Raw genomic sequence first — 60849 nt, 5'->3', positions numbered from 1 at the left:
CTTGAATAAGGCAATAAAACACATACGTTCCGAAGGCCGTGTAGCAGCGTCCGGCTCGCGGATTAGCGCTGATAATGCGTCAAAACAAACGGGAATATGAGAGATAACAGATGATGGAGACAGATCAGAAGTTCCAATCATTAGACCAATACAGAATGGACATAAATGAAATGATATGAAGCTGGAGATTGTGGATTCTATTTTAGATTGTGATAGACCAGATATATTTAATAATTTAAAGCAGTTTGCTAGTTTGCAGTTTGACTTATCCTCTTTCAAAGACTGTTCAGAAAACACACACACACAAAAAGCACATTGTATTGAGGTGGTTCATCTTATGTGAAACAACATAAATAATACTATATGTCACAAACAGCAGCTTTTTATGTAACTTCTGAGTGTTTTCTGTAAAATAATATACAGATATTGCATGTTTCCCCTCTGCATGTATGTATAGGAACATTTCATATTTGTGTAGAGGGAAATTGTATACAAAAAGGGTATTATTTCTTCCTTCAGTTGGAATGGAATAACTTTTGCATAGATTATGATAGAAACAAATTTCAAAAAACAAACTTTTTCCTCTATTAGCTGACATGTGCTGGAAACACATAAAATAGGTCTGAATCTGCTAGACCCTTCATTGCCTGAGCTATACTATTTCAAACTTCAGTTTATAAAAATAAAATAAAAAAGCGCCTTGTTTTTTTCCCTATTCATTATAGCACAGACAGCATATATAATCATTTTTATCAATTTCAACAGTGTTTTATGTAATTTCAAAGGGTTTCCTTTAAAATGATACCAAACTTCTGTATTTACACCTCAGCAGGTAGGAATGGGAAGCTTTTTAATTTAGGTAGGAAAATGGCAGACGGAAATCCCCAAAATAGCATTTGAGCTTAACTGGATTTATAATGAGCTGCATTATGAGCCTTTCAGTCAACTGTGCCACTGTGAGGGAGGAGTTACAAGAAAGAATGTGAGGAAAAAATAAATCTATATAATTTTATGTTTGTAATTTATTTAAAATATATTTAATTATCACACAACATAATTTAATATCCACTTGGGAGTGCAGTTAAACAGTTTATTAGGAACAATCAAAGCTGACTTTCAAACAGATTTTTTTGCATTATTACTCCAGTCACACAATCCTTCAGAAATCCTTTTATCAATCTTATTTTCTAAAAAAAAAAAAAATTATTGTTATTATTATCTTCATTATTATTATTATTATTAATGTTGAAAAGAGCTGAGAATATTTTTTTCCATTTTTTAGGGGGGGGGGGGGGGGTAAAGAACATCATTGTTTGTTACATTTGTTACAGTTACATTTATTTGTTACATTTATATTATTTACATCAAGCTTTTGAATTGTATAGTATTGTATATTGTTATTGAAAGTTCATAATATATCACTTGATTATACATTTAGTCAGGAATTATAGTTTGTAAAACGTCTTTTGAAAAATTCTAACTAGTAAAATGTTTACACGTTATGTGAAAACTAGTACAAGTATATAAATAAATAAAAAGAGACTTACTCATGTTTATGATCTGTGCTGAATAAAGCACTTCATCCTTTTTTTCTGAGGAAATCCAAATCTGTTGTCATCTGTTGTGTGGGCATATTCAAGCCACGCACTTCAGTGAAACATCAGAATCTGAATAGCGCATTCAGCGCGTGGGCATGGTCGCATTAGAAGATAATGAAGGGAGACGTGAAAAATGGACATCGCATTGTTTTCATATGGATTACTTTATCACAGAATATCTGTTTTCGGCAGCACTTGTTTAGTTTATAAGTAGACATGTCAGGCTTTCTATAGATATCTCTCGCATGTCTCTTCGTTGAGTATACAGTTACAGTTCATTTTAATGATGTGTTTGTAAATGAAGATCAGCGCAGACAAAGGCTGAAGACAGCACACCTTGTTTGTTATCTTTATTTTATAAGTGCACAAAGTTCTTTTGTCATTATGTATGTATACAAAAAAAGTAGATCCTTTACAGATTCAATTGGAGTATTGCTCTTATCTGTATGATCAAAACTGAAAGTTTAATTTAAGTTCTTTTCAGGGTTATAAGGAGAAAATGACTCATAACGCATATACACATTAATCGACTCCAGAGGGTTAAGTCTTTGGTTCTTTTAATTGTGATGATTTTGGCTCACATTTAACAAAAACCCATCAATTCACTTTCTCACCAAATTAGAATATGATGACATGCCAGTCAGCTAATCAACTCAAAACCCCTTCAAAGTTTTCCTGAGCCTTCAAAATGGTCTCTCAGTTTAGTTCACTAGGCTACACAATAATGGTGAACACTGCAGATCTGACAGTTGTCCAGAAGACAATCATTGACACCCTTCACAAGAAGGGTAAGCCACAAACATTCATTGCCAAAGAAGCTGGCTGTTCACAGAGTGATGTATCCAAGCATGTTAACAGAAAGTTAAGTGGATGGAAAAAGTGTGCAAGAAAAAGATGCACAACCAACCGATTGTCAAGCAAAATTGATTCAAGAATTTAAGTGAACTTCACAAGAAATGGACTGAGGCTGGGGCCAAGGCATCAAGAGCCAGCACACAACTGGCTACAGTTGTCGTATTCCTCTTGTTAAGCCACTCATGAACCACAGACAACGTCAGAGGCGTCTTACCTGGGCTAAGGAGAAGAAGAACTGGACTGTTGCCCTGTGGTCCAAAGTCCTCTTTTCAGATGAGAGCAAGTTTTGTATTTCATTTGGACAGCAAGGTCCTGCGAAAAGCCTGCGATGTGGATGCGATATTACTCAGTCTGTTCCAGAGCATGGGTGGCAGCCTTACTAACCAACAGATTGAGCGCACCTCTGTTCTCCCCAATCAGCACTGCTCTAGCCAACTGCGTAAACGCCCACCATAAAAAAATTTAAAAAAAAAAAAAAAACAAAGTGGGAGAGAAACAGTGTGTGATTATGTAAGATCAATAGTTAGGCAAATTGAATAAAAATGAATAGTAAAGATATATGTAATGTGAGAGATTACTTCGGCTTTGAAATGACAGACACCAAACAAAAAAAAGGTAACGTTAATTTGCAAGAGCTGTGTCACATCACATATAAAGAGCTCCCTTATCAGTTCTGCTTTCAGTACTGGAGAATGAAAGATACATTCTTAGCAGGGGCGGATCTACCTGGGTAGCACGGGGTGGCAACTGCCACCCTAAGAAAAAGCTGTGCAACCCCACCTGCAAACCCAGATTTATTGCAGAATAAAATGTAAGTGTAAGCAGTGTTTCATGCACTACTTTTCAGCCATGGCGATGACTTTTAATAAACTGTGCACAGTGGTTGCATGTGCATACAGCGTGCAAGTGTAGTCGGCTTCATTAACAAATGAGTGTTTTTTGAGTCAAAATGTATGTCAGACCATAAAACCCAAAAAACTATGCTTGGGGACTTGCTTTGGTGTTGCCATCCCTCATAAACCCCATGCCCCCAATTTGAAGAATGTCGTTATAGTATACAGCCATATACGTATGTAAATGTCAGATGTCAGATGTCAGTCTTATGTCATGATTTGTCATACTACAGTGCATGCCCTTTTTGCTTGTTTTGCTTAACTTTAGCTAAAGCCTCTTGTTGCAATCCTGTTCATAGTTTTTAACGATAGAAACGTAATATATTTTCAACACAAGAACACATGAGTTTTAACAAATTTTTATTCCACTTAAATTTATTTTGCTCGACAGAATGGCCTGCTTCAACACTGCAGAGATAACAAACCCACAGCCCACTCACAGAACCATTTCACAGGGGCTAAGTGTTTGTCTGATCAGATTACAGAGAATAAAACTCAACTTTTGCAAAGTTGTGCAGGTTACCCTTGCGGTGTACCAGACCCAGTTTTTGGAGTTGTCCCCGGAAATGTCCCTATTTTACAGCATGTTCAAAACAACCTGCAAATACAATGGAAAAGCCCGACCAATTTAGCCAGCTGACTATCATATGATTGCAACTGTTTTCACAAACAGAGGGCGCTGAGAGATTATTACTTGGTCGAAACGTGCAAGCTGCTACTTTAGCCATGAAAAGCTTGGAGGAGAGCAGTGCATTGTTATTATCAAAAGATACTACGTTTTATGCATATTTAAAAAAGAAATAATGTTTGTGTGCAGTGTATAACTGTTACGGATCACTCGGGAAGCTGAGGAGTAACAGAATGAAGAGGTTTATTTGACACAGACACAAGCAGAGGAGCAGGTAGTGATGAATGATGAGGGATCCGTGCAGGTAGGGTGAAGACTTCTTGGAGGGACGGTGAGCCACACACACGCACACAGGGGAACTGGGTCTTTGGAGAATTGCTGGAGAGAGTAGAAGAGGAGTTAGTCCTTATAGTAAGCATACAGGAATGATTTTGTTGCGAACGTGACCGGACAAAGCTTGAGTGCATGTGTGTGGCTTTTATGGTGCTGAGGTGATTGGAAGGTGATGTAGATCAGGTGGGTATAATTAGAATTCCTGTGAGGGTGTGCGTCGTGATTGTGTGGAGGTGGAACCTGGCGTGTTTGTAACATTACCCCCCTCCCCACGGCCCGCTCCTGAGGGCCGGGGACCCCGACGACGTGGTGGGTGTCCTCTTCCCCTGGGAGCTGGTTGGTTGGGATGATTGGAGTGGAAGGTATCGAGTAAGGTAGGATCCAGGATGTTGTTGCGTCGGGTTCGGGCAAAGATCTTCAGCTCTAGCCTGGTTTCTCCCAAGGTTTTTTTCTCCATTCTGTCACCGATGGAGTTTTCGGCTCCTTGCAGCTGTTGCCTCTGGCTTGCTTAGTTGGGGACACTTAATTTCCAGTGATTTCATTGATTTGATTCCACAGTTTCTATTTAAACTGAACTGAGCTGGATGATGACATCATTGAATTCAATGATGAACTGCCTTTTTGCTTTATTGACACACTATTTTCCTATTTAATGCTGTTCAGTTGCTTTGTTGCAATCTATATTACTTAAGACGCTATATAAATAAAGGTGACTTGACTTGTGATGATACATTGATGTGCAAAGACACGAAACTATCGGTCTGTGCAAGAAACTGAACAATAGCATTACCACCACCTATCTCTCAAGTGGACCATTGACACTCCTAATTGAGATTGTAGATAGAGTGTCAACGGTCCATTTGAGAGATAATGCTACCTATCTCTCAAATGGACCACTGACACTCCTAATTGAGATTGTAGATAGAGTGTCAACGGTCCGTTTGAGAGATAGGTGGCAGTAATGCACTTATAAGTCTGTGATCTGCATTGCACTGGCTCCCTATCAAACATCATGTAGATTTTAAAATATTGCTTATTACTTATAAAGCCCTGAATGGTTTAGCACCTCAGTATTTGAATGAGCTCCTTTTACATTATAATCCTCTATGTCCGCTACGTTCTCAAAACTCAGGCAATTTGATAATACCTAGAATATCAAAATCAACTGCGGGCAGCAGATCCTTTTCCTATTTGGCTCCTAAAATCTGGAATAACCTACCTAACATTGTTCGGGAGGCAGACACACTCTTTCAGTTTAAATCTAGATTAAAGACCCATCTCTTTAACCTGGCTTACACATAACATACTAATATGCTTTTAATATCCAAATCCATTAAAGGATTTCTAGGCTGCATTAATTAGCTAAACCGGAACCGGGAACACTTCTCATAACACCCGATGTACTTGCTACATCATTAGAAGAATGGCATCTATGCTAATATTAGTCTGTTTCTCTCTTATTCTGAGGTCACCGTAGCCACCAGATCTAGTCTGTATCCAGATCAGAGGGTCACTGCATTCACCCAGGTCCAGTACGTATCCAGACCAGACCATACATCCCTTTAACTGTCATTTTGCATTATTGACACACTATTTTCCCAATGAATGTTGTTCAGTAGCTTTGACGCAATGTATTTTGTTTAAATCGCTATATAAATAAAGGTGACATGACTTGACTTGATCTGCCGTAAAGCACGAAGAAGACGAAGATGCATCATGCACCGGCTAAAGAAGAAGACGCAAATGTGCTCAGGACAGTTCAGACATTGTGGTGAATCATAGGTAAAAAAACAATGTAAATACTGTTCAGTTTCTTGCACAGACCGATCGATTCGTGTCTCTTTACACATCAATGTATCGTCTCAAGCTGCAAGGTTTAATTTGGTTTTGTCTGTGTATGTTTTTTTGACTCTCAAATCCGTGATTCACATTCACTTCATTTCAGACAAGACCACTTTGGCAAGTTACTTGAGTTTATTGAACACAATTTATTTTTGGCGGAATGGTTCCTTATGGGGGTTCTTGTTCCTAAATTAATTGAACATACAAAAGCTTAAACATTAACCCCCCGGAACCATCAGCTTGGAAATACATGACAATTAAAACACTTAATGAAATTCTTTAAAGCAAACAGTGGTTATCGTGTAGATGTGGCAGTGGGACGTATATCCTGTAGCTTGGTTATGAGGTTGAGTGTCTCTCAGTGGACCTCAGTGAGGTGCTTGCCAACCGGGACTTGAAAGCCTTTGTGATCTGAAACAAAGAGACGACAACCAGAAGGTGCACGGTAATATGCTCATGCTTATAATGGGGAGGGAGGGTTGCGAGCCCTTTGAGCATACTTACCGAGCAGTAGTGCCACGTATATATATGTCCTGTGTCTAATTGGAGAATGGTAGTGATTGAAGCCATTAGACAGCTGACTGCATCAGCTGGTCACAGCCTATGCCTCCATGGCCTGACTGAACTAACGCTGCACTCAATTTATAAGACTGACAGACTGCAACTGTTTGAGTTAAAAATCTTTGTTTCTGTTTTACTGAAGAAACAAAGTCACCTACATCTTGGATGACCTGGGGTTAAGCAGAAAATGTTTATTTTGGGGTAAACTATCCCTTTTAGATTATAATGCCAGTAGGAGCTCCTCACGTGATCTAACGCAGAATGACAATCGTCAATGACAATTCAGCTGCTATTGTTTACTTTTTAGCTAACATGCTTTGAGGCGATTTCACCCTAGTGCTTGTTTTGTGGTTACACATTAGCTATTGTGAAAGCACTGATGTAATTATAGCCATGATCATCCAGATTTAAAATCCTAAAAATCTAACTTGTTTGATATAATCGGGGCAGCCCTGATTTGTGTGTCAGCAGGATCGGGAGGTGTAAGATTCAGAATCAGTAGGAGCTTTATTACCAAGTATATTTACACACACAAAGAATTTGACTTGGCAACAGGAGCTTCCAGTGCAGAAGAAAAGTACATACATAGTGCAAAAATACATGATAGTGAAGAGATTCATAGAATAAAGATGAACTAAAGATTAAATAACCCTAATAAAACAATAAAAACTAAAAACAGAAAAATAAATACTGTACTATATACAGAAACAGAAATATAGAAGAAAAAAATTTAATGTACAAGTGTACCATTTATGTAGTTTACAATATACCATTTCCAGATGCAATGTATGTAGTGTGTAGTTATGAACTTTTTAATTGTTCAGGCTGAATATAGCTTGCAGGGAAAACTGTTCTTGTGTCTGGCTGTTTTGATGCACAGTGCTCTGTAGCACCGACTAGACGGCAACAGTTCAAAGAGAGAGTGAGCTGGTTGTGTGGTGATCTGAAACTGAATTTCTTAGCCCATTTCCTCAATCTGGTGGTGTAAAGACCTTTGAGGTTGGGCAGAGGGGAACCAATAATACTCTCAGCAGTCCTGATTGCCCATTGTAGTCTTTTGATATCTAGAGTAGTGCTCTATATATATTGATTAATAGTCCTAAATGTGGATGAATAAAAAAACTCCTGTCACAAACTGAATGGACAGTCATGTAAGTGCTCATTTTGCTACTGTGTTTTACTTCACTTTATTTTCTATCTTCATTTACATAGAAAACAATGCGTAGAAACAACATATCCCAAAGGAATATTAGTAAGCTAATGTAACGCTTGCTTGAGGGCTTGTGTGGGTGTTTTCGGGGGTTTAACTGAATGTTTAGAAAAAAAAAAGCCTCGAATACTGACAAGCTTTTTCCCCACTTTATTCTCTATTCACATTCTCCTCTCTTCTCCTTTTCCGCCTTCCGCCCCATCAGAATAAAAGTCCTCATAACAACAGGCACTTTAACATGGGGCATTTCTAACACAAAAATAAAATTGTTTAATTTTTAACTCTTACACTACTTCCCCCTTATGAAAAGAAACATCCTCGTTTCCTGAAAAACCACAACAAAATCATACATTTGTAACAACGTAAGCTTTCCAGACCTTTGTAATACCAAAACAAAAAAATACATTCAGGTACAAAAATAAATAAAATTCCAAAGGTTCAACAAAAGTAAACTTTTACAACATACAAATAACAACTTGAATGTGTTATGTTTCTGACCTCATTTGACATTCTTCCACTGTGTTTTCTACCATACCCTTCAAATTGCCCCATACTCAGAAATGTATTAACAAACGGGAAGGAATAAAAACTATAGAGATAAATAAAGACATTATAATTTCCTATAACGTATTGGAGGATGCACAGAATGTCCTGACCTTGTTGTCGTGCCCTCTGCTGGTTTTTCAAAAGAGATTTCTAATGGCAATTTAGCTCTAGACCCCTCAGACAGTTCATTCTGAACAGGAGGTAATCTACCATCCCTCTCTTGCACTTGTTGAATGGGTCTTACAGACTTGGGCAAAGATGAATCTTGAAGAACATAAGGTCTGGACTCTGATAGTGCTGTAAGTGGAGGGCGTCCACTTTGAGGGGACCACACAGAGCGGTAAGGTTTTACCCGATTATAGTGAATCACTTTAGGCTTTGACCTAGGATCAAGCAGATCTAACACTTTATATGTCACTCCAAAGTAACCTGTGGATGAAACTAATCTGCTCAAGACCCTGTATGGTCCAGTCAATTTTTGAGAGAGTTTGTGTCTTGACATAGCTGGAAGATCAACCCATTTGAGATCATCAGGCTGATAAGCTGTATGGCGGATATGGCGGTCATAGTAATCATAGCTCCAGTTGTCTGGATATTGTCTGCAACAGTGGTGAAAACAGAACGCAATTGCATAGAATGTGCATATTCATTTGGGATTCCTGGGGTAGCTCTAGAAGGTGCTATGGGAACAACCAGAAGAAAATCACCAGGAAGGCGAGCTTCTCAGCTATGTGTCAAGAAAAAAGGTGTGTGTTTGGTCAATGAATGAAGACTTGTATTGTAAGCATATTCAACCTGTTTTAAGTGGTCATCCCATTCTCCCCCTTTGGTATACAGGTACTCTGCAGGCTGATCCTTTATAGATCTATTGGCATGTTCTATGGAATTATATTTGCTTCAAAAAAAAGAACGTAACTATAAAACTGAACGTAATTTTTTTAGAAACTATCAAAAATATGCCATTACAAAATAAGAAAGAAAAAAAACAATGAAAACGAAAAAAAATTAACTCAGTCACACAAATTGAACAGGCTCTTCAAATATGTTTCATTCTTTGTTAATGTTTTTCAAAGATTTATTTTCGCTAATTGTGGATTAGCGAATGCGGAATTGTGGAATGCATTGCCACTGATTTCGCTTACGCTTCACAGTTTTTCGTTTGGTGTTTTGACACAAACTTCTCGTGGGGGCGGGCTTAAAAGTGATATACTCTGATTGGAAAGTGAGCATTTGATGGACAGGTGCTCTCTGACCTGGATGTACAGACGTCACTCAGTGGCGCGCATATTGGAAAGCTCTCGCGGTGATTTGTATGCAATACGTCATGCTTTGTATTACTAAATATGTTAATAATATTTGATCTTCGATCGTCTCAGTCTGTAAAGATGAGGTCTCAGGAGAGTCACGGAGCGGCATCATCTTTCTCCTCCACTTGTCCTTCAAGGCAGCTTGAAGTAAGCTTGTGTTACTGAAGTAACCACTAACATCGATACAAGTTTTATTCGTGTTACAGTGTGCAACAGTTTGTTGCAGGTTATTATTGTCATTCAGTAACACAAGCTTACTTCAAGCTGCCTTGAAGGACAAGAGCTCATCTTTACAAACGATCGAAGGTCAAATATTATTTACATATTTAGTAATACAAAGCACGACATATTGCATACAAATCCCCTTAAAGTTTTTTTTATCTGGAATAATGCCAATATTTTGTATAGAAATACGTCTTTATTTTTTCACAATTGGTTTAGTAATGGGTTTTTATTAGTGAGTCAGTTATTTAATAATGATGGAACTTTATTTACCTTTACAGGCTTTATCTCAAGATACAAAATACATATTACTTTAAAAGAATTCAAGATGCTTACTAGGGCCATTCCTGCAGGTGTACATATGTTGTTCAAAAGCAGTGTGTGTACATTCATACTTTCTATCTGTCCCCCTAGACCTGATCATACCTTTGTCGGCTCTTATCTGTTTCTCGGGGTTTAAAGCCTAACAACTCTAAAATTAGATCCTTGTTTTTAAAAGAGAATATTTCTACATCTTATGTTATTTTCTATTGGAACAATATCATTAATAATGTAAGTTTGGTCATTACCTCAAAAATTCCTCCTTACAAATAAAGTTAAGGAAATATCATATAAATTAATTCATAGAGTTTATTCAACAAAAGAATTCTTACAAAAATTTTAAATTGATATTGATTTAAAATGCTCTTTTTGTGAATATTCCACTGAAACAATTTCTCATTTGTTTTGTTCCTGTCAATATACCCAGCGTTTTTGGAATAATGTTTAGGTTTTTATTGCTGATAATATCTTAAAAACATTTTCATTATCTTATAAACGTGATTTTTGGTTATTATATCAAGGATCACTCTTTAAAGTATGTTGGTTTTGGTATAAATTTTATTTTATTTTTATGTAAATTTTCACATTCATAAATGCAAGTTTACAAAAGGCAAACCTCTTTTTAATGGTGCTTGAAAAAGAGATTAAAATGTGAGTAGATGTGATATCAAAATCCAAAAATATTTTTGCATAATAATAAAACAATAATAATAACAAATAATGGTGCTGACCTGCAAAGTATATTTCGGGTGTCAATCTATGTGCAACCACTTAATGTTCTCATAGGCTGTTGTAGAGAAATAAAGTCCTATAATTCTAAAAATAACCGAAATGTTTTTTTTTTAATTATTGTGCTGTAAATGTTGTTTCATTCAATGTCTGTTGTACAGATTGTTATAGTTTATATACTATATACTATACACATAGTTTAGTAAAATAATAGTAATAATAATATTAAATATGCCCGCCCTGAGAGCAGCACATAATATACTAAAAATAACAGTAATATGAATATTGAGTACTCCTGCCCTGAGAGCAGCACATAGTTTAGTAAAATAAAAGTAATATGAATAATGAGTACCCCTGCCCTGAGAGCAGCTCATAGATTATTAAAATAATAGTTATATAAATATTGAGTATTCCTGCCCTGGGAGCAGGGCATAGATTATTCAAATAACAGTAATATGAATATTGAGTACTCCTACCCTGAGAGCAGCGCATAGATTAGTAAAACAATAGTAATATGAATATTGAGTACTCCTGCCCTGAGAGCAGCACATAATACACTAGAAATAACAGTAATATGAATATTGAATACACCTGCCCTGAGAGCAGCTCATTGTTTAGTAAAATAATAGTAATATGAATATTGAAGTTCCCTTTCTGAGTAACCGGCAACTCCATTAGATCAGATGCAATTTTCTCAAAAGGCATGCTTGTAATTATGTTTTGCATTGGTGCCTGCTGATGAGGCATAGGCGGTCTCCTTGATTCACAGGCTTGACATTGAGCACACCATTGTGCAATGTCCCTAGACATGTGGGGCCAAAACACTATTGGCTGCAGCGCAAGTGTAACTACAACCTGCAAGATTTGATTCCTTTGAAACCCATGTTTCTAGCATTTGTAAATCCAAATTTTTCCATCTTAAAAATATATCTAAATTAAACTGTAATCATGCTTCCACTGTTCGAACTTGCTGATTGTTTTAAGAATAAACCGCCAATTTATCTCAGATATTTTTGCTGCATATGCTACAGAACAACAAATTCAAACATGCATAAATGGCTGTCAACAGGCTCAACATAAATAGCTGTCAACATGTTTCCTCCTGACTGCTTGCTCCACTGACTGTCTACCCGCTGCCGAGCTCTGCCTGGATCTGATTTTCCCATTTTTCTGAAGCCACAGAACTCTTCTCGTGAGAGTAAGTCTACCAAAACTCCACATTAAGATCAATAGCAAAAGATGTTCCCAGAGAACCTCCAGCACATAAATCTACGTCACTACCATGTGGCTCCAAGAGTGGAGGTCTCAGCATAATGACTCTCTAAAGCAAAAGAGTACCTACACTCAACGCCAGAGATAATTAGTGAGGCTTGTAAGAGAGTCTACATACTGTCTAAGCAGAGCTCTAAGAGTAAAGGTCCCAGCATAATGACTCTAAAGCGAGAGTAAACCTGGCTACACTCAATACCAGAGAGAGTAAGTGAGGCTCACAAGAGAGCCTACATACCAATGCCACTGTCTAAGTGTAGCTCTGGAGAGTGGATGCCTCAGCAGGATGACTCTCTTAAATGAGAAGAAGCCTAACAACACTCACCAAAGTTACAGAGCTGTAAGAGTGGAGGTCTTCACATAACGACTCTCTAAAGTGAGAGGAGACTTGGCTACACTCATCACCAGAGATAATAGTGAGGCTCAAGAATTTACTGTTTTAGCTATATGAAATTTGCACAAAACTAAATAATCATCTGAGATATCATCGCTTGGCTGCATAATTTCAACACCATCAACATCAATTTCATGTGACAGTATTAAATCTAGAGTATGATTTCAACAATGAGTATGTCCTGAGCCATGTTGTCTAACCACAACAGAGTTCAGAATGTCTATGAATGCTAATTCCGATTCATTATCAACATGGATTTTAAAATCACCAACAATTAAAACTTTATCTGCAGCCAAAAATTACTCTGATATAAAATCAGCACATTCTTTAATAAAATCGGTATGGTGCCCTGGTGCCCTGATATTCAATAAGGCAAGCTTTATCATTTGTTTATCCATTTGCATCTGTTTTTTATTTGTTGAAGCTGAATTAAATGGTTACTCTTAAATTGGTTTGGACAGGTTTTTTTTGTTTTGTATTTTCTACTTTAGGGAACAGACACAGTCTCTATAGTGTGATCGTGTAGGTGAAAGAGTCTCTTTGTGCTGAAAATTAACTGACTTCTGTGACATGAGGCGACTAGCAGACAGTCGGTTTAGCCAGTCTGTCTGCTTCCTGACCCAGTTAGTCAAGTACAAACTTTAAGACTATGTGCCATATTTCTAGACAGAAGTGCTGCACCACCCCAGGAGGGATGAAGACCATTTCTTTTCAACAGGTCAGGTCTGCCCCAAAAACTGATGAGGCATAGGCGGTCTCCTATCTGCAGCCAACAATTACTCGGATATAAAATCAGCACATTCTTTAATAAAATCTGTATGGTGCCCTGGTGCCCTGATATTCAATAAGGCAAGCTTTATCATTTGTTTATCCATTTGCATCAGTTTTTTATTTGTTGAAGCTGAATTAAATGGTTATTCTTAAATTGGTTTGGACAGGGTTTTTTTTTGTTTTGTATTTTCTAGTTTAGGGAACAGACACAGTCTCTATAGTGTGATCGTGTAGGTGAAAGAGTCTCTTTGTGCTGAGAATTAACAGACTTCTGTGACATGAGGCGACTAGCAGACAGAAGTGCTGTGCACCACCCCAGGAGGGATGAAGACCATTTCTTTTCAACAGGTCAGGTCTGCCCAAAAACTGATGAGGCATAGGTGGTCTCCTATCTGCAGCCAACAATTACTCGGATATAAAATCAGCACATTCTTTAATAAAATCTGTATGGTGCCCTGGTGCCCTGATATTCAATAAGGCAAGCTTTATCATTTGTTTATCCATTTGCATCTGTTTTTTATTTGTTGAAGCTGAATTAAAAGGTTTCTCTTAAATTGGTTTGGACAGGTTTTTTTTGTTTTGTATTTTCTAGTTTAGGGAACAGACACAGTCTCTATAGTGTGATCGTGTAGGTGAAAGAGTCTCTTTGTGCTGAGAATTAACAGACTTCTGTGACATGAGGCTACTAGCAGACAGAAGTGCTGCACCACCCCAGGAGGGATGAAGACCATTTCTTTTCAACAGGTCAGGTCTGCCCCAAAAACTCATCCAGTTGTCTATGAAACCTATGTTATTCTGTGGGCACCACTTAGACATCCTGCCATTGAGTGACGACAGTCTGCTATGTATCTCACCACCATGGTAAACAGGGAGGGGACCAGAACATATTACAGTGTCTGACATCGTGTTTGCAAGTTCACACAGCTCTTTAATGTTATTTTTAGTGATAGAATAGAGCCTACATACTCATATCCCTGTCTGAGCAGAGCTCTGGACAGCAGAAGCCTCAGCAAAATAACTCTCTTAAACGAGAGGAAGCCTGACACCACAAAAATAACAGAGCTCTAAGAGTGGAGGTATCAGCATAATGACTCTGTAAGCGAGAGGAGAGCTGGCTACTACACTGAATAGCAGAGATTATTAGTGAGGCTCGCAAGAGAGCCTACATACTAAAATACTCTAAGTGGAGCTCTAGAGAGTGGAGGCTTCAGCAGGATGATTCTCTTATGAGAGGAAGCCTAATGACACCCACCAAACTTACAGATCCCTAAGGGTTTACTCGCACTAGACAATCTGAACTGTGCCTGAGCACGTTTGAGTCCTAAAACCTGGTTCATTTGACTAGTGTGAACGCTCCATACTGCGCCCGGGCACGATTCTTTCAGCTGTCCCTTGCCCATTTGGAAGAGGTGGGCCAGAGCACAGGTATGCATGTAGTGGGATCACTTACCATGCCGGAGCATGGAACAGCTACTGTTTTGTGTGGGATAATCAAACTTGGGCTTGGTTCAGGGCACCTGTGCCTAATGTGAGTACACCCTAAGAGTAGAGTTCTCAGCATAACAACTCTCTAAAATGAGAGGAGACCTGGCTACACTCAATACTAGATACAGTGAGGCTCAAGGGAGAGCCTACATACTGAAATTATTGTTTACGCAGAGCTCTAGGAACAGCAGGCTTAATCCAATAAATGCTACTTCAGAGAGCTCTAAGAATGGTCTCAGCATAAAGACTCCATAAAACGAGAAGAGACCCAGCCAAACTCTATACAAGAGGGAATTAGTGAGCCTCACCAGAAAGCCTACATACTAATGTCACTACCTCATCCAGCTCAGCTCAGTTTAAATAATATATATGTGCTCAACAATATTGTTAGATTTTTAGTGTCCCAAAACAATTAAAGCCAAAAGTGACAGCAGTAATGAACCAAAACTCCATATGTGACAGAATGGAGAAAAAACCTTGGGAGAAACCAGGAACAGTCAGGTCAGTTCTCCTCTGGTAAGACAAAACCAGCAGTTCGATTCCAGGCTGCAGCAAAGTCACATTGTGCAAAGAGCTCTTCTAGTTCCTGTGGTCTTGTCCCAGTGGCCATCTAGGAGACAAGGTTTTCACTGGGGATCTTTCTCTGGGCCGCATCTAGTTGTCCTGGTCTCCACTGACATTCAGGACTGTCGAGGTTATCTCTGGGTGCTGATCCACCATCTGGAATGGCTAAATAGGAAAAGGATCTGCCACCTGCAGTTGATTTTGAAATTCTAGGCATTATCAAATTGCCAGAGTTTTCAGAACACGGTGGACATGGAGGACTATAATACAATAAGAGCTTGTTCAAATACTGAGGTGCTAAAACAATCAGGGCTATATAAGTAATAAGAAAGATTTTAAAATCTATACAATCCAGAGCAGTGTTGACAGAACCGGGCTAATATGGTCATACTTCCTGGTTCTAGTAAAAAATTCTAGCTGCTGGATTTTAGACCAACTGGAGTTTGTTTATTAGAGTTACAAATGACCTGCTCTTATCATCTAATTGTGGTTGTATATATCGATTAGTGCTATTGGATCTTAGCACTGCATTCGACACTATTGACCACAACATTCTTTTGCATAGACTAGAAAACTTTGCTGGCATTAATGGAAGTGCATTAGCATGGTTTAAATCGTGCTTATATGACCGCTATCAATTCGTAGCAGTGAATGAAGAGGATTCATATTAATCACAAGTGCAGTATGCAGTACCTCAAGGCTCAGGACTAGGGCCGTTACTCTTCACGCTTTACATGTTACCCTTGGGAGATATCATCAGGAAACACGGTGTTAGCTTTTGAAATTTGAAAAACTAACAAAATGCATAGTCTATATTAAAACTGGATGACGAGTAATTTCTTACTGCTAAATTCTGAAAAAGCAGAGGTTTTAATAATAGGACCTAAAAACTTGCATGTAATAACCTAGTATGCTGTCTTAGACTTGATGGCTCCTCTGTCACTTCCTCATCATCAGTTAGGAACCTAGGTGTGCTATTTTACAGCGATCTTTCTTTAGAAAGCCAGAGCTAGGCAAGCCAGAGTCGACAGCGGCTAGGAACCAAAACTCCATCTGTGACTCTTCATTTACAGCGATATCATTGACTTGATTGTAAATGTTTGCACAGATACTATTTAAACTGAACTGAACTGCATGATGACATCACTGATTTGAATGATGAACTGCCTTTAACTGTCATTTTGCATTATTGACACACTGGTTTCCTAATTAATGTTGTTCAGTTGCATTGACACAATCTGTTATGTTTAAAGCACTATATAAATAAAGGTGACTTGACTTGACCTGAACTTGTATACTTTTTACTGCATTTTCTGCATCAGGCTAGTAACAGACTAAAATCCAGTTGAGATAGGGCATGCAAACTGTATCATAAGAGATCCGACTAATACTGTCACGGCTTACGCTGCTGAAAGGAACACGGAGCCGAGGGATAAACGAAACAAGGATTTATAAAATCAAACATAGGCAAGGGAAGTAGCAAATAACAGGTGGCAAGTGGCAAGTGGCAAGTAACAGGTAACAAGTGGACAAGTAGACAAGTTGACACGTAACAAGTAGACGAGTAGACCCGACCAAACAGAACTGAAAGGACAAGGCTTTTATACCAGGGATAATAGGGAAAACACAGGTGGATGGAATGACTAAATTAACAGGGACATGGAACACATGCGGAAATGACTAGACACACCTGGGAACTAATCAAACCACATAGAGACAGAAACTGGGTCACAGGGGCAAAAACACACAAAATGAGTCCAGGTGTGTGACAGTACTCCCCCCTCCCGGTAGGTGCGTCCTCGCACCGTAGAAACAACAAAGGGAGGCGTGGGTGGGAACTTGGGAGGAGGTTCCGGTGGAGGACAGCCTCCCAGGAGGGGGCCAGCAGACAGGGACTACAGAGGAAGGAGCCAGGGAGGAGATGACGGAGGGAGGAGCCAGGGAGGAGACAGGAAGGATCTGAAGCAGGAGGTACCCAGCAGGACCCAGGCCACAGCCATAACGGCCCAAGGTGGGGCCGACGGTGGAAGGAGCCATGGAGGAGGAATGGTCACCGACTCCAGGGACTCGACCCACGGCAACGGAGCAAGTGGAGGAGGAGCCCGAGGCGGAGACGGAGAGCCGAAGAGCCAGGGTGACGGGGAGGAGCCGGAGGTCCTAGGCGGAACTGATGGCTCTGGTGACTGACGCGGCGATGTGGATCCGGAAGGCCGCGGTGAGGCCAGAGTGACCGAGGACTGGGGTGTAGCCGAGGGGATGAAGGAGCCTGACGGAGCCGGAGGGACGGAGGGATGAGGCGAAGCCGGAGGAGTGGAGTCCCGAGGCATAGGATGGACGATGCCAGACCAAGGCGGAGCCGGTGGGACGAGGGAGCCAGGCAGAGCATGTGGACTGCCGGGCCACGGCGGAGAGGAAGGAGCTAGGAGCCATGGTGGAGCCGACGGGTCAACGGGCCGAGGCGGAGTCCAGGCCTCAGAGGCTGGAGGCGGAGGTGAGGGAGACGCCGACCAAGGCGTCGCTGGAGGATGGCGGTCCCGCTGAGCTCGCACCACAATGATGGTAGGCTGAGGGCGAGCAGAGGGGCCGCCAGACGACAGTGGAGGAGGAGGCAGGAGTGGGTGGGAGGGTGGGAATTTTGGAGGAGCAGGCATTGGAGTAAGCTCTGGGGCTGGAGCCCTTCCTGGGCTTAACGGAAGATCAGGAGCCCGTCCTGGGCTTAACGGAAGATCAGGAGCCCGTCCTGGGCTTAACAGAGGATCAGGAGCCCGTCCTGGGCTTAACGGGGGAACAGGAGCCCGTCCTGGGCTTAACAGAGGATCAGGAGCCCGTCCTGGGCTTAACGGGGGAACAGGAGCCCGTCCTGGGCTTAACGGGGGAACAGGAGCCCGTCCTGGGCTTAACGGGGAATCAGGAGCCCTTCCTGGGCTTAACAGAGGAACAGGAGCCCGTCCTGGGCTTAACGGGGGAACAGGAGCCCGTCCTGGGCTTAACGGGGGAACAGGAGCCCGTCCTGGGCTTAACGGGGAATCAGGAGCCCTTCCTGGGCTTAACAGAGGATCAGGAGGCCGTCCTGGGCTTACAGGAGGATCAGGAGCCCGTCCTGGGCTTAACGGAAGATCAGGAGCCCGTCCTGGGCTTAACGGGGGAACAGGAGCCCGTCCTGGGCTTAACGGGGGAACAGGAGCCCGTCCTGGGCTTAACAGAGGATCAGGAGCCCGTCCTGGGCTTAACGGGGGAACAGGAGCCCGTCCTGGGCTTAACGGGGAATCAGGAGCCCTTCCTGGGCTTAACAGAGGATCTGGCATAGGTGAATTGGAAACCCCCTCATTTTGACCCATTTGGCGCTCCACATTTTGCTCCCTCGTGGTGGGCAGTGTCGCCGGCTCTCGCACCTGGTCTGACGGGTTGCTCTCTGGCTCTCCGTCATCGGTGGGCTCGGGCTTATGCCTCGTACCGTGGGGAGATTGTAGGCTGGGCTCTGGGTCCAGAGTGGACCTGGCGAGATCCTCCATTGGGCCAACCGTAAGAGGTGACCCATTTCTCACCAGATTCCACTCTATGAATGCGGCGAAATCCTCCCGAGGACCATCTTCGGACGACAACGCTCTGCACCTGGAGTTCAGGCTGGCGTGATAAAAGGTGCAGAGCGCGTGGTCCGGGTAGCTGGTGGCATTAGCTATCAAGAGAAACCGTCTGGTATGGTCCTCGAGAGACAGTCCCTCCTGCTCCAGCAGGAGGAGGAGGTATTCGGGGCGATAGAGGGGATCCATGACACACTACGGAAAGAAAAAGACTGTGAAAAAACGGAAAACAAAACGGAGGGAAAACACGCAGTTTTTTTAACTTTTTAGGTCGGGTCTTCTGTCACGGCTTACGCTGCTGGAAGGAACACGGAGCCGAGGGATAAACGAAACAAGGATTTATTAAATCAAACATAGGCAAGGGAAGTAGCAAATAACAGGTGGCAAGTGGCAAGTGGCAAGTAACAGGTAACAAGTGGACAAGTAGACAAGTTGACACGTAACAAGTAGACGAGTAGACCCGACCAAACAGAACTGAAAGGACAAGGCTTTTATACCAGGGATAATAGGGAAAACACAGGTGGATGGAATGACTAAATTAACAGGGACATGGAACACATGCGGAAATGACTAGACACACCTGGGAACTAATCAAACCACATAGAGACAGAAACTGGGTCACAGGGGGAAAAACACACAAAATGAGTCCAGGTGTGTGACAAATACTTGGTATTAGTTCAATTGTACTTAGACTTTAAGGGCTAAAAAGGAATTTCAGTTTAGGTCAACTGGATGTTGTTCAACCAGCCTAAATAGGGTGAGCCTAACCTCTGTTTACTGTTATGTTACTTTAGCTTTGTATACATGGGAAACCATGGCATGACCAAACCAAAGCTATCATCAGGGAAAGTAATTTTAGTCGGCTTATATCGTAGTATTTCTGACTAGAGATAAAGTTGCTTTATTCAGGATGACTCTTTTAAACGGGAGGAAGCCTAACAACACTCACCAATTCTAGATAAGTAAGAACACACACTCACTATCAAACCATTGCAGGCCTCAGACTTTCTACCTTGCGATACTTACATTAGTATTTCCTTGTGAATCTTGTGATATTGCTTCAGTGATCTCTCCTGCGATTTACTTCTATACTCCTATTCTATATACTGAAAACTCATGTTCCACTGTGCAGTGTGTGCACTGCATGATCCTATTTCTAATATTATTCATAGTTTCGGCATAAAAATAGCATAGCTGGAACTAATCTGGGACCATGGGGGAAAATGCCTGTTCACTTCCTGGAGTCAGTTTTCACACAATAATCCTTTGAGATCAACACTAACTTCCTGTAATAACCAAAACTAGTGTTAGAATTGAGTGGCCCCACAAGCCTCGGGCAGAGTCTTTTGTAATACTTTATCTGATTGCCATAAAATTATGGCTTTTAACTTTTATATTTATGCTTTTAGCAGATACTTTTACCCATCAAAACTTACAAAAGAGAAACAAACTCTCAATAAAAAAATTATCATGGAGAAAATCATTATAGTCAGGAATGAGAACATAGAAATATAAATAATATTCTTAGTTCAGTACATAGAAATATAAATAATATTCTTAGTTCAGTAAAAAAAAAAGAAGAAAGAAATGGAGAGTCCCCAAAAATATTAAATCCCAGTCCCCATGAGGACACACACACATACACACACACACACACACACACACACACACACATTTATAAATTATTTAAAATAAATAAATAATACATTATATATATATATATATATATATATATATATATATATATATATATATATATATATATATATATATAATGTATTATTTATTTATTTATTTTTGCAAAAAGGGGGTTAGGGTTAGAAGATAGAAAATAAAGTTTGCACAGTATAAGAATCATTGTGTCTGTGGAGAGTCCTTATAAAACACAAAAACCCATTAGCTGTGTGTATGAGACAGAGAGACAGAGAGAGAAAGAGGTGGGGGAGGAATAGGAGGGGTAGGAGGAGGACTCAGATTTCATCTGTCATTATAATTGTGGAGAAGTGAATAGAGGGAAGTCTGTCTAAACTTACATAAACGGTTGTTTGAGGTTGAGTGAAAAGTACAGATAGAGAGAGGATAACCATAGCATGACAGCACGGAATAAAATTTAACACGGAAGGGCTGCAAGAAATATTTAGAAGAGCAGAAGATTTACAGGATTCACAGAAACAACACTTTTTCAACATAATGGAAATCCCAGTGTCCTCAGTGAGTAAATACATTTCTTCAAAGTGTAGATATAGTTGAAGAAACACCTACACTGATTAATAAATCACAAGCTGTTTCATACACCATTGCATGTAAAAATTTTGGAATAAGGATCACAAGTTTTACATGAGAAAATATAGACCACATAATGATTTGGAAAAAGAGAAAAGAATGATTGCAGTGTTTAAACATGTTATATAAAAGTAGTAACAGTTATATACACTCTCAGAAAGAAAAGTACAAAAGTTGTCACTGGGAAAGTACCTTTTCAAAAGGCACACCTTTGTACATAAAGAGTCCATATTTGTACCTTAAAGGTATATATTAGTACCTAAAATGTACATATTATTACCTAAACGGTACAAAAGTGTTCCTTTTGAAAAGGTACCGCCCTAGAGACAGCTTGTGTACCTTTTTTTTCTGAGAGTGTACTGTATTTTACAGTACCACTGAATTTAAGTCTCTCCATGCCACAGATGAAACTACCTAATCGACCAGAGTTGTTTGATTTTGAGGGTGTTTCTATGGTCCATTACTTCACTGACAACTGGGAAAAGGTGAAAAACTTTCAAGCAAGACCTGATGACATTCTAATTGCTACCTACCCCAAAGCAGGTGAGAGCATTGCATAAACTTTTACAGTTATTTTTTTATTCATTATTATTATTATTATTATTATTATTATGAAAGTGAAAGTGACGTGACATTCAGCCAAGTATGGTGACCCATACTCAGAATTCGTGCTCTGCATTTAACCCATCCGAAGTGCACACACACAGAGCAGTGAACACACACCCGGAGCAGTAATTATAAATTAATAGTATTATTTATTATATATTAAAATACCCCACATAAATCATTTATTATATATCACCCTTGGAGGGGATGGTGGGGCGGTTTTGTGTTTTTGAATCGAACACTTGTTTTTGGGTCGACATCATATAACATAACGTAGTTCTGGTTTTTTTTTAGCTTGTTTACTGTACACCTTGTCACATAGCAACTTTTAGGCATTGCTCTGTTTTTTGTTATAAGTCAGAAATGACAAGAAGGCAGCTTCCTTCAATGGAAAGTCAATGGAGAGCATTGGATTGTTTTCCCCCACCGGTGGGCATGGTTTTCAGATTATGACGCGTGTTGCTCGGTCAGTGCCATTACAGCTCATACCTGCTGAAAAACATCTGTTTTGCTTCTGATTGTCATGTTTATCAAGCTAAAATCATGCGTTTTAAACCATATTAGTTTAAACATCTGATATACGGTTTTCTGAGTGCACACATCCAAAGCACACAGATAGAAAGCGGCTGTCACAGCATGTGAGTACTAAACTAAGTTCTCATTCACACACAAGTTTACGTTGAAAACACACATTAGTCGGTTATATCTGTGAAGCTAAACAGCTGAGAAATAAATTGCATGTTTATTTTAGATCTGTGTGGCAGCAGCAATATAAAGTAAATAAATAAATCCAGTGCTCTGTTGTCTTCTCTGAGGCTGGGACTCTAAATAGTGTAATGTGCTCGTCTGTGCAGCCAAAGAGAGAACAGTTGGCATGTTTTGCTCAAACTTTCGCCATAGCATTAAAACTGGTACACTGTTGTCGCTTACAAAATCGAAATGACAGCACTGTGTTCTGGAAATTTACATATTAAAGACTTGAAGACATATTACATATTAAAGAACCAACTGATATGACGTCAATTCGAATAAAAAATAAACACCTTTGAGTTTCTATTGGTCCGTGGCGGTTATGCAATCGGTGGGTGTGTTCTGAAACTCCACCTTCTTTGACGTGTGATTTTTATTTATTTTTTCCAGTTCGTTTCTCATTCAATGGAGGTCAGGCAAGAGAGAACAATATCGCCAATATCTAGCCACTAGCAACATGAATACACTGGAGCTGCTGTTGTTCTTTCAACAAGCAAATTTAAAAGGTTTTTGGTTCTTTTGTATTGCAAACATGATACTTGACTCTGAACTGTGGCTAATCATTATTCTTTTGTTTATAATATTCTGACCATTGGTGCCTGTCTCACACCTAGATTGCCTACACTTCATCATTTAATCATTGTTGTGTTTAGGGGATATGCACGAGAGTCGCGAGTCATGTTTACATTAATCTACACCCCGCCTCCAGCAGCTGTCAGAATGTTAGAAAACTTGTTTTTCAAACTTCTTTTTGCACCCAAACGAAGAACGAAAACGAACTTCATTTGAAGTATACCGGGACCTTAAGGGGCTGTAATATAATAATGAGATCCCTTTGCAACGTCACTAGAGGAGCGAAATTCAGACGCATTTGTTTGTTAGACACTTGCAGAATAAGGCTTACCAAAACGAAGTTACTGGGTTAATCCCACAATAATAGCATGATAAAAATAAATGATGATGCTTATATCTTTTAAATCGTCTCAAGGTTACGTATGTAACCCTAGTTCCTTGAAGGAACGAGACGCTGCGTCGAAACGCTTTTGGAGAACGTCCCTGACGAGACCGACTCTGAATATCGTGTGCAATCAGTCCATCCGAAAGGCGTGACGTCACGGGCGGGGTGACGTAGCGACCAGGAAGCTATAAAAGCACGTACCGTGCAGCTGGCTTCAGCTTCGAGTAGGGAAGCAAGCGCCGGCAGGGGTGCCGGGAGTATGGCTCTGCGACGCAGCGTCTCGTTCCTTCAAGGAACTAGGGTTACATACGTAACCTTGAGACGTTCCTTTTCAGGAACTCAAGCTGCGTCGAAACGCTTTTGGGGAACGATGTGCCCACGCTGCCAGACTTCCAAATCCCTGCCTAGTGTGTAGTCAAAAGAGCACAGCTAAGACGAGAGAACAGAAGAGCCCGGCGTGGCTCGCATGTCAAGATCGTAAAATCGGACAAATGTGGAGGGCATGGACCACCCCGCAGCGTTGCAGATGTCCAAGAGGGACACACCTGCTGAGAAGGCCTTGGAGGCCGCCATACCCCGAGTAGAGTGAGCCTTGGCCCCCAAGGAGGGGGAAGACCAGAGGACTCATAGGAGACGTTGATAGCCTCGACTATCCAACGACTAAGGGTCTGCTTGGTGGCAGGAGAACCCTTGTTAAAAGGACCGTAGCAAACAAGCAATTGGTCTGATTTTCTCCACAGGGCAGCTCTGTGGACGTATGCGTCCAGTGCTCGCACTGGACACATACAGTTTAGCTTCTCTTGGTCTGGCTCCCGAAAGGGAGGAGGACAGAAGGCCTGCAGTACGATAGGTTGTGGTGTAACAGAGGGAACCTTCGGAACGTAACCCGCTCGAGGGTATAAGAATGCTTTGGCCATACCAGGGGCAAAGTCTAAGTAAGTAGGGGCCACCGAAAGGGCCTGAAGATCTCCAACTCTCTTTAGTGAGGTGATTGCCAGTAACAGGGCAGTTTTAAGTGTCAGATGTCTATCTGAGATATCTTGTATTGGCTCGAATGGAGCTTTACAAAGAGCCTCTAGAACCACAACCAAATCCCAGGGGGGAACACGGGATCGTACTGGAGGTCTCAGCCTCAGCACACCGCGGAGGAAACGTGTAACTGGGGGGTGTCTACCCACTGACTAACCATTGAAAGGGACATGGAAAGCAACTATGGCCGCCACGTAAACCTTTAAGGTGGAGTGGGATAACCCCGCAGAGAGCCTGGCTTGTAAAAACTCCAGAACTGTACCAACTGGGCAGTCTGCTGGGTCAAGCTGGCGGTCTCTGCACCATGAAGTGAAGAGCTTCCACTTCAGGGCGTACAGTTTCCTCGTAGAGGGAGCTCTGGATTGGAGTAGGGTCTCAACAACCTCGGTTGAGAGACCAGCTGCTAACAGCTGTGCCCCCTCAGGGGCCACACCCACAGCTTCCACAACTCCGGGCAAGGGTGAATTATCGTGCCCTGCGCCTGTGAGAGTAGGTCTGTCCTGATCGGTATCTCCCACAGAGAGCCGTCGAGGAGCGAGACTAGATCTGAGAACCATACTCGGCCCGGCCAGAACGGGGCTACTAGTAGTAGACGGGCCCCGTCCCGGCGTACTCTCGCCAGAACTCCCGGGAGCAGAGCGATAGGGGGAAAAGCGTACAGACGAAGCCTCGGCCAGGTCTGTACCATAGCGTCCAGTCCCAGAGGAGCTGGATGAACTAGAGAGAACCAGAGGGGACATTGCGATGTCTCCTGAGTCGCAAAGAGGTCCACCTGGGCTGTGCCAAATACTCTCCATATCTGCTTCACCACCTCGGGGTGAAGCATCCATTCCCCGGGCCTCGGCCCCTGTCTCGACAGTATGTCTGCTCCCACATTCAATCTCCCAGGAATATACACTGCTCTGATCGAGAGGAGTTTGCCCTGGGACCACAGAAGGATCTGGTGTGCCAGCTTGTACAAGGGGCGCAAACGCAGACCCCCCTGGTGATTGATATAAGAGACCACTGATGTGTTGTCGGTGCGCACCAACACATGGTGACCTCTCAGGTCTGGGAGGAAATATTTCAATGCTCGATAGACCGCTAGTATCTCTAGGCAATTGATGTGCCATGTTAGATGGCGACCACTCCACAGACCGCGGGCAGGGTGGCCGCTCATGAACGCACCCCAACCGATGAGGGACGCATCTGTCGCTAGCTTTACACGGCGACAAGGAACTCCCAGCACCGGGCCCTGATTCAAGAACCAAGGTTTCCTCCACATGTCTAAGGCACGAAGGCACCGCCGTGTGACCTTGATAACTCGAAGTGGATTTCCCCTCGGGGAAAAGCCCTTGGACTTGAGCCACCACTGTAGGGGTCTCATGTACAGCAGGCCAAAAGGTATCACGTTGGACGCAGCTGCCATCAGCCCTAACAATCTCTGGAATTGTTTGACAGTGAGTGACTGGCCTTCTATGACTCTCGACTGATGTGAGGATCGACTCGATCCGAGCAGGAGACAAGCATTGCAAGACCCATTGAGATACATTTGGCAGTAGCTTCCACGCTGCTAAATAATCTACTAAGGGAATCAGTCTCTCGAGACTGACTTCTGGTGTAAGAGGCCCCCGAAGGGGCGGCGAGCATCCCAGCTCCGCTTCGCTCACGGGCGGAAGTAACTGGGGGTGGCGCTCGCTGGAGGCCGCTGCGCCCTGAAGCTCTGGCAGGGTTGGCAGACCGACCTCCTGAGGGTACTGAGGTGAGACAGAAACCGTATAATGAGGTGAACCGTGCTCTACACCAGCAGGGGCTACCCTCTGGATCCTGGCGTCAGGATCTTTTCGTCGAGGACTTCCGGGCTTCGATGACAGATCTTAAATCGGTTTTTGCCCTAGAAGCCCCCGACTCAGAGCGTCGTTGCCCTCGGTCCCGACGTGGGGGAGCACGAGTGGCGACGCTCTGCTTTTGCGCTTCCCGGTGTGAGGAGCCGGTATGTGGCGTGGTCATCTCCCGCCCAGATGCACCACGAGAGCGACGAGGGAGGAAACTCTGGAACGCCGCCGCCTGCTTGTGTGCCTCCTGGAACCTGTCGACGACAGTATTAACTGTGTCGCCGAACAGGCCCGAGGCTTGAAGCGGGGCGTCCAGGAGGCAGACCCTATCTCATTCTTTAATTTCTGACAGGGTCAGCCACAAATGCCTCTCCGCGGCCACTAAGGCTGCCATAGACCGCCCAATTGCGCGAGCGGTCTCCTTAGTGGCGCGGAGGGAGAGATCAGCGGTCTTTCTGAGTTCTTCAATATCTTCAGACTTAATCCCCTCCCCCTCATCGACATCTCTCAGCAGGTCAGCCTGATAAGCTTGCAGGACTGCCATAGTATGAAGGCACGCCCCAGCCTGACCTGCTGCCACATAACCTTTGCCCACTAGCGATGATGTAACTCGAAGCGGCTTAGTGGGCAATGTCCGAGCCTTTAGAGACGAGGCCGAACCGGGTGACAGATAGCCCGCGAGCGTCTGTTTGACCCGTGGCATCGCTCTATAACCACGCTCTCCCAGCTCCATCACGTTGCCATAATATAGTGAATCAGGGCCAAAGAGGCGGGTCGAATACGGGTGATTCCACGATCTCGATAACTCATCATGGAGATCAGGAAAATACGGAAGGCTCCGACGTGGAGGTGGTTGCTTCGGCCGCAGAAAGCGTTCGTCTAATTTGCTTCTCTGAGGCTCAGTCTGTTTCTCAGCAGGCCAGTCGATTTTTAATTTATCTACTGCACGCGTGACCACCTCCAAAAGCTCCTCATACTGGGGCGACAGGGGTGGCGAATCCCCAGCAACAGTCTCCACATCGACCTCCTCGGAGGACGAGAGGTGAAGAGCTGATCCCTCACCCTGGGGGGAAGAAACCGACGAGCGTGCTTCCGAACCCAGGGTTTGGGCGCCGGATCTGGCAGATGAGGAAGGAGATAAGGACTGGCCCATCTCCATTCCTTCTGACAGATCCACCTGCGAACTCCAGGAGTGCAGCAGCCGCTCTGCCTCGGCAGAAGCGGGGCCAGCACCTCGAGGAACGCTGGTGAAGGCTCCCTCCTCGAAGAGAGCCCTATGGGAATCGAAGCGTCCGCATTGGCAAACGTTCGCAATGCGGGCAGTCGGCCCCCTCGAGAGCCGACTCAGCGTGCTTCGATCCCAGGCAAGCCACGCACAGCCTGTGTGTATCCCCGCTCGTAATGTAGCGAGGGCAGGGAGGAACACACAATCTGTAACGTGGCTTGGAATCGCCCTTCAAATGTTTGGTCTTTTGCTTTTGCTTAGGCATATTGAGCTGTTTTAGCGATCTTTTTAAGCTAAGGGACAGACAACAATAAATAGGACCAACAGGACAGACTTTTGACATGCACACACAGAGCGCTTGCTGACAGATTCGAAGCTGAAGCCAGCTGCACGGCACGTGCTTTTATAGCTTCCTGGTCGCTACGTCACCCCGCCCGTGACGTCACGCCTTTCCGATGGACTGATTGCACACGATATTCAGAGTCGGTCTCGTCAGGGACGTTCCCCAAAAGCGGTTCGACGCAGCTTGAGTTCCTGAAAAGGAACAGCAAATTTACTAGAGAGTGGAGTAATGGCTGCCAAAATAATATAAAAAAAATCAGCTTTGCCACCACAGGAATATATTATAATTGCATCAGTTAGGGTTGAAAAAAAAACCTTGGCAAACTTATTCAAGCAAGCAAAAGAGAGAGAGACAAAAAGAAAGAAAGAATGTGACTAGACAGGTAAGTTCCTGAACACTAAATAAGAGTGGCAGAAAGCTGTGGTTTTGGACAAAGATCCATGACAAAGACCCTGCCTTCTGTGAAGAAGAGGGAGCATTGATTTAGAAGAGTCATAAGCTGCGTTTCCACTGGTGAGCTTAAACCGGGCATGCTAGTGCGTGCCAGGGCCAGTCGTGTTTCCACTGTCACTTCCGGGGCTTGATCGTGCCTTGCCGGGGCTTCCTCGGGGCCAACGGCCAGGGTTTTTTGGCCCGACGAAAACCTTGGGCCAAAGCGGGCCAGCTGGGGCTAGAGGAGGGGTTATAAACAAAGGCGGTTTTTCTGCGTCTGGAGAGTGTCAGCCGTGGATCATTTCAGAAAGATAACAGCTTTAACACCGGTATTAAAGACTTTTTTTAATAATTTGAGATCAAAACTCACTCTTAGTCAGCAGCTAGTGATTGAAATAACTTGATCCGATGTGGATTATAATCACTAAACAAAGCAGAAATATTTATAAGCGATGTAAAAGACTATGCACGATAAACATTAAAGTTACCATAGTAAACATGGTAAGTGCAACCACTTGTAATTTTATTTATCACTTTTATTTAGTAACATATTTATCTGTCGTCTTGTCTCGAGAGTTTAGCTCCACGTAGCATAGCCTATCATAAAAATATTATAATGATTTTTGTTCGGGAGCTTTTATAAAAATATAGAGTCTGCGCTGCGGATCATTTCTATAACACCAGCATTAAACACTTTTTTAAATATGTCGAGCTCAAAACTCACTTTCAGTCAGCAGGAGTGTTTGCAATAACTTGATCCGATGTGACTTACAATCACCATACAAGGCAGAAATATTTATAAATGATGCAAAAGACTATGCACGCTGGACATTAACATTACCATAGTAAACATGGTAAATATTAACCGTTTGAGGAAATCAGATGTCAGCTTCTTATTCTCTATCTCTTTAGTGTTTTATGTTCGAGAGCTTTTATAAAAAATAGAGATATTATCATTCATTCTAAATGAGACCTATAGGCCACTTTGGCTACAAATAAATAGAAACAGACTTGACTGAATAAGCAGGCTATTTTTATAAGCGTTACAAAATAAATAAATAAAATAGAAATAAATGTATTTCTGTGTGATTAATTCTGAGTCCTGATAAATTAATTCATTACGATCAATGTATCACTTATTCTACTATAGTAAAACATTGATGCCTTTGAATTTGAATATTTACCAAAGCATGCAAACAAACGGCAGCTTTTATCATGTTTGTGTGTGATCGCGCATGTTCCAGTGACTTATTTCTTAGTTTTCTGATAACTTCTCTTTGTTGGTGAAATAAAGGCGTTTCGTGAGTCACGTTGTTCCAGAGAGTCGTGTAAAGTGCGTGTTTTAGTGACGCGCAGCAGAGCTTCTGGCTCGACTGTGGAAACCCTGTGCTATACTAGCCTCGTGCTACTGGCCCGAGGCTATTAGCCCCGCCCGGCCCGTTTTAAGCCCTGGCTCGCACTAGCCCGACAGTGGAAATGCGGCTACAGTCATCAGGCATTGTGCAAAGTTTGGGGGAGGGGGACAGTGTGTAGTTGTTGGTTTTGAGCCATCACTATGCAACTGTAGGATTATCCTTGAACAGTCCATTTCATTAAATGAACCCAACACCGCATTCCACAGTTCGGAACGATTCCCCATCGAACCATTAGTGCGTCATAAAACACAGTCATGGTGCCAAGATGGCTTAAGGAGATGTCACCCCCCCCCTTTCCCTTTTTGTGCCTGTCTAATCTCATACCACCAATGCCAGGACAGCAGGAAAAGATTTCTCTTTGTTCCCCAAACTTAAGACCAAATGGCCAAGAAACCCCGTCGTGACCCCAATGCATAAATCCCGAGCCTTATCAGGAAACGAAGGATGCTAAGGCATTCCTATGGCCCAAGAACACCACAAACCTTAAACCAGGGAACACCTCCTTTCTGCAGCTGTAAATTCCAGAGACTTTGTCTCCAAAACCAATAGACTGAAATTAACCCACTTGAGGTTTAATACAAACAACGGTCTCAAAATTGCTTCCAATAAGCTGAATTGATTACCAGTATTTACCTCACATATATCTTAAGTATCACGTATGTTTTATATAACCTGTGGAATTCTTTCTGTGTATTTAACTTTCATTACAGCCTATTCGTAGGGTTTTGTACCTCAGTTATAGGAACTAATCACCAGAAGTTGCCTCATACATGTGTATTCTCTGTATTATGCATGCTTTATATTAGTCAAGTTAATTTTGTGTGTTAAACACTTATCCCGGCTAAATCCTTATTTACTTCCACCTCAACTATGGGAAGTATATGTATTTTTGTACCTACTTGATGGGTAAATGATTTCTAGAATTTTGATGTAAAGTAGATGTGTATAGGATGCACCATATTTAAACTATTAAGTTTGCTTATTAAATAGTTTAACTAAACTCTCAGGAGTTTGGACACACGCGATCACGTGGACATTACACTAATTACATGCAAGAACCGGACAACGGGGTGTAGGTCCCGCCCAAGACAATATCTGATTGCTGTCGCACTAAGAAGGATGGATCAGATGGACATGCTTATAACCCAATGACAAGCAGCTATGCATTGCTTTTTGCCTTGCTTTTTGCCCAGCTTTTGCAGTGACTTTGCTCTTGCTTATGTTTTGTGCTGACCTTTCCATCGTCCAGAGTGTATGCTTACGTACTCTTCAAACCACCAAGAGCTCACTCAAAACTCATTAACTCTTCGTCAAAGAAAACCCTCTCAGAGTCGCTCCAGACTCTAGAATCTCCATTGCATATCAACCCGCAATCCAGGAAGTCTCACGAACAAAGCACCACCTGGCAAAGACAACCAACCACTCACCATCAAGTGCTGTCCCTCAGAACTCATCATCGACCGACTGCCAGCCAATCAGCGCCAGAGATTCCCTCTCCAAAAACTTAGTTACAGAAGGGAACGCACGCGCCCACAGGAGCATCCAAACACAAGTACACAATATCTCCTAATTCTGGCTGAACTGGTGCAAATCTTATTAAGAAAACGAACTAAGATTACAGTGCTAGTAGATTGATTCTCTCAGGTTGCGGTCAAAAAATAGTGTCTAACGCTAGACACCCTCCGTTAATAACATCAATTTTCTCTGTCACTGTTTGAATGAATGTTTGTGTGTTTTCATTAGTTTAGTTTGTGTGCATTAGAGTAGTTCAATAAAGCCTTGGTTTGATTTTACCTACCAGTGTCTTGTGCTGTGTGTTTACAAGTTACTGCCTTAAACTGTAGATTCTGTTACCTTGCTCATAATCAGTTATCATAATTTCCAGATATTATTACCTTAGGCCACAGGATAATATTTTGTCCAAAATTGATAAAATACCCTAATCTCAACTTCGGTGGACGAATAGTTTATAAAGTGTTTAATATTAATTCTGAATAATTTGTATACTAATTCGGTTCTTATTCACTGTAATTCAATTCCCTTTGAGTTACAACCCGAATTCCGGAAAAGTTGGGACGTTTTTTAAATTTTAATAAAATGAAAACTAAAGGAATTTCAAATCACATGAGCCAATATTTTATTCACAATAGAACATTGATAACGTAGCAAATGTTTAAACTGAGAAATTTTACACTTTTATCCACTTAATTAGCTCATTTAAAATTTAATGCCTGCTACAGGTCTCAAAAAAGTTGGCACGGGGGCAACAAATGGCTAAAAAAGCAAGCAGTTTTGAAAAGATTCAGCCGGGAGAACATCTAGTGATTAATTAAGTTAATTGATATCAGGTCTGTAACATGATTAGCTATAAAAGCTTTGTCTTAGAGAAGCAGAGTCTCTCAGAAGTAAAGAAGGGCAGAGGCTCTCCAATCTGTGAAAGACTGCGTAAAAAAATTGTGGAAAACTTTAAAAACAATGTTCCTCAACGTCAAATTGCAAAGGCTTTGCAAATCTCATCATCTACAGTGCATAGCATCATCAAAAGATTCAGAGAAACTGGAGAAATCTCTGTGCGTAAGGGACAAGGCCGGAGACCTTTATTGGATGCCCGTGGTCTTCGGGCTCTCAGACGACACTGCATCACTCATCGGCATGATTGTGTCAATGACATTACTAAATGGGCCCAGGAATACTTTCAGAAACCACTGTCGGTAAACACAATCCGCCGTGCCATCAGCAGATGCCAACTAAAGCTCTATCATGCAAAAAGGAAGCCATATGTGAACATGGTCCAGAAGCGCCGTCGTGTCCTGTGGGCCAAGGCTCATTTAAAATGGACTATTTCAAAGTGGAATAGTGTTTTATGGTCAGACGAGTCCAAATTTGACATTCTTGTTGGAAATCACGGACGCTGTGTCCTCCGGGCTAAAGAGGAGGGAGACCTTCCAGCATGTTATCAGCGTTCAGTTCAAAAGCCAGCATCTCTGATGGTATGGGGGTGCATAAGTGCACACGGTATGGGCAGCTTGCATGTTTTGGAAGGCTCTGTGAATGCTGAAAGCTATATAAAGGTTTTAGAGCAACATATGCTTCCCTCCAAACAACGTCTATTTCAGGGAAGGCCTTGTTTATTTCAGCAGGACAATGCAAAACCACATACTGCAGCTATAACAACAGCATGGCTTCGTCGTAGAAGAGTCCGGGTGCTAACCTGGCCTTCCTGCAGTCCAGATCTTTCACCTATAGAGAACATTTGGCGCATCATTAAACGAAAAATACGTCAAAGACGACCACGAATTCTTCAGCAGCTGGAAATCAATATAAGGCAAGAATGGGACCAAATTCCAACAGCAAAACTCCAGCAACTCATAGCCTCAATGCCCAGACGTCTTCAAACTGTTTTGAAAAGAAAAGGAGATGCTACACCATGGTAAACATGCCCCGTCCCAACTATTTTGAGACCTGTAGCAGAAATCAAAATTGAAATGAGCTCATTTTGTGCATAAAATTGTAAACTTTCTCAGTTTAAACATTTGCTATGTTATCTATGTTCTATTGTGAATAAAATACTGGCTCATGTGATTTGAAAGTCTTTTAGTTTTCATTTTATTAAAATTTAAAAAACGTCCCAACTTCTCCGGAATTCGGGTTGTATATTGATCTTAATTCCCTTATTAATCTTACACAACCAAGAGGAAGAATGTTTTTTTTTTAACATTTATACAGCCATCGTTACTTATGGTGCACTGTGGCATGTGACCAAATGAAAATATAATTAACCTGGCCATATGATAAGTAATGGATGATGTACATCCAGCTGGTTATTGCAAAATAACCACCAACAAGGTATTGGACCCCGATGCGAAGCAGTTGGGTCTTGTATCACCCTGAAGGAACATTTATGGGATACGGTGCACTCTTGCGTATTACAAAACATTTCACCACATAAATAAAGGCAATAAAAGATATTGATTTAAGACAAAACTGTTTTAAAATCTTACCAGTATATTAGTTATCTTATAATACATTGAAGTGTGCAAAACGATCAAAATGGCATAAATAAATAACTGTACACATTGAATAGTTTGACTATTAGCTAACCAAACACAAAGATTCCGTCAAGAAAAACTGCTCTTACCAAGGGTAAAGCACTGACTTCAGTTACTGGTTGTTATCGAAGAATAACATACGTCAGAATGTTGTGACTAACCAATCAGAATAAAGTATTCCACAGAGCCGTGTAATAATTTTCAATTAATGCTCTTTCAAGACTGCCTATTGCTCTTTATAGATTCTAAAAGATTTCAAAGTACAATGACATTTTATCTCAAAAGATTTGATTTCTCATATTATGACCACTTAACCCTTTAACTGCCCCACCAAGAAAAAGGCATTTGAAAATGTTTTTGTTTGCATTTCTTGTCTGCTTATGTTGCTAGTTACCACACTCAGTGTATTTTTTTTCAACACATCCCATATTTTTTTTTTAAACATTGGCCTCTACCAAATGGTTGATATGTCACTTAAAGGTTTAAAAAAGATAAGAAAATATGAACTATAATACTAATTTAAAAAAAAAAAAAAAAAAAAAAAAAATAGTTTTATATATTTAATCTTTTTTTTTGAAGAATGCTATAAAATATTTCAGGTTTTCATTTTAACACAGAAAATTATTCATTTTCTTGTTTGTTAACAATAAACAAAAATAAATAACAGAAATAACTAAAAGCAACAAAACCAAAGCATTACATTCTTTCAGCATTCAAAAAATTGCATTTTAAGCTTTTATGATTCAAGAAACACGTTCTCAAGTGTGGTAGTGCAAAAGGATTTTATTTATTTATTTTTGTAGATAAATGAAAATTTCTTAGTAAACCAGCAATGCTGTGCAGTGTAAGTCTTGAGCCAGGGGTATCCTCTGACTCCTTCAAGGAAACTGTTTTTAGAGTGTGTTTGCCTTTTCTTTTATTCTAACATCGAAATTTAGTAGAGGATGTGCCAGTTGAGGGAGCATCAACTTCATCCAGGAACTCAAAAGAACTGTAACCAGCTACCTCTTTTCGGACGGAGTAATAATCCAGATCCTTCTGTAGTTCTCAAACCTCTGAAGTACCCCCAGCACTAAACGTTTTGTATGTCTCCCTATATCTGACACACATCCACGTCTTGCAATCTCCACTAATGAGCTGAATCAGGTGTGTTAGATGAGGGAGACATAAAAAATGTGCAGGGCTGGGGTACTCCAGGACAGATTTGAGAACTTTATTTATCAACATAACTGATATCAGCATCAGAGTCCTTGGGGGTTTTCTGGTACAGAGGCCTGAAGTCATTGTACCATAGAAACTGTTGAAATCCATCTAGTAGTTGTGAAAAAACAACAACAAACAAATAAATAACAATCTCTTACATTTTTATTAATATTAGTATGTCAACATTTGTCATTTAATAATTAATTGCCTCTGAAATCAAAAAATCATACTAAAGTTTTTTCATGGCACCAAGTTAAATAATTTTGTAAAGTTAGGGCTCTTATAGTGTAATATGTTAAAAAAAATATGCTAACCTTAAAAAATTTCACCAAGAAGGGCTGACATGGAATGGGTGATTGCTTTGTGTCTGACATCAATGTTAGAAGATTGTTACAAGTGCTGTTGATTGACACTCTGACATCTAGTGAATTATTTTGGCATAACATACATCAACCAGATGGTAGAGATGGCTCAATCAGCTTGAGTTAAGTTAGGTACTACTCTCAATAAAATATAGGGTCTCAAAATGTGCTCAACCATTTGGTCGAGTAGGCATTAAAGGGTTTAAACTTAAAGTGTACATTGCAGGTTAGAGATCTATGGAGTCATTATATAGAAAAAAAAAGTAGGAACTAGATTTTCTTTAATACTTATAAATACACTACTTGAGGCCTCTGGAGTCGTTTTTGTGAGAACATTTTACTTCCACATCTGAAAAGCTTCAAAACCAGAAGTGACATAACAGGGGAGTGCGGTCAATTTAAACAATAGGAAAACAATGGATTGCAATGAAAGTTCGGATGCTGAGGAAATTGTAAATGTTTATTCATACTCGTATAACGGACTGCTATGTGGCTAAGAGAGCAGGGGCAGGCCAGGATGTATTTTTATTTAAGTTTAATAACTTTGCTAAGAGGTCTTTGTGTATTTGCAAAGAGAGAATAGTTATTCATTCCTTTCACTTCACAATAATAATTTTTAAAGGGTGCAAAGTGCAGATTGAAAACACAGAATATACAAACTCCACATAGGTGTTTTTTTTTTATCCTCAATAAGATATTATATAAAAAAAGAAAAACTAAATCTATAGGAATAATAGCAAAATGCGCTTTGGTTCCTGTTTTAGAACATTTATATTTACATTTATTCATTTAGCAGACTCTTTTATCCAAAGCAACTTACAAATGAGGACAGTGGAAGCAATCAAAACAAAAAGAACAATGAAATATAAGTGCTATAACAAGTCTCAGTTAGGTAAACACAGTACACGTAGCATGGGCTTTTAAATAATATAATAAATAAAAACAAAACAGATAGAATAAAAAAGATAGAATAACACAAGCTAGTGTTAGAGGTCTTTACACACACACACAACACACACACACACAATTGCATAATAAATGAAAAGAAAATAGAATACAAAAAGATTAGAAAGGTTGTTAGATTTTTTTTAAGAATAGAATTAGAATAGTGAGTGTTGTGTTAAAGATAGAGGAACAAAATAAAGATGGAAGAGATGGGTTTTAAGCCAATTCTTGAAGATGGCTAAGTACTCAGCTGCTCGGATTGAGTTGGGGAGGTCATTCCGGAACATTTCATTTAAAAGTCTGTAAAAGTGACTTTGTGCTTCTTTGGGATGGCACAATCAAGGGATGTTCACTTGCAGAACACAAGCTTCTAGAGAGCAAGTCTGAATTAACAAATTTAGGTAAATGGGTGCAGAGCCAGTGGTAGTTTTGTAGGCAAACATCAATGCCTTGAATTTTATGTAAGCAGCTATTGGAAGCCAGTGCAAATTGATAAACAGAGGTGTGACGTGTATTCTTTTTGGCGCAATAGTCCAACCATTGAAGTGTGGTTCCTGAGATACCTTTTGCCAGTAGGGTTGATAGGAGGATCTGGTGGTTAACCGTGTCAAAAGCAGCGGACAGATCAAGCAGGATAAGTACTGAAGATTTGGATTCCGCTCTTGCCAGTCTTAGAGCTTCAACAACTGAGAGCAAGGCAATCTCATTTGAATATCCACTTCTGAAGCCAGATTGGTTGCTGTCAAGGAGGTTGTTGTGTGAGAGAAATGTATAGACTTGGTTGAACACAGCTCGTTCAAGTGTTTTTGCAATGAATGGAAGAAGGGAAACTGGTCTGTAGTTCTCTAAAAGAGATGGGTTGAGGGTGGGTTTCTTAAGTAGTGGAGCTTTACGAGCCTGTCTAAATGATGAGGGAAAAACACCAGTGTGGAGGGATGTGTTAATGATGTGAGTGAGTGCATGTACAACTGCAGGAGAAATGGCTTGAAGGAGATGACACAGAATAGGATCAAGCGGGCAAGTAGTAGGGTGATTAGAAAGGATGAGTTTTGAGACTTCTGCCTCAGAGAGTGACGAGAAGGATGTAAATGAGTGTATGTTTGCTGGTGATATGAGTTTGACTGATTGTGGTGTGGAAAATTGTGCACTGATGTGTTTAATTGTATTAATGAAAAACGTGGCAAAGTTGTCAGCTATTAGAGATGAAGCAGGAGGGGGAGGAGGAAGACAAAGAAGTGAGGAAAATGTTTTAAAAAGCATGCGAGAGTTAGACGAATTGTTAATTTTGTTATGGTAGTATGTCATTTTAGCAGTGGAGACATTTGCAGAGAAGGAAGATAGGAGTGACTGATACACATTAAGGTCAGTAGTATTTTTGGATTTGCGCCACACCCTTTCAGCAGCTCTAAGCTTAGAACGGTGTTCGTGTAGAACATCAGATAACCAAGGGGCAGAAATAGTGTTACGAATTCTGACTCGTGCGACTCTTTTTCGGGTCGGGCCGATTTTAAGCATTTTCGTGCGTTGTTTGTTGTGCAGTGTTCGTGCAGTGTACAAGGGGAAACAAGAGGCAATTAACCTCTCCCGACCGGCAATCAGTTGGTCAGGATTTCTGACATGTCCGAAATTTTGGTCGCCTCTCGTGAGGTATCGCACTATTGAAGCAGGGCTACAAACCGATATTCCGCATTTCCCTCACTGCGCATGCGCGAAACCATAAACGAAACCATGGTGACACGGCGTGTAGTGTGGACTGAAGTGATGGAGGGAAAACTTGTGAAGTTATGGCAAAGAAAAATAAAAATAAATGAGGGAACAAAATGCCTGCTTACCTCCAGTTCGCATTGCAAATATATATAATATAGTATAAACCATATTGGGTACGCAGAGGTGGAAAGTAACGAATTACATTTACTCGCGTTACTGTAATTGAGTAGCTTTTTTGTGTACTAATACTTTTTAAAGTATTTTTTTAAATCTGTAATTTTACTTTTACTTAAGTATATTTTGTTTAAAGTATTGTACTTCGCTACATTTTAAAACACATTAATTACTGAGTAAAAAAAAAAAAAACAAACAAAAAAAAAACGCTCCCTGGAAACTACGTCAGTAAATAATGGGCAGGAGGGCAAACTGGCGCTAAAATCACAAGAAAGATGCAGACGGTCAAAACAGACGTTAGTGGTGCAGACACCGCTGAAAACGAAACCCCGTCATATTCTGAAGTTGAACTCGAAGGAAATGAAGTGAACCCCTGGCCATATGTATGCTCTATTATGCTGTGTATGCTGTACTTGCTTAGGAAGACCAAACTAGCAGCTTATAAAATCTCGACAAGACATCAACCCTTCGCAAGAATGTAGAGGTAAGCTAAATAATTGCATCGTTGCATTGGTGGTTAAAATGAAGCTTTGACATTTTAGCAAGAGGTTTTGCACAAATTAGCCAAAAAGACAGTGGTGAGGAGTGTGCTATATATATCATCTGCGATAATATCATATTTTTTGTTTTAATGATGTGCGCGCTTATAGTGCGTTCTTTCACTGTGTGATTCAGTCTCCTAAAATGCATTTAGAATCATAGGCGCCGATACCGTGGAGCACCCACGGAAAATACCGAGCACCCACGGAAAATGAGCACCCACGTGTGCCAGTGCCAGACTGCCAGTAGGCTACATTTATTTAAAATTAAACATTGCAGTTGGCGCTATGAAGCGTTTGCCACACTGTGATTGGTTATGTTGTTGTCAGTGACAGTGACATAACCAGTCGCATGCATGTTCCATATCCTATCCACCAATCACAGCGTTTCTGAAAACGTCCCATCCCCCACTATACAGTGCCGTGCGAGTATGTAATCATGTAATGCTTTCCGTAATCACTAATCATTAATCAGACTAAAATGGACAGATTTGTTATAAAAAAAGCCAAACCTATTAATATTGATATATCGACATTATTTTACTGGATCTAGTGGCTTTGGCTTTTTGTGAATAAACGTCCAGTATTTTTTCTCTTTCAAAGTTTTGTCTGTCATGTTCTTCCACCTCATTTCATACCCAGCAGTACGTTAATATGTAAATGTTACGGTACATTCCCTAGACTCCTTAAAGTTCGTAACAGGGTTTAAATGGGAACATTTTTCTGCTCAAGTATAGGCCTATATACGGTTTAAAAGAGGAAAAACTAATGGACACAAAAGTAGCCTACTTTTGGACAGAATACAAGTTCTTTGTTAAATACATAAAATAAAAAAATATTTTTTTAGCCTATATGAATAATGGATTCGAAACCTCAAAGAAAAGCCATGCCACTATCAAAAGAAACCTCGAAACATAAATGAGGTAGACATTCCCAGAAACTCATTATTTTAGTCGCAACAATCGGTTAATGGAAACGCTGTCCTTTCGCAATAGTCTTTTAATCAATATTTACAAAACATTAATTTCCCAAGAAGCTGAACGCATTAGCGGTTACGTGTCAGTTAAACTTTTCATCTCCAATCCTGTTTGTATTTTTGAGAAGTGACGCTGTTGTGTGTGTTTGTATCGGCCGCTGTCCATTAGCCTAAGGTTCTGAAATGCAATATTTTTTTAATAGCCTAGTCTATTTTTTTATTTTTTAAATGGCTTGCGCCCTTGCGCACCCACGGAGAAAAACATAAATCGGCGCCTATGTTTAGAATGATCACAAAATTGAAGATATAGGGGCAGAAAATTCACATATTTATATAATTTCATACATTAAATCAAAATCACACAAAGAATGCCGTCTTTTCCTCCAAAAATCATCATGAATATATACATACATACATATATATATAACAGTTCAGTAAACAAGTTAATTAAGAGACTTGCGTTTTAGACACCATATTGCCTTTTTTAGCTCTATTTCTAAAACAGAAAATAATTCCAAACACAGCCACCAAAGCACAGTTTTGCGTCTCTGAGCAACGTGACAGTGTTTCGTTCCTGAATGAATCAACCGTTGAAATGATTCGGTTCAATCGCAATGACTCACTTATTAACAGTGACTTGCTGACACATACTGGCCATTTTAATATCACATTTAAAGTATCTTTTGATTTTTTTAAATAATTAATTTCTTATAATTTCAAATGAGTATTCAACATTTTATGTTTTGTATATCAAAACATTATTCATGCATTTGTAACTGCAGGTTAAATGCATTCTTGTCCTGCACTAGTGTAATAGATCTAAATGCCACTTCCAATGAATCTTCTGCATTTCCTCTGCATTAAAAGATGAGTTTGTTGATACTGATTTGCCTGGTAACAGCCCAAATGTTTTATTATTCTAAATAACTGATTCCTTTAATTAAAAACAACTAGTTTGAGATTAATAGACCTATACCAGGGGTGTCAAACTCAGTTCCTGGAGGGCCGTAGCCCTGCAGAGTTTAGTTCTAACCCTGCTCCAGCACACATATCATGTAGTTTTCAAATAAACCTAAATGATTAGATTAGCTGGATCAGGTGTGTTTAATTAGGGTTATATCTAAACTGTGCAGGACTGTGGCCCTCCAGGAACTGAGTTTGACACCCTTGGCCTGTCCCATTTTTGACTCCCTCCCACTGTTAAAATGTAACTAAGTAATTTTTACTCTGAGTAAATTTTAAATGAGCTACTTTTTACTTTTACTTGAGTTGATTTTTAGACTGGTACTTTTACTTGTACTTAAGTAAAATTTCATTAATGTAATGGTACTTTTACTTGAGTAGAATATTTTTGTACTCTTTCCACCTCTGTGGGTACGTCTTCCGAGCCACCTGCACGTCCAGATACGCTGACTGCTTTTTTTTTCTCGACGGTCGGACCGTACTCGACGGTCGGACCGTACAGTGAGCGCATAAAAATCGTGAGCTTTAGCTTTACATCGCATGTGATCGTACTCGGTTACTAAACGTAACCTCGGTTCTCTCTAGAAGAGCGAACGAGTACTGCGTCTTAGCTAAGACGCTACGGGAAAAGTCTCTTTTCACGAAATACTGAAGCAAAAAATTATCCTTAATTTTGTATTTTTGTAAAGCACATTTGCAGCAGTACACAGCCATAGGCGAGACGGCTCGTTCGCTCATTGGCCTGTTCTGCGGCAACTGCACAGCCTATCGAGCGCAGGCTGATGCAACATCAGACCAATAAGGGCGCTTCGCGCCCTTCTTGCCACTTCCCGCCAAAACGGGTGTGGCCCAACCTATAAAAGGAGCTCGAAAAGGCTGACTCACCTGATTTATTTCATCGCCGAAGTGAACCAGAGTGAATCGTACGCACGGCAGAGAACGCAGTACTCGTTCGCTCTTCTAGAGAGAACCGAGGTTACGTTTAGTAACCGAGTACGTTCTCTTACGAGAGCTCTCTCGTACTGCGTCTTAGCTAAGACGCTACGGGAACCCAATGTAAAACGACGTGCGCGCAGGGATCACACACCAATAAACCTGAAGCAACGCCCAGGATTTACAGTGCACAGTCACCTGAGGGACTCACAGAGAGTCCAGGACAGAAAAGGGAAAAAGTCCTCCGTCCTATATCTAGCAGCATCCGTAGATGCGACAATATGACATCACACAGCCGAGGCAAGGCCTGACCAATGTGGCAATGCGGGTCTTACGCAATACTGCCCATATAACAGTCGGCAGCGCATAGCGCTCGTGAACTCAGAATTCCCCTCAGGGCCCTGATTCGACTATACCGACAACAGCCTTGCTTGCAAGGCGGGGACCTCCAGGTTATAGAACCTGATAAATGTAGACGGCGAGGCCCAACCTGCCGCCATACATATATCCTGCAAGGAGATCCCAGTAGACCACGCCCACGACGAGGCGATGCCTCTTGTGGAGTGTGCTCTGACGCCCAACGGGCACTGAAGGCCCGAAGCGTAAGCTAACGCTATGGTGTCAACTATCCATCTGGATAGAGTCTGTCTCGAAACAGCCATTCCCTTGGAACGCCCACCGAACGAGACAAACAGCTGCTCCGTCTGCCGAAAGGCAGCAGAGCGAGACACATAAGCTCTTAAAACCCTGACAGGGCAAAGAAGACTCGAGTCTCCATCCTCCCCTGACACCGGCAGGGCAGACAGGCAATAACCTGAGCCCGAAACGGTGTGTTGAGGGATTTCGGCACATAACCGTGCCTAGGTTTGAGTATGACTCTTGAGTCATTGGGCCCAAACTCCAAGCACGACTGGCTCACCGAGAGCACGTGCAAATCACCCACACGCTTCACAGAAGCGAGAGCCAACAAGAATACTGTCTTGAACGACAGATGCTGAAGGCTAACCGATTTGATAGGCTCAAAAGGGGGACCCATCAAGGCCTCCAAAACCGCCGCAAGGTCCCACATAGGGACTGACGGAGGTCTGGGAGGATTCAGCCTCCTAGCTCCTCTGAGGAACCGGATGACTAAATCGTTCCTTCCTATTGACTGACCGGACGCCGTTTCAGAAAACGCTGCGATGGCCGCCACATAAACTTTGAGCGTGGATGGGGCTCTGCCCTTATCCAACAGCTCCTGTAGGAAGGAGAGGACCTCCGTCGCCTCAAAACTAAGGGGTGAATAACCTTGAGCTGTGCACCAGCTGGAGAACACCGACCACTTCGAGGCATACAGACGTCGTGTCGACGGAGCTCTAGCCTGAGTGATGGTATTTAGCACTCCCACTGCGAGATCAGCGGGTAACCGTTGAGCGCCCACACATGGAGGGACCACAACTCCGGTTGAGGGTGCCAAATCGAGCCCCTGCCTGCGAGAGGAGGTCCCTCCTCAACGGTACCGGCCACGGGGCGACATCTGCTAACTGCATCAAATCTGGTACCCATGGTTGGTTCTTCCAAAGAGGTGCTACAAGCAGTATTGAACATCTCGTTTCTCTCACCCGTTCTATCACCTGCGGAAGGAGGGAGACGGGAGGGAACGCATAAAGCGGGCAGCACGGCCATCTCCGTGACAGCGCGCTTTCATTCTTGGAAAAGAACGCGGGGCAGTGAGTGTTTTCGTGGGACGCAAAGAGGTCCACCTCCGCCATGCCAAATCTCTCCCACAACAGCCGGACTGCTTGCGGGTGTAGAGACCATTCGCCTGTAGGAACATTGCCTCTGGACAGCCTGTCTGGACCCAGATTCTGCAGTCCAGGCACATGCACTGCTCTCAGCGAGCGCACGTTGCGCTGAGCCCAAACCAGGAGGCGTTCCGTCAGCCTGCACAGGTTTTGGGACCCGAGACCGCCCTGGCGATTTATGTAGGACACCACGGACATGTTGTCCGAACGGACTTCTGACCATAGGCCAAAGGACGGTCTGCCTTCGAGCAGCGCTCCCCATCCCGAAGTGGAGGCGTCCGTCGACACCATTTTCACACTCGGGGAAGTCCCCAGGCTTACACCCGATCGGTACCAGCTGTTCGCTGTCCAAGGTGCTAGAGCCGCAACACAGCTCTGATCGACCTTGAAATGCAGCCGGCCAGACGCCCACGCTCTGCGCAGCACTCGAGCCTTCAGCCAGAACTGCAGGGGGCGCATGCGGAGCAGGCCCAGCCGCAGAACCGGAGATGCTGAGGCCATGAGACCCAGCATCTTTTGACAGTGTTTGAGCGACACGGTCGCGCCGCAGCGGAAAGAACTCGCTGCACGCTGAATGCCCATCGCGCGCTGTGGTGACAGCCGCGCCGTCATGGAACACGAGTTCAGAACTATACCCAGAAACAGGATCGTCTGACTGGGGTTCAGCGAACTCTTCGCCCAATTGACACTGAGGCCGAGCTTCTCGAGGTGATCGAGTAAAACGGCCCTGTGGTCCACGAGCTCCGCTCGTGATCGGGCCAGAACCAGCCAGTCGTCCAAATAATTCAGCACTCGTATGCCTCTGAGTCTGAGAGGAGCAAGCGCTGCCTCCATGCACCTCGTAAACGTACGAGGAGCTACGGACAAGCCGAATGGCAGGACTTTAAACTGGTATGCCTGGCCCTCGAAGGCGAATCTCAAATATTGCCTGTGGTTTACGCTATCTGTATTTGAAAATACGAGTCCTTCAGATCTATTGACATGAACCAGTCCCCTCTGCGAATCTGCGCGAGGAGCTTCCTGGTCGTGAGCATTCTGAAACTGTGTTTCATTCAATCGACATAATATGGCGTTGCGGACGGGCAGCAAGGCAGGTGCTGCAGGTGTCCGCACAGCTAAAGTCAAATACAAGTACAAGACTTATTTTAACAAGAACGTTTTTTGTTACAAAACTAGCCCCATACCCGGTGCCAGATTAAGGAAATGTATTGGCGACGTGGCGTACAGAGGCTGTTTGTTCACCTACGCATTTGCTCTCTTGTTGATCTCGTTGCGTTGCTGTTGGTCTTGCCAAATTGACGGTACCCGGCGGCAAGTTGATTGTCTTACGTTTACTCAATGGAGTCATCAAGCAGTATATTCTAAAGTACTGAACAACGGAGAGGCCAATATACCAACTCCTGCTCGGGCGCGTTCAACACTGAGATCTTACCGTCCATATCACAGGCTGATCGGCTACATGATGATTACGCTTCTACTGGCAGGTGATGTCCATTCTAATCCGGGACCAGTTTGCGAAGGAAAGTCGCTGTTGTCGGATAGCCTACCGGAGTTTGCAAATGTTGCTGAACTACATCAAGAAAGCAACAATCCACCTGTAAGTGCAAACGCATCCCTGCAAAACGCAATATTTAATCCGAGTGACTGTACACATAAAGAACTTTTTAATAGAATGGCGGTTAAAAGGAAGTTTGAACTCTTTCAACCAGTAAATCAGACTAAAGCCTTGTGGGACAAACGACTCAAACCTAAAGGATTGCTTGGTGGACATTTGAATTTCAGAAGCATTGTGTCAAAAACTGAGCAACTTGAAGGTTTGCTGATAGACTCCAATTTAGATTTTCTTTTTATCTCAGAGTCATGGTTAACTGAATCATTACCAAGGACTGTTTTTGCTATACCTGGGTACCAAATTTTTAGGAAAGACAGAAAATTAGGGAGAGGAGGAAGAGTTCTTTTGTATGTTCGAAATCACTTTAAATGTGTAGAAGTGTATCCTAATTCCTCACAAGAACTTGAAAGCATTACTGTCTCTATTGTATTGTCCCCTCATATGTCTTTTATTGTTACAGGTATATACCGACCCCCAAATTCTAATAATATTTTTTATGACAAACTACAATCCTTATTAAAGGAAATTGGTACTAAGACTGAACTAATTGTATTAGGTGATTTTAACATAAACTGGGCTGAGAAAGCAAGCAGGAAAAAACTTAAAAGTATATCAGATCAGTTTAATCTTGCTCAAATGATTCAAGGCCCAACTAGGATTACTCAATCATCACAAACACAAATAGATCTTATTTTTAGTAATAAGCCTGAGAGAATTACAAAATATTTTAATTTGATAACTGGCATGTCAGATCATAATCTGACCTTAATTGTTAGAAAATTGACAAAACAAAGATTCTTTTATAGACAAGAGGGTAAAAGTTATTTTAATGTTATACCCAAAACCTTAGTCGGTCCATTTGAGGATAAATTAAAGCACTTGGACTGGAATGATGTTTTGCAGTCTGATGATATAGAAAAGGCATCTAATATTATGATGACCAGAGTTAGTGAGACTAAAAATGAGTTTTGCAAAAACGTCTTACATCCACGTAAAAAATATAATCTGCCATGGTTAAATGAGAATCTTTGGAAGTTAATGAAGCAAAGAGACTTAGCACTGAAGGCAACTCTTAAATCCGGACTACCACATGATAGGAGAAAATTCCAAGAATTACGAAATAAAGTAGTAAAAGATCTAAGGCAGGCTAAAGCTGATTACTTTATTAAATTAATCAATGACTCTAAGGGAAATAGTAAATTAATTTGGGAAAATATTAATAGCATTACGAAGAAGCAGCGTAAATCCGTTCAAAACTGGGTAATAAACGAACAATCAAAAGTGATAGAAGATAAAGGAGAAATAGCTACAATCTTTAATTCATTCTTTGTAGATTCAGTACAGTGTCTAGCCAGAAATTTTGGTCTAAGACCAAGAGTACTTGCATCGGCTAATAATGATTTCCCTGTTTTCACAATCAAAAATGTCTCAGAATATACAGTAATGAAAACACTTGATTGTTTGAAAGGGTCCAAGTCTAAGGATGTTTTTGATTTTGATGCAAAATTCTTGAAAAATTATAAATTAATACTATGTAAGCCTTTAACTTATTTGATAAATTTGTCAATAACAAAATCTTATTTTCCTTCATCCTGGAAGGCCGCAGTAGTGACTCCAATCTTAAAAACAGGTGATAGAACTCTTACATCAAATTATAGACCCATTAGTATACTTCCAATAGTTTCTAAAATTACAGAAAAGGTTGTTTATGATCAGCTAGTCTCTCATCTAAATGAAGGTGAATTTACCTTGCACCCGATGCAGTTTGGCTTCCGAAAGCATCACTCGACAGAAACAGCAAATTGTTTTTTTGTGGAACGAATCAAAAGTCTACTTGATAAAGGCGGTGTCGTTGGAGCTGTGTTTTTAGATTTTAAGAAGGCATTTGATACCGTTAATCACAACGTTTTATTATCAAAACTTTCTAAATTGAATTTATCCGTTAATACCATGACCTGGATGGAATCCTATTTGAATAACAGAAAACAATGTACAAGAGTGGGTGATAAGTGTTCCTCATTTGCAAACAGTATTTCAGGGGTCCCTCAAGGGTCTATTTTAGGACCTCTTTTATTTTGTATATATATAAATGACCTCCCTCAAACATGTCCAGATGTTAACATCCAGATGTATGCTGATGACACTGTGATTTTTACCCATGCAAGATCTAAAGAACACGCTGCAGCCAAACTGACAGCTTCGATGAGTAAGGTGTTGGATTGGCTGGCAAATTCATGTTTGACCCTTAATCTAAGTAAAACAGTTTGCATGTCTTTTACAGCGAGGATTAATAACTCAGTTAATCCTGATATTTTAATTAACGGTGAAGTCATTACATCTGTGACACATGTTAAATATTTAGGCATCATAATTGACACAAATTAGACCTTCAAAAAACAAGTTAGTAAGGTCATCAAGACTGTTAAGTTTAATCTAAACAATTTTAAGAGTATAAGACATAATTTGTCACTGTCTGCTGCAAACCTTTTTGTACACACAATGATTTTTCCCCATTTGTCTTACTGTATAACAACCTGGTCAAAGGCAGGAGCGACTACGCTCAAGCCTATTTATTCACTCTATAAACAAATTTTAAAAGTATTAGACAAAAAACCTAAGGATTATCATCATTGTAATATTTTGAAAAAATATAATCTTCTCAATTTTGATAATTTCTTATTTTATTCGGATGTATGTCTAATGTTTAAAGTTATTCATGATCTTGCACCCCCTCCTCTTAGAGGATGCATAGTTTTATCTGGCAGTGGCAGTGCCAGTAGAACTAGAGCATCAACTAGGGGTGATTTGGTACCACATTTTAGAAAGACAACCTTTGGTCAATCCGTCTTCTCTGTTAAAGTAGTGGAGAAGTGGAATTCAATACCCACAAAGATTAGAAACTCAGGAAGTTTTGCAGTATTTAAAACCAGTCTCAAAATTTGGCTAAAATCAGCACAAGAGTGTCACCACTAATGATTGCATTGTATTTTCTGTATTTTGGTGTATACTGTATATCAAACCGTTTTTATCAATTTTGGATTGATGGATATGTATTTTTGTAAATTTATGTAGTGTATTTGTTGATTAGTGGTTAGTTTTTTTGTTTTGTTTTGTCTACCTGCCCAGGGACAACATATGCAAATTAGCTGCTAGCTAACTCTGGTGCAATTGTCTAAATTGTGCACTGTCCCTGCCAAATAAACAAAAAAAAAATAAATAAATAAAAATAAAAATGCCTTGTTCAGCTGTCTTAGATCCAGTATGGGCCTGAGACCCCCATCTCTCGGGCACCAGAAAGTATCTGCTGTACAGCCCCCCCCTCGCTTTGAGCTTGAGACACAGGCTTTACAGCCCCTTTGCTCAACAGTTTTGATATTTCGGCCCGAAGTATGTGTGTTACTTCTGTTTTGACCGTAGTTTCGACGCGCGCTGAAAAGCGCGGTGGGCGTCGAGAAAACTGTAGCGAGTAGCCTCTCTTTATAATGCATAGCACCCAATCCGAAACCCCTGGAAGCGCTGACCATGCATCTGCATGAATGGCTAAGGGCTGGATGCGAAACGCGCTCTGTTGACTGGGCAACGGCGGCGCTCCAGTGTGCTGCGCATCTGAGGCGGGGAGCGCGCTGATCACAGCGGGCAGATCGCTCTTCCTCGACCCCGTTCCGGCGCTTAACCGACTGGGGGGAGGCTGAGCGGGTCCCGTGGGACTCGATATATCTGCGAGTAACCGTGGGCTGCATGTGTGCACATTTACCACTTTCAACTCGCTGTCTGCCTGTGCAGAACGTACGTGCACGGGCCTCGTTTTTACAGAAGCCCCGCGCCGTATGTGACATAGTGTATGTGGGCACTGGGAAGTGGGCACGTTTACTATGCGGCGCGCTTGACCGATCTGTGTCAATCTTATGTGCGCTAGCCCTGTGTGCAGGGCTGTGCTTACATGTGGAGATGGGCACTGGGTAGTGGGCATTGTCACTGCATTTATAGCACCATCGGCCGTGGCCGGACGAGCGTGCACGGGTTTCATTTTTACAGAAACCACATGATGCGTGTGACATAGTAATTGTGGGCACTGAGAGGTGGGCACGCTTACTATGCAGTGTGCGCGATCGACTTGAGTCGCTTTTATGGGCGCAGGCCCTGTGTGCAGGGCTGTGCTTATATGTGGAGATGGGCACTGAGCAGTGGGCATCATCACTACATTTATAGCACCATTGGCCGTGGCCGGGACACCAGAAATTACACCTTTTTCGGGAAATATCTGGGTAGCCGTGATAACGGTTTTTGTGTGCAGGCAAGCGGGCAACCGTACAGGCTTGCGCATTGCAAAAAACGCTGAAACAGTCACAATCTCTGGAACTGAAACAGCGGCGCGCTTAGGTGAGAGCCCGGCCGCAGCGGAACTCGTACACCGGTGCTTCGATGAAGCAGCCATCGTGTGTAGTGCCGACGCAGCGTCATGCAGCATGCATAGATGGCTTTCCTAGGATGGCTTCGGGGCTCCCGGCCTCACCGTAATCCTCTGCCACGGTCCCCGCGGCGCGGGGCGACGGCCGGTAGAGCGAGAACGGGGGTCTCGAGCTGCGTTGCTGAAGCTGTTGCGATAACAGCTTTTGTGTGCAGGCAAGCGGGCAACTGTGCAGGCTTGCGCATTGCAAAAAACGCTGAGACAGTCACAATTCCTGGAACTGAAACAGCGGCGCGCTTGGGTGAGAGCTCGGCCACAGCGGAACTCGTACACCTGCGCTTCGATGAAGCAGCCATCGTTAGTAGTGCCGTCGCAGCGTCACACAGCAGGCTTTAGATGGCAACACCGCTTTTGCCGCCGTCCAGCAGAGGGCGGACAAAGGTGCGTCGCTATCGCCTGTTCCACCGGCGGAAGTGAGTGGTAGTTCCTGTTTTTAGCATCATCAGTGTGGAGAATGCTAGTGAGAAAGGCGAACGAGTTCGCGCTGAATATGGAGCGTTCCAAGCCTTCGCCACCTCTTCGTGAAGCTCAGAAAGAAATGAGGCGGGCTTTGAGAAGTACGCTCATCCGAAAGGGAAATACCATCCAGCCGGGAACGAGAGGGGGGGCGCTGGTGCAAACCACCCGCGGCCGAGACTCATCGCGGCCAACATGAGCATTCGCCCCGGCTCCTTCTCGATGTCAGCACGTCTGCTGGGCTTCTGAGCCCGAAGCTAGCAGAGAGCGCGTGTCCTCTTCCCCCGACGCGGCCCTGAGATCGACTTCCTCGGACGACGCGCCGGCAAACAGCGGGCACTGCCCACCGGGAAGTGATGCAGGGGGGGGCGGTGAAGCAGGGCGAACCGGCGAGCTCGGTTGAGCTGAAGACGGTTCCGGAATCCGCTGGAAGCGATGCTTTTACGGCGCCTCAGCGCAGCGGAGAATGCAGGCTCAGAGAAAAAGGCCAGGCGAGTCCTCAGAGTCACCATGGCAACAGCTCGCAGTGGGGGCATCCGCCGTCAGCGAGCGCGAGCGCTGCATGATCTTCACCCAGGCAGGAGACACAGATGACGTACCGGTCTCCCTCGCTGAGTGGGGCTCTGACGAGCCGCAGGAAGGCATCTTAAAAAAGACGCGAGCTCTTTTACGAGTGTGTGTCACAGGGCGAACACACACACACACATAAAGAACAGCTTGGATATAACAGAATTGAAAGGATATAGGCGCCGGATAGCGCAGCAGGAACGGCAGTGGAAGGCGGCGATGCCAGCAGCTTCAGAATGGCTCGTCCTGCTGATGTGCTTTCTCAGACTGCGCTTGCTTCCTCCGTGATCCAGCGATGCGTGAGCTTCGCTGAAGAGATGAAAAATCAGGTGAGTCAGCCTTTTCGAGCTCCTTTTATAGGTTGGGCCACACCGGTTTCGGCGGGAAGTGACAAGAAGGGCGCGAAGCGCCCTTATTGGTCTGATGTTGCATCAGCCTGCGCTCGATAGGCTGTGCAGTTGCCGCAGAACAAGCCAATGAGCGAACGAGCCGTCTCGCCTATGGCTGTGTACTGCTGCAAATGCGCTTTACAAAAATACAAAATTAAGGATAATTTTTTGCTTCAGTATTTCGTGAAAAGAGACTTTTCCCGTAGCGTCTTAGCTAAGACGCAGTACGAGAGAGCTCTCGTAAGAGAACTAATCGTACAGTGTGAATTGGTACCTTGCCGAAATCGCACAGTGTATGCCCGGCTTTAGCAAAGTTATTCATAGTCGAGTTCGTGGTGACTAGGATCAATGGGACAGATAAACTTTAATCATTATTAGAATAACCCTGGCCTGTCCCTGACTTAGTGGTTCTCTAACCTGCAATATGCATTTTAAGCAGTTACACAACAGTATGAAATAATAATTGGGGCTGGATTACTGATATAATTTCATGTAGGCATTTTGTTGTTGTTGTTTTTCATATATTGTTATAGTGTTGTTATGTTTCTAAGGGTCTGAAGCTTGTAATAATTTCTTCCCTCTACTGATTTTCCAGGTACCACCTGGGTCTCATATATTCTAAACCTTCTGTACTTTGGTATGGATGATACAGAGCACCAGACATCCCAACCTATCTATATGAGAGTGCCGTTCCTGGAGTCATGTTTTAAAGTGATACCATCAGGTCAGAGACCACAGTATAATATGTAAACCTTAAATGCTCGCTGTCTTTTTTTTTTTTTTTTTTACATTTTTATCATTTTATTTCAATCTGGTTTAATTTCATAAATGGATAGTTCACCCAAAATGAAAATTGTATGTTTATCTGCTTACCCCCAGGACATCAAAGATGTAGGTGACTTTGTTTCTTTAGTAGAACATAAACAAATATATTGGTGACTGAAACAGTTGAAGTCTATCACTATTATAATGTAAGTTGATGGGAATCACGGCTAAAACATACAATAAAACAAACAACAAAAAAAACATACACAAACAAAACTAAATTAAATCCTGTGGCTTGTTATGATACGTTGATGTATAAAAACACAAAACAGATAAACATCTAATTTAAATTTTTGGGTGAACTATCCCTTTAACTCCTTTACGTATTACTATTCCACCTTACACATTTTAAAGTCCTGCATGGATTCTTTGTTCCACATATTCTGTAATTTAAATACTGTGACACATTGATTTAAATTGTCTGCTTTGTACTCCGCAAAGGTATAATGCCTTTTATCTCTAAATACCTTACAAATCAGACTCAGTTCTTTGTAGTCCTTCAGAGATATGTGCAGCGCACATTGAAGTCCTCTGATTGTTTTACTGTGCAGGTTCTGCTGCAGTTAATGTAAATATACAAATTCGCAGCACTGATCTATCTGAAATCTATCTTGACTTGTTTGATGTTGATGTGTATTTGATTTCATCAGACGACGGCTCAATTATAAATCAGGATTTTTGTGTAGATTAACATCTTGGGAGGGAGAGCTGGTTGATATGTATTCTTAAAGGATCGTGTTTCAGTCACGATTTCATATTCATCCTGTTTTCTGATAAAAGAAACAGTAAAATATATAAATGAAAACAGTTTTATTGAGAATTCGCTAAATTAAAATGTAGTATGTGAGCACAGAGACAAACAAATGAAAAATGCAATACGACACGATGACATCATGAATATGCTAATATGCATATGACGTCAGCTAGCAACATTTAGCGACTTTTCAAACTGCTTTAGCTACTTTCTATTTGAAGAAGTTGGCAACACTGCGCTCAAGTTTGTTATTTCAAATGAAAACCTGCGGCAAGCGCACACAGTACTCACTTCTGTGCCACATTACGGCTCTGACAAGGTTTTTCTAGGCTTTTTAAATCACATTGAACACAATGAAAAATGTGTTACTTAAGTTGAAGATATTTAACAATGTTAAACATTTAATGAATCTTAACCCCTTCTGACCTAATCTAGGTGACAAGCACCTTGAAAACATATATAACTGGAAACTCATGAGCCACATTATTTGAAATCGAAGTAACAAAGTAAACATTTGTTTAGTATAGTCCATTGGCTCAAAAAACTGAAGTATGAATGGGCATGATACTTCTAGACCAGGCGTAGGCAAATTCATTCCTGAAGTGCCAGTATCCTGCAGTGTTTACCCTTTCAAAAAGCAATAATACATTTAAGGTGTCAATATTTTCCCCATTTAAGTTAACGTATGCAAATATGTTAAATAAGCTACAAAAGTGTTTGTAGTTTTATTTCTGACATGCATTATGTAATCTGGATTGTGATTTCTTATACCCTGCATAGTTTGCAGCAGTGAGTCTTTAGTAAAATATAAGTAGCTGGTGTCTTAATGTAGTTTCTATGAGTTACTGTCAATTACCATTATAAACTAATTAGAAAGGTGAGGCTTTTTATTGTAGGAGCCACAAGCCTGTTTAAATTAGTTAATATAAACATTATGAATGCTTCTGATATTGTTTGTTCACCGTACTTCTTGATCTTACAACAATGACAACTAGGTAACTATTAATTTAGAACCATATTTTGGACTTTCAGGGACAGAAATGTCTGATAATCTGCCCACTTCTCCTCGCCTCATCAAAACTCATTTACCTGTTCAGCTTGTGCCCAAGTCCTTCTGGGAGCAGAACTCAAGGGTAAGGTATATGTGACTTTATTTACTCTGTGATGTGTTTTAGCTGGCAACATGTAATGAATCTGTCATAGAATACTTAAATTTGCTAGTATGAATTCGAAATCATAATGTCAAATTCATACTAGCAAATTTAAGTTCACATCTTAGAAACATGAGGATAACTTTTCAAGGTGGTGTACAGGCTTTCATGCACCTTTGTTTTTTTGTGTGGTCATTAACAAGTAATTTGTCCACTTCAAATCAATACAATGTTGTTTTGAGTATTCACGTTTATCCTATGCAACATAACTATCCTGATGGAAGTGGTCTTTTGCAGGATGACAATGCCCCCATCCATCATCCAGTTTGATGAATATGTAAATTATGTGTATCATATTCTATGGCCTTCACAACCCAAATGAACACCTGTGGGAGATTTTAAAGAGATGTGTTTTATAGTATACCTCACCACAGGTGTATGTATAGAACTAAGTTCCCCACCAACATAAAAACACCAAACAAGGGAATCTTTTGGATGAATGGTGTTAGAGTCCTGCAATGGGTCGGATACCCGCATAAAAGTGGCTGAAACTGGTGGATTTTGACATTCCTAAAATTCACGAGCGGATAATTAACTCGCACCTCTCATCACAACAGTGTCATTAATGTGCTAATGAAACTAAAGTGCGCTTTATTTTGCGCCATTCAAGTAGGCTATGGAACTTGATAACTATACACAAATAGACATATTAATAAAAGAAAAGACAAAAATACAACCTGAGCTTGTCACTCACAAACTATGCATTTACTTTCCCTTAAGGTTACTGTGCAGGAAAAGGATATCGTCCACAGGACCAGGTTTAAGTTGCATTCTCCATTCTTGAATTACAAATCCAGCTGTGGAAAAGTCTCTCTCTCTCACAGCGCTTAAGAAGCATCAACAAAAGTCGCACTGTCACAGTGGTGGTGAAGTGATGGGTCAAATGTCATATCATTGTGTAATTGTATGTGTGACTGTAATTTAGACAGACAAATATTGCACATATTTTTCATCCATGCTATGACCTGCCCACAAGGAGATAAAGCACTTTAATTGGAATGATTTTAGCATATTTGATTTATCGCGGGCGCGGATCGGGTAACGGGACAAATATTAACAGGTCTGGGCGGGTGCGGATTTAATTTTTATATTATCACGGGTGACGGGTCGGACCTGGTGCTAACCTTTGCGGGTAGGGGCAGCGCGGGTCTCCAAAAACGGACCCTTGCAGGATTCTAAATCGTGTCATCCATCCAGCAGAGTTCCGCTTGTAGAATCAATGCAAAGGTGAAGCTGTTTTGGCAGCACGGGGTGGCCCAACACCTAAGACCCCAGTCTCCTCTAATATGAGCAACTTGTTTTTGACTGTGTTTGATGACATTACAGTGTGTTCTGTATGAATCCATTTTTTTTTACATGAAGTGAATTTTCAACTATATCATGATCAGTAAGTGAATTTAATGCAAATGTTGTTTCTTGTCATAATACTTTTGTCCACTTATTCCAGATTGTGTATGTAGCACGGAATGCAAAAGACAATGCTGTTTCCTATTTTCATTTTGATCGAATGAACATGGCAGAACCTGAACCAGGAGATTGGAACACTTACTTACAGAAATTTATAGAAGGAAAGAGTAAGTAAAATATTTAGTAAAGTAATAAAATTTAATTTTATTAGACAATTACAATGAGTATAAATAAAGAACCATTTTGATAATAGACCTACTTATAATTACAATAACATTTTATAATTACAAAATCATTAGGAGAATAAAACTATTACATTTCTTTTGTACTGTATGTGCAACCCCCTACATAACCTATATGGATGAAAAAAAATTACACTAAAAAATTGTTTAAATATTGCCTTTAGAAGTGTTTGGTTCTTGGTTTGACCATGTCAATGGATGGTGGGAGAAGAAACAGACATATTCTAACCTACTGTACTTGTTCTATGAGGATTTGGCTGAAGTAAGTTCTGTTCAAAAAAAAAAAAAAAATGTTTTTATGAAACAAAATTAATATGTTTAATGTGTATTTTTCATGTCTTATTCAGGACACAGGACGTGAGGTGAAACGTTTGTGTTCCTTCTTAGGTTTGTCCACCTCAGTTGAAGAGAGGGAGGAAATAACAAAAAGAGTTCAGTTCGATGCTATGAAACTGAACAAGATGACTAACTATTCCACTCTCCCAGTCATGGACTTCAAGATCTCACCCTTCATGCGGAAAGGTTAATAAACCACTGATCTAATTTAGTCCTTCTTTGTTCTGTCCTTTCATTTAAATTGCCTTTTTTATCTTTTTGTTTTTGTTTCAAAAGGTAAAGTTGGAGACTGGAAAAATCATTTCACCGTAGCACAAAATGAACAGTTTGATGAGGTCTACAACAATAAAATGAAGAACACCACTGTCAAGTTCCGCACTGAGATATAATACTTGAGTTCTAGGTCAATAAATAATCAGTTTTAATATGAATATTTTGTATTAAAAACACATTCCAGCATTAAGTTATGCTTTCATATCCTAATGTAATATGCAATAAAGAAAACTATATTCTAGCGTTAAATTATGCTTTCATATCCTAATGTAATATGCAATAAAGAAAACTATCAATGAACCATTAATATGATGATTTCTGCAAAAAGTGGTAAATGTTTATTTATATAAGAACATTGTGAAAGAGAAGACTTATCACAAATATCAAACAAAGTGGTGCTTATTTAGATTATTAAAGTTTTTCATAGATAAGATAACTTAGACCCACCAATAAATATACTTATCATATTCAGTACAGTTGGTGACAGCACTTTCATTTGTTCTATTAAAAAAGTTAACTTGACCAAAAAACATTTTATGAATTTCTACTGTTGATCAATAATATTATTCATGTTTTCCACAATTGGCTACAGCACAATGTCAACTGTACCATGCAAACAGTGCATATTATAAAGTCCAGTTTGCATAGAAAGTAAACTTTAGCTTAAAGGAATGAAAATAATTCAATCAAAATATGGCACAGCACAAAACAAGTACATAAGAAAAAGTTGGTTTTTATTTTTTTTATTTTTTTATTTTTTTTAAGAGGGAAAGCTATGCAAATGTCAATACAGCTATGTTAATATAACTGTTAGTGACTGACAATGAATAGGCAACTCAAACCACTAAACAAAAACTGCAATCTCTATAGAATACAGCATCCTGTTTATTTGCAAAAAATCGAAAGGGATATCTGTTCCTTGCCATTTTAAAAATGAAAGTGAGAGGAACAAAACTTTTCAAATAAACAACAAGAAAATGTACGTACAGCGCATTTTCCTTTCATGTCACACTCTAATGGTGCACATTAACATTTCTCAGGATGTTTACTTGTTGATATCGAAAACTTTTTTTATTTTTTGCCAGGATCAGTTTATTTTTGCAGTAGGAAAGATTGTCATTCACACTAAATGCATTAAATGTAATCAGAATACATCATTATTTACAAACAAAAATATAGTATATACATAATCTGTTTAAGTTATACTCACATCTTTTTATAATGTTTTGCTCACATAAGAGTTCTTCTGTATCAAATAAAGTAGTGATGAGTTGAGCATTCAACAGTGTTGAAATTTTGACTAAACTGCTGAATATACCAACAAAAAAAGTTCTGGTCTGCTATGCAGACAAATCATATATATCAAAATTATTTTACTAAACAAAAATCCAGTTGTGAGAATAGTTTAGTATGTTTTAGGTATGCTTCATTGCAGGAATAAACTGGAAGTACAAAAAGCATGTTCCAGAAAGTCAAGTTCTGGCACGTCCAGTATAATTTCTGTTCTGACACTATCCAGACACAGCTCTTCACAATGCACAAAGGTAGCACCTAGGCTGCTCTATGGGACTAGGCACTGCACCAGAATAAAAATTAAAATACGCACACTACTGCAAAGTACAGCCACAAAACTTAAATAGTACATGTAACAACAGGAGACCACTAAGTATTTTACATGTAGCAACTACACCAACAAAAATAACATTAGTTCACAGCCAGAGGTTAATTTGCCTAAAACAGTGGTCCCACCACTAAAATGACAGTTTTACAGATCAAATAACACACATTTTATACAAAAACATTAATGGTTGCACTTTATTTTACAGTACGCGTACTAACATGTACTTATAGTGTACTTACAGTGTATTTATCTAAGAAAGTTCTGGTAATACAAGGTAAGTACATGGGGTAGGGTTAGGTTTAGGGGTAGGTTTAGGGTTAGTACCTAGTTATTACATAGTTATTGTAATTACAATAATAAGTACATAGTATGTACATGAGGAACAGGACTGTAAAATAAAGTGCTACCACATTAATTATAGCAAATACAAGCTTCAGATTTATGTCTCTGGTATACCTTGCCCCATTGCAGTGGTTCTTAATCCTGGTCCTGGGGACCCCCTGCTTTGCACATTCTGCATGTTTTCCTCATTTAAACGCACCTGATTCAGATCATCAGCTCATTGGGTTAGAGCTCCATGAATTGAACTGAGTGTGTCAGATAAGGAAGACATTCAATGTAAAGAGTGGTGGGTCCCAGGACTAGGATTAAGAACCACTGCCCCTTAGATATCTATAGTATATGCATTACTGTAAACAAGACTTTTGAAGGAAAAAATGAGAATGAGCGACTTGCAACAATGTGTTCCTCTTCCTTTAAAGTGCCATTATACAACAACTGGACTGCAAGTCATGATTCAATGTATAATCTCTACTTTTTTGAGAATGTGAATGTGTTATAATCTGGAGTTGCTATGAGTCATGAAGTTCAAATGTCAATAATGTCACTGCTGACACAGGCTGATTCATTTTTCAGACTGACTTTCAAGTAACTTTGCCCCCCTCTGGTATTTGATTGCGAAATTTCAAGGTCAGGGGTTAGAAACAACCTTGTGTTTTCTGTGCTGGGTATATGTGTAGAGCTTGTGCTTGGGGAATGGTGCAGTGAGACAGGGCAGGACAAAGAGGAAGGCACTTGTGCCTCAGAGACCCAACGAAAGCCCTGATGAGTGGGTGTAGGGGGTGCTGTGACTTGTCGACTAGGCACAGCACTAGGAATGGAGCGATCCAGACCTGCAGAGGACTCTGTGAACAATGTGTGTTCATCACTGCTCAATGATAGTGTGATTTGGGGCTCACTATTCTGTCGCATCCACAGGTGTGAAGATGGAGGAAGTGATGGTGGTCGCAGTGGCTGAAACAAACTTTCACCCCTTAATATATGCTCACGATGAAGTGCCTCATCAATACTGCGGCTGAGGTCAATTGGGGTTGGAGGGCGCAGGTCAAAATCACAGAGTGAGATGGCTGACTCCTTGTCCCTGTCCAAACTGCTACTTAAAGAGCACTGATGTGGCTGAGCAAGTGCCTGCAACCTTAGCAATGAACCTGCAGAGCCCCCTGCAAAGCTTTGCAGATTGCGTAAATTATTGCTGTCTTGGAGTGGATCACAATTTCGTATGAGTCTCTTGCTAATGTCTGCCCCTGATAGCTCCTGTCCTGCCCAGTTGTTAGGCAACTCTATGGTCACTGCACCACTATTTGACCCTCCAATCCCATTGCTTTCAGATTTCCTTTGTTGCCTTACCTTGAGGCTCTGCACAAACTTCGCCCAGCATGTGTGTCTGCTATTAGAATTTGATGACTGAGATGGTAATGGCAAGCTTTCAGTAGCAGCTCCTTCCTGTCTAGGTGCTCCACATATGTGGGCTTGGTTGGGTCTCCAGAAGACCCAGGAAGACATCAGAAGCAGACAGAAAGCCCAAGCAAGCTCCAACAGTCGCACCCAGAACTGACAGAGCCACCATGCCCAACGGAAGTGCCGCCAGTCTCCTAGTAGTCCATAGAGCCACAAGCAGGCATAAATGTGCAAAAGACAGCAAAGTGCCCCAAGGAAAGCACACACCGCCAGTACTCGTGCTAAAACCCGCACCTTTCCTTCTCCCTTTGCCTTATTTACTCCACAAGCAGCATGTGTTTGAGAGAAGCATGGCAGTGCCAGGAAAAGGTAGCCTAAACACAGTACCAGGCCTGCAGTCAACGTGAGGCTCTGTAGGACAATGGGAACAGCAGGAGAAAGTGCAGGGGAAAGTAAGTCTGCAGCAAGTAGGAGAGTGCACTGGAAAACAGCTAACACTCCCAACAGAGGGGGGCGCTGAAGTGTTAGTGGAATGCAGGTTACACCTGTCTCTTTTAGTACCAGTATCACTATTGCAGCCTGTGCCAGGATTAACAGTGGTAACGGCTGCGTGTATAAAGCTATTACAACAGGAGGTGGCAGGAGGAGCCGAGTCCCATATGGGTCGAGCAAGAAGTGGCCTGCTCTAACTGCACCTACTACTAGCAAGAGGCTATTGGTGAGTACCAGTTCATCACGGTGAGGGCAGTACAAGCTGGGAGTTAATGCTAAACCAAGGGCTGAGCCAGCAGTTAGTAGAAGGAAAAGGGCAGCAGAACCAAATACATGCAGCTCCCATGCAAATGAAAGTGTGAGTTTTAAGTCCGCCCATACTAAAAAGCTCCCATTTGTTGCGCCAGATTTTTCATCATTGTTCTGATCTTGATGTTGAGAGTTTAACTTGAGAGATGGGACTATTCTCTGTGAGACTAACTGGTCCTTCTCTGTAAATCTTCCATCATTTTCTGAGAAAAAAATATTGCCATGTCCAGTTGGGAGAGGGGAGGCAGTCCTTAGAAAAGTTGGTATACCTGTGAAAGGCAAAAGAGGGAGAGGAAATATTTTTGAGGTAACTGTTTAAAATGCATACCATAAACCAAGCACATAGGCTTTCGATAGCTCAAACAATTGTGCAGAGTGCTAGTAATGCCAAGGTCATGGATATCATTCCTAGGAAAAGCAAGAACTGCTAAAAATGCATACCTGTCTGCCAAATGAATAAATATAAACATAAGTAAATACAAAATTATACAATAATTTTCTGACAGTTTTAAATAAAACCATCCAGAACATTAGGGGTGTAATGATATTCA

General features: G+C 41.5%; 2 protein-coding genes across 2 annotated transcripts; one reads left to right on the top strand and one right to left on the bottom strand.

Moving 5' to 3' along the window:
- The first annotated feature begins 21770 nt into the window (after window positions 1-21770).
- On the top strand, window positions 21771-56271 carry LOC132115324 (cytosolic sulfotransferase 3-like). The gene is made up of 7 exons (XM_059523724.1): window positions 21771-21935; window positions 51687-51815; window positions 53703-53803; window positions 55329-55455; window positions 55695-55792; window positions 55878-56052; window positions 56143-56271. Exons 1-7 carry the CDS (start codon window positions 21788-21790, stop codon window positions 56253-56255), a joined length of 891 nt encoding a protein of 296 aa, XP_059379707.1. The 5' UTR covers window positions 21771-21787; the 3' UTR covers window positions 56256-56271.
- Window positions 56272-58174: 1903 nt separating this feature from the next.
- On the bottom strand, window positions 58175-60613 carry LOC132115323 (proline-rich transmembrane protein 3-like; the record flags this gene model as incomplete). Its single annotated transcript, XM_059523723.1, has 1 exon — window positions 58175-60613. A coding segment is annotated over one exon (1986 nt), but the record flags the coding sequence as incomplete, so codon positions are not given.
- Between the last annotated feature and the right edge of the window lie 236 nt (window positions 60614-60849).

Source organism: Carassius carassius, chromosome 34, assembly GCF_963082965.1.
Source record: "Carassius carassius chromosome 34, fCarCar2.1, whole genome shotgun sequence".
In the NCBI taxonomy this organism is placed as follows: Eukaryota; Metazoa; Chordata; class Actinopteri; order Cypriniformes; family Cyprinidae; genus Carassius; species Carassius carassius.
Note: the sequence above shows the minus strand (reverse complement) of the source record. Positions and strands in the feature narration are given on the sequence as shown.

Coding starts and splice junctions, on each gene's coding strand:
- LOC132115324 (XM_059523724.1), top strand. CDS start 21,788: ATGCCACAGATGAAACTACCTAATCGACCAGAGTTGTTTGATTTTGAG. Junction 21,936..51,686: donor TGCTACCTACCCCAAAGCAG/GTGAGAGCATTG, acceptor CTGATTTTCCAG/GTACCACCTGGGTCTCATAT. Junction 51,816..53,702: donor TTTTAAAGTGATACCATCAG/GTCAGAGACCAC, acceptor TTGGACTTTCAG/GGACAGAAATGTCTGATAAT.